This window comes from Oncorhynchus masou, chromosome 32 (assembly GCF_036934945.1).
Source record: "Oncorhynchus masou masou isolate Uvic2021 chromosome 32, UVic_Omas_1.1, whole genome shotgun sequence".
Classification (NCBI taxonomy): domain Eukaryota; kingdom Metazoa; phylum Chordata; class Actinopteri; order Salmoniformes; family Salmonidae; genus Oncorhynchus; species Oncorhynchus masou.
In genome coordinates, this window is record NC_088243.1 from 34,285,336 (window position 1) to 34,349,310 (window position 63,975).

General features: G+C 43.8%; 1 protein-coding gene across 1 annotated transcript; it reads left to right on the forward strand.

Annotated features, from left to right (window-relative positions):
• The first annotated feature begins 705 nt into the window (after positions 1–705).
• Positions 706–55,535, forward strand: LOC135525996 (connector enhancer of kinase suppressor of ras 3-like). Its single transcript, XM_064953999.1, has 13 exons — positions 706–1,037; positions 25,492–25,655; positions 39,621–39,823; positions 40,539–40,626; positions 47,376–47,417; positions 48,910–49,029; positions 49,170–49,229; positions 50,037–50,105; positions 50,317–50,463; positions 52,259–52,392; positions 53,017–53,237; positions 53,401–53,487; positions 54,101–55,535. The coding sequence occupies exons 1-13, from the start codon at positions 977–979 to the stop codon at positions 54,400–54,402; spliced, it is 1,698 nt and encodes a 565-aa protein (XP_064810071.1). The 5' UTR covers positions 706–976; the 3' UTR covers positions 54,403–55,535.
• Positions 55,536–63,975: the final 8,440 nt, after the last annotated feature.

The following is a 63,975-nucleotide window of genomic DNA, read 5'->3' on the forward strand; positions in this document are numbered from 1 at the left end:
GACAGGGAGGAGTGAAGGACACTTTACCGGGCGCCCCCGCTAGTACAGCAGATGAAAGGCTGGGGTGACACGTATGCTAGCTAACGAGCGAGTTAGAGACTGTGTGCTAGCTTGATAGTTAGCTAGCACACAGTGTTACCCCTGGCTGCTGTGTACCGGAGAAAAACATGCCCGACGGAGGCGAAGGACACTGTCTACCGATCGTCCCCGCTCGTGTAACGGATGTGAAATAGCTAGCTAGTTAGCGGTGGTGCGCGCTAAATAGCGTTTCAATCGGTGACGTCACTTGCTCCGAGACCTTGAAGTAGTGGTTCCTCTTGCTCTGCAAGGGCCGCGGCTTTTGTGAAGCGATGGATAACGATGCTTCGTGGATGACTGTGGTTGATGTGTGCAGAGGGTCCCTGGTTCGCGCCTGGGTATGGGCGAGAGGACGGTCTAAAGTTATACTGTTACACTAGCACAGCAGACGGGAGGCTATGGCGACACACTGCTTGCTAGTGAGCGACACAGTGTTGCTCCAGCCAGCAAAGGACACATTATTGTACATTAACGCCACCAACTATTCTGGAGCACCCACGCCTCCCGCCTGTCTTAACTTAAAAATGTAAGTGTAAAGATATGCAGGAACGCCCCGAAATATGGTCCGCAATTGCACCCGTCGCACATTATTTGTGGTGGTGTTGATTGCTCCGCCCCGTTGGGTAGTTTTAGCTGAGCATAAACTGCAACTTGATCTCAAGCCTAGTGAAGAACCATGGGGGGGTTCACTCCTGCCTCTAGCCATGCGTGTGAAAGAGTTCCCAGTCACTGAGTGCGCCGAGGATACGAGCTAGAGAAGAGGATCACAGAGAGACAGCAGCTATACAGAGATCAAGAAGCAATGGGAGTTTGATAATACATTAATAAAGTGACAATCGTAGGCTACCGAAAGTATTTTGTATGGTCGTTTTCTAATTATTGTTTAAGTTCGTTTGAGATGCAAGCAATGGATCCAATAACGAAGTGGACACCAAAGCAAGTTGTCGACTGGATGAAAGGTATGGATCACTTTCACAATAATTGCCCATGTTAACCCCTATATGAAACTTGAAACCAGCACCCAATACCGCATATTCGCCATTCCCTGCAACGCGCTTTTTGTTATTTCAAGTTTCGTTAACCACTATGTGCAGCTGCAAACTGTCGTCCCTGACAACTTGTTGCACATAGAACAAAGGTAAACATATGCATATTCTATTTAGATATTCTTATATACACATAGTAAATGACTAATGTTTTGGAGTTTGATTCAAAATATATTATAAGTAACAGCTGTGTTATCTTTGACAGACACTCAATGATTGTGACAAGTGGAACAACGTTTCCAGCCAGATTGCAACATTGTTTGAGAAGGGCGCAGTAGTGCCACTTGCACTGTTCTTTGAGAAGTCGACTTCAGACCGCGATACATTTTGGCATCTGACTGTTAGAGTAATAACCAAAAACAGTGCAGTCATATGTAGGTTCACAATTTCGCAAGCACAATGTTACAATAGTTATTTTTTACTATATACATAATTGAGTTGAATGAGTCTTAAGGAAGTATAATTGTCCCAGTCAGCTAGTTATGACAAAATGCTTGAAACACTGGACTCAACTCAAAACTGTGATATTTGGGTCAAACAAACACAGCTTGCAAAATGTTGTATTGGAACACCTAGCTCTCAAACTTTAATCCATATTTAGTTCAGCCCTTACATTCACCAACTGTGGGCTCCATGTCAACTAACGTTACAATTCAGACGCAGTGTATTTACGTTTAGAAACGTCAGTAATCATCGCTTTCAAACCGGTTTTCGAAACATGCTGATATGCCTCTCATATCAGCAAGAAGTAATCTTTCAAATAAAAAAGATACACTTACTGTAGCAGTTTTGCACAGATCCACAAGCTGTGTGTGCCTCCAGTTGTCAAACTACACTTCCTCCCAAGTTAGGCTTACACACAGGTGTTCGGCGCAAACTAGATAGCTAATTACCACCGGTTGCATCCTATGTCTTACCATGAACAAGGGATGCAAACGTGCAGATAAGGCTACGAGGGAACACTGACCCTAATAAAGGTGTGTAGTAGTTTAACCTTTTGGTTTTGTGAAAATATTTTTTTGCTGATATGAAAGATAAGTTCCTTGTGTTTCCAAAACCATGCCTCAAGCAATGCGTTTTAACGTTCAGAGGATCACCGAGATCTTATGACACCCCCCCCCCCCCCTGACCAGAAGATACTATCATCAATAGGTGCTCATGAAGTTATCATATATAAATGTGGTATGGAACACCCAGCAGGTTCTTGCTCTGAGACTTCAATCTGGAATGCTGGTTATGGAAATGTATGACATCGCCAAAGGACTATTTTCTTTGAACTACCTGAGCCCTTTCACAACGTTGGCATGTAAAGTGACTGTCTGCTACTGGTATATGAAGTATCAACAGTCCCCTATACACAGCTACACTCCACCTTTGCTTCAAGAGATGTCATGGGAAGTATATGAAACATTTTAGGTGGATAGAAGGTCCTCTTGTGCTCGTCCTTATCAAAATCTGAAGTCTCAAAAGGTGTTTCAACTTTCAAGTACAATATGTCAGCATGACCCAAGGCCATCTGCCAGTGAATTATCTCAACCTGGTCTCAGAGCATTTCATATTATTCTCTACTTAAATCCGAAACACTCCATTTAGTATCATATGTTACGTTTCGTATGGTATCTAATTAATATGTGGATGTCCATCACCCATTTCGTACGATATGGTACGAATTTGCAAAATGAATGATATGTAACGAATTATAGCTCGGTGGCTAACGTTAGCTGGTTCGTTAACATTAGCTTGGATTTAGGTTAGGGGGAAGGGTTTGCTAACTTGAAAAGTTGCTCAAATGCAATAGTTTTCCATGATGAGATTTGAACTCGTAACCTTTGGGTTGCTTGATGTTCGGGTTATACACCCGACCAACCACCCTCCCTTTCCTTTTTGCCTTAAGTAACAATACCAAACGTAACATGTCATACTAAATGGTGTGTCTCAGTTACATACAGAATAAGACCAGGTTGAGTATCTGTATGCCAAGAGAAAAGTCAGATCTGAAATGGTTTGATATATCCTAGGGTCTTGATTTTTTTCAGAGTAATGTTATTTGAAAGAAGTAGAAACTTTCACTGCCCTGAACTGAAAATCCACAGCCACCCGCTCTTATGTAGTTGCTGAATGAAGCAAACCTGGTGTGTAGGCCACCTACTCTTGCTGTTCAGTGTGTAGATGTGCTAAAGGGATTGTAGGGGGTTACTCTGTGCGCCCAATGAATAGAGCCAGTTCAGTGGATGGAGGGTGGATTAGCTCAGTACACAGCCAGAGAGAAGAACGAGCAGGTCCTGTCTGACTCAGCAGTTATCCACTGGAGGGTCTTACCATTGGATTTTTAGAGGGCTCTGTTCAGTGGACAGCCAATGAACAGTCGCTGTACCTAAAATGACAACGGCCCATTTGTGCCTAACATGCGCTTTGAACTCAACAAACACCAGTGATGCCTGTGCTAATTGCCCTAAGGTTGTTTTCTTCAGAGGGATCATGGTTGCTTCAGTGTGTTTTTGGTCAACAGACGTTTGTTGACTTGATTGTTGGAAGCTTATTAGTTGTGGTCCGTGAATGTATATTGTGACTGAAAGGTTAGTTAAATCTCTCCATTTAACATTGTGTTTGACTGGATGTCCTGTGGCACCATTCTCACCAGGTCATCAAGCGATCATTAAAAGGATTACATTTATTTTCATCGTCAATAGCACACAAGGTCCAACTGAAACTTGACTTCCTCTTTTAACTGTCTCGTAATAAATCAACACCTCACAATGCCTTTCCCCAATGTGACCTACTTGTTGTGTGTATGTACTGACATGTATGTTTAACTGACAGATGGAAACACACGCACACTACATGGTAATGCATGTCAACTATTTTTTGTTGTCAGACCCCAAGTAAGACTAGCTGTCGCCATTGGCGCCGGCTAATGGGGGTCTTAAATAAATCAAACCCCTCTGAATTGGAGGGTTGCAGGGGCTGCCACATTGGGTTCCCGGGGAGCTGCTGTTGTGGAGGTTTAAATGCCTTGCTTATGACAGATTTTTCAACTTGTCGGCTCAGGGATTCAAAATGGCAACCTTTCGGTTATTGGCCCAATGCTCTAACCACTAGGCTACCTGCCACCACTCACCTTACTACCTTGTGCACTAATATAGTGATATTCACTTAATAAAGTTTGAATTCAAATTCAAATGTTCCTTTGCAATAGATACTAACAAACAAAAGCACACAGACACAAAAGCACACCACACCGGGTTTAGAAGTTGATGGCAGACTCCAGTCATTTTCCAAATATAGTCTTGAATCGATGACGAATGCCCAGACTGAGGTGAGCTAATGATATTCTGAGAATGTTTAGTTCAAAATTCAGCTGAGTAGTTTCACACTTTCAACTCAATACGTTTTTTTCACCCTACCTCCTACTTACATGGGAAATTGTGTCAAGTTTGTTCAGGCATTCTGAACATGTAAATTTACACATACTGTTCAAGTTGGTGAGTAAGAAGAGGCATTCATAGTTTGTGTGGCAAAACTCACATTACTGTCTGCTGACTGTAGTTTTAAGATAAATATCAGCAGTTTATTGTTACAGTGACGATATGTTCCAAGGTTTTCATAATTTGACAACGAAATACTCCAATCGCAACTGCTCTTGCATGCAGACTGTTGTAATTGGTGTGAGAAATGTAGCGACAGGTTTATTTTTAAGCAATGGGCCACGATTAGCAAGTGGTTGATCTCGTGGCCTACATCTGTCCCAATGAGGTAACAGGATGGAAATGTCAAAAGTAAAGAGTGTGCATTGGCATGCCAAATCCGGTGATGTGCCTGCGGTATGAGTGTACAACCATAGCCTCAAGAAGATGTTTAGGGGTGGGGGGTGCTGCAATACCTTTTCCGAGGCTATGTATGCAGTGCACTCATGCCCAGTGCCGTTGCTTATAGAGCATGTCCGAGGCCTTCTCATGATTCTTATCAGACAATAATCGTGTCGCCGCGTAGTGTTGACCCTTATTAAGCCATGTGTCTCTCTACTACACATGAGAATGCACTTCTCTCTCCTCCCGTACGCTGGTACATGTTTGAACAGTCCTCACAATGAAGGCTTTATTAATCCCCTATGATAACCTGCATTGACTGTGTACACAGCCAGCAGAGAGGCAGGTGTTCATGTCACCTGAACTGGTCTTAGCGCCACGGAACTCCCCTCCACCCTACTAGTGTCCCGTTCATAAAATGAAAGAGGCAGGTTTTTCCATGGAAATCATTCAGATAAAACCATGTCCTTTGTCACTAACCAATTTCCAGCCATCCTGTCATTCTCTCTTTAGAGCAGCATTATTGATCTAGAGAGATCTGTGGGACTTCCTAGTGGGAAGGGTTTTAGACCTCTGGGAAGCTGTGTAAGAGGATTTTCACCGGGGGGACAGGGACTTGAGAGTGATGACGATGGTCGCGCGCTGCCTGTCCTGTTCCTCACAGTCCCATGTGTTTTACCTGGCCGGTAAGAGCTCACCATATGGGGACTTAATACATCGTTAATATTTCCCCCTTGTCCTAGTTGTGTGCAATAGTGTTGGATTGGGTGAGATGGTGGTTAGGCCAAGGATTTAATCATTTATTAGAATGTGCACAATATTTTCTGAGGTTAAATTAAGGTTGCAAACTGTAAACCAGAATCCGTTGACATTTGCATGATCCACCAACATTCATTTTATGATGCTCTGGAAACTGGGCAGCGGCAGTTTGCGTTTCATGTGCATCGCAAATCTCCCAGATCATCTGAGTTTAGCAGTGCTGCTAGAGGTTTGGCCCCAGTCTGCCCTAAGAGTATTGGCCTCAAACGCACACAGAGCTTAACACTTGGACTGAAAAGAACTGCAACCTGAGGTGGCACTGCACAGGGCACACACGGGTCACTGCAGCATAGTGCTTGACTGCCCATGCAGAGAGTTGTTTGTGTGTGCGCTTGAGAGTGAAAGATGGTGTACCTCAACTTTGGAATCATCTGAGGGATATTTCTAGACTTAACATAGTGTTGTAAACAACTGAAATGGTTGGTATTTATTTTGACCTCACAATAGAATGTCTGTTAATTGTGTTTTGTGTCATGCACAGTGACAACAAATAAGCCATCAGTGACAAATACTCCTGTTCGATAAGGGCAGGAAGTGCAAACTACAGTGGTGTTGCTGGTAATACCAAAGCATTATGGAGTCAGCTATGCTATAACAGTCACTGGATATGACAGGAATGTGTTGGGCTGGCTTTCTGCTACTGAACCAAACTACTGCCTCAGTGAATCAGCAGTGAAAACACGCATGAATGTCCTTTTATGCACTTGCCCCACCAGTTGCTTCTAGAGGATTTACATGCCTGAGCCAGAATGACTGCTCAGCCTCTCTCTGTAAAGAACACACTGCATATACACATACAAGTCCTCTCACTCCCCCTCGCACTGTTATTGTTCGCTCATTTATCCTAAGCGCTCTCATGCTATAACCAAATTAACATATGTTGTATACTGGGAATTGAGCAATATTTTGTGGTTCTCAAGTATGCCTAGATGGTCATATATACTGTATGATATGTGAGACCGCATGTTGAGAACATGTCTAGGCAAGTCTACATTCTACCAACCACAGGCTGTCCCAAGAGATTGCATTCCTCATGTTGTCTATCCCCACTGCTGACATTAACACATGTAATGTCTAGGAGTGCATATTTTGGGGAATATTCAGAGGTGGAAACTTTCTATGGGAATTAATGAAAATATATGCAAATTAATATTCATACCATTTTAAATGTAGATGTTTTTTTTTCATTGGATATATTTACCATATCATATGGAGACAAACATAAACCTTCTACCTTTATCATCAGTAGACATAATTGCAAATGATTAAATCCTTCCAATAGAATTATCATTTTTTGTTATGAATTGAACTTTAAATGAGTTGACTCATCACATGGGATGATTTCACTGAACAACAACAAAAGGGAATATTGAATGATCCCCAGCTTTCATGTTCGCAGCATTGTCTGTCACCAGTGCAAATACCTTCTGTGGTCCAAGGTCATTGACTGCCTTCAGCTCATTTGCAATGTAGTGACCGGTGTGCCTGTTGTCCCTTGTGTCTGTGCTCTTGTAAAATACTGGTTGAGGGGTGGCGATGATGTAGTTAATTTTTCCTTGCCCACAACCTTCGATCACCCATCAGAGATGGTTGCAACACAGTCTGCTTTCTCTATGATTTTCTTGACCTTCACTTGAAGTCTGTTGAACTCTGCATCCAGCAAATGAGTAGATACAGCATGTCTGGTTGGAGGGGTGTATGCTGGGCGAAATACATTCAGAAATATTTTCCAATGCCTGTGAGCATCAGACTGGAACCAGTTGCATACACAGCTAGAGCAAGACACTCATCAGCATTTCTCTGACTACGTTCCTCCATTGTCAAAAAACCAATCTGATTTCAGGAGGGCCGTGAGCTGTTGCTATCGATAAGGTGTCTCCTCAATAGAAGTAAAGGGACTTTTATCAGAGGTTGCTTGTTGTGAGCTTTATGCACATGGCCAGATGATTCTGCATCTTTGTTGCATTCTTCACATGATTTGGCACAGTATTTGCAAATGTACACAGCTTTTCCAGATAGTGCCCGTGGCATTTTCCTGTAAAGATTTGAAAAAAAATTAGCAATAAAAATATAATTCCATGAAGAGATAAATAGTTAAGCAGTTAGATTAACTCCTTTGTAAAATAAATGTTTGAAAATGAAACATGTATGGAAACAGGTGAATTAACACTCCTCAGTTAGCAGGCTCAAGCAAGCTAAAACCCACATAATAGCAAAAGCTAACTAGCAGAAATTAACAAGTTAGAAATTATTTAAACACTTTGCTGTAGGCTACTATTTACAAGTTCACAAATTATGTATGTCACATAAAATATATTCACCCCACCCAGTATTGTAATCAAAACTTACTAGAAAGCATGTAGTCCTTGGCTCAGACAGTGTAGCAGTGTGGGCTCAATAGCATCTCATTAGTGTGCGAGATCTTGAGAATCAGCTGTACATGTGATGGAAGAATGCACTGTGCATGCAGAGGAGCAATTCCATTGAATTGGGGATAGTTTAAACGAAATATTCCACAATACCTAGAATTGCCTTACGTGTATCCCACAAAAAAAGTTCACGGTTATAAGCTAACTTTTTTTTAATGAATTTAAGCAAAATTCCAGGGCTTAACTTCCCATGAAAAATTTCCGGAAGAATTCCGACCCCTTTCAACCCTAGTAATGTCTAGGGCTGCACCCATTTAGTCGAAAGGTGGTTGCTCGACCAAGATTTCTTTAGTCGAGCAGTAGCCCCAAAAAATAATAGATAGATATCTATCTCATGATTTACAAGACCGGTCTGATTTGTGCCTGTCTAAGTGGACTAATCTATTGTGAAGGCCGTGGGGATGGCACATGTGCTACTGAAATTGTTTATGGTTATATTACATAGGACCAATGGTGCAACACTAATAAAAATAATATTATTTTATAACAAATTAGCTTTCTCCCGCGTTGGATAGTGGTGGCTGTTTGCGGTTCAGAAACACATCGGTGCGCTGTTGAATTGGCGCCTTTTCCTAGACCATGTTTCGATGTGCATAATGGCACAGTTAACCATTATATTGGTGTTGAGAACAATTCCACACATCTGACTTCCCCTTTTATCTCATGAGCAACCAGTAGCCTAAACATTCCTCAGTTTTCTAGTTTATTTGTCACGTCCTCTGCATCCGTTTTTCCGTTATGGTGTTCAGAGTTTGTTATAACCAATTTATTGATGTGATTGACATGCCAGGCCATATTAGTCATGTGCATGCGATGCATACATGCGTCACGTAAAGAGAGCTAGGGTTGAGGGAATAGGGAATGTTTTTCCTAAACAAATTAGGGATTTCAGTAACAACTTTATAGTCAGAAATGGCTGTAATTATGTTGCAGCTTCAGCAACACTGACAGCCCTGTACACACTGATGTGTGGTGGTCGCTGCAGCAGGGAGGAGAGGGAGACAACACTATACACACTGTTGATGCGTGGTGGTCGCTGCAGCAGGGAGGAGAGGGAGACCACACTATACACACTGTTGCTGTGTGGTGGTCGCTGCAGCAGGGAGGAGAGGGAGACCACACTATACACACTGTTGATGTGTGGTGGTCGCTGCAGCAGGGATGAGAGGGAGACCACACTATACACACTGTTGATGTGTGGTGGTCGCTGCAGCAGGGATGAGAGGGAGACAACACTATACACACTGTTGATGTGTGGTGGTCGCTGCAGCAGGGAGGAGAGGGAGACAACACTATACACACTGTTGATGTGTGGTGGTCGCTGCAGCAGGGAGGAGAGGAAGACCACACTATACACACTGTTGATGTGTGGTGGTCGCTGCAGCAGGGAGGAGAGGGAGACAACACTATACACACTGTTGATGTGTGGTGGTCGCTGCAGCTGGGAGGAGAGAGGAGACAATGGGTGCTAGTCACAGTCACTCACTGTCGTTTTTAAACACAGCGCAGCAAGTCTGAGCCCGGCCCGGCATAATCAAATCAATTGTTTGTCGTACTACCTCTAGTCAAGTGTGTGTCCTAATTATTTAATCAACCTGTGTGCTTAAAGCATCAGACAAGCTAATTGAAAATAGTTGATTTGATTAAAAAAAAACATAATGTGTCTACATATGCAAAATACATGTTTAAACATTTTGACCAATCGACTTGCCGAAATGACAGACGACTCTTCGTCGGCCAAGTTTTTTTTTTTTTTTTTTTTTTTAGTCGAAGACAGATCTATTAATGTCTGCCTTTTGTAGTTTAACTGATATGTTAGCCCTCAGACTACTGATATCTCCTGTCTCAAGGAGAATATGACCATTTCAGTGGTCCAACACAATCCTATAACGAGGATTGGTGTGTGCTTCTTTTCATTCAGAATGTGCTTCTTTCCATCCATTCAGGTCTGTCAATGTACTCTAAGTGTTGGCAGGCATCCATATCTAGCTAGAGATGTTTACACACTGTAATTGCCTCTTTAGATCAGCCACCTCTTGTTAACTCCCTACATTCAAATGTCCTGATGTACAAAGCAGCTGTGATGGACCCGCTTTCTTTTTCCACATTCCTCTAGCAGTTCTTTGAGTCCCTGGGCTCCCTGGTGTGGCTCTCCTTACTGTGGCCCTACGGCCATGGTAAGCAGGGTGGTGAGAGAAATGGATGGATGAGGATGAGGGAGGTTCAACCAGGATATGAAAAACACCTGGTGGACCCTTGGGAAATCCCACTGTCTTTTTGGTTAATTGCAAGTCGTGTGTGTGTGTGTGTGTGTGTGTGTGTGTACAGTTTTATGACATCACTAACAAGGGGTAGATAAGGCAACATGGATGTGCCACGCTTCAGTTTTCATTCAAATGTGATGGGACTGGGAGTCACCTTTTTTTTGTTTTGTAGTTAAAGGAGAGTTGTGAAAATTTCACAGAGAAATATTCAAAATACCTCCCATTTGAAGTCATACCTCTTAAGGGGAAAAACTGACACATGCTTTAAAGGCTTTGTCTTTAGTTCCTTCTGCCAGGGTTCCCCTTTACACTCCAGGGACTGGGCTTTCATGGAATGACCATCAACCTAGTTTTCCACCAATATCTTAGAAGAATTCACTGGCACATTTGCTTTTCCAGAGGTCTGCTCCTTCATAGAGTACTTGTTAGTGCTGTGTCATGTTCTGTGTGGGTATTTGCAGCGGTGCCGAATGGCCTGCTGTGTTCTATTGTCTGATGAATTCAAATGCTAATATCATGTCAAATTCATACTAATCCTCTCCACAAACAGAAGTACTAAGCCCTTGAATTTCAAACACACTTTTCCTTGTCAACCTACGCTGAATGGGCACTACAAAAGAATTGAGGTGTGTTTTGAATGGTCGAACTATAATATTTAGCTACACAGCAGCACCTGCATTTGTTTAAACAGGAAGGGTAGGGGTGCGGCCTGACTCAGACAAAGAGAAAATCTCAATTGGTTTTGCTCGACTCGTATCACTTCTCTCCTCCGTCCTCTCAACGCCTTCTTTTGAAAAAGGTCAGAGGTAATGAGGGAGCTCAGGGCAGGAAACGTAGAAACAAATGCTCTTGATTGAAATGACTCTCCTTTTCCACAATCACGTCATCAGGCAAATGATCATTAATGGGGTGGAATCCCAAAATAAATGTTTAAAGTTATAGAAGCGAATTGAACTAGATGTGCAAGACATTTTATAGATGAAAGGATAAGTAGCGTATCATTTTTAAATATGTGGATGCTTTTTCTCAGAGAAAACAGCTGACTCAAAGAGGGGTATGGAGGATTTCAAACACTTCCGTGCTAGCACCCAAAAGGATACTCTTGTGCATTCTCTGCTTAAGTAGGTAATCGAGGAGGTGAGCAGACTTCTCTGTTCAGTAAATTTACGTTGACAGATAATTTCGGTGGATTTAATTTACAATAATCTGTTAATCATTTTTGTTCTGTCATGATCGTGTTGAGAGACATGGAACAGGTGCGTAGAAAGGTTCAAACAAGAGAAGCACACCTGGAAATGAAAAGGGTGTGTTTTTGTGGTTAAAAAAAGAAGATTATTGCCGTGTTACTGTTCCAATGCCAGAAGGAACTGGTCGATCATTCAGGATTTGTGGGAGTTCTTCCTATCTGTTTGTGTGTCACTCACATGCATCATAAGAGATCTAGAAAATGTTGTGTGTCAGAGAGAGAGCGTGAGACCCCGGCAGTGGTATAAAGTAGTTTTACGAAAGTACTTTACAAGTCTTTTTTTTGGGGGGGGGGGGCATCTGTACTAAACTATTTATATTTTTGACTTGTACTTTTACTTCACTATATTCCTAAAAAAAAAAAAGTACTTTTTACTCCATACAGTACTCGTTACATATTGAATGCTTAGCAGGGCAGAAAATGGCCCAACATCCCTACTGCCTCTGATCTGGCGGACTCGCTAAACACAAATGCTTTGTTTTTAAATGATGTCTGAGCGTTGGAGTGTGACTATTCGTAAATAAATAAATAAAACAAGAATTGTGCAGTCTGGTTTGCTTAATATAAGGATTTTTTTTAAATTATTTGTTCATTTGATACATAAGTATATTTCAAACCAAATACTTTTAGACTTAGGTGGCTGATCTAAGTAGTATTTTACTGAGTGACTTTCACTTTTGAATCATTTTCTATTAAGTTCTCTTTACTTTTACTCAATTATGACAATTGGGTACTTTCCCCAGCACTGGACCCAGGCATGGCATTAACATGGCAGAGAAGGAGCCTGTGTGCTGTGCCACTGCCTGGCAGTGATATGGATGTCTGTCTGCGTTGTGCCCTGTTTGTGTCACACTGGCTGGTCACGCTGTCACTCACAGATGGCATACCACTGAAGGTGACTCACCATCAGTCTCTCCCACACAGAGAACAGGATCGACTCATCTCCCTCTGTTCCGAAGGATCTGAGCGCTAGCTGTCGGGACTCATATTACATTCAAATGTTCATTTCAGTTCCAATGTACAGTATATAATCTGAGTAAGAGGGCATTTGGATGGCTGTGAAATTTCAATGAAAGCGATACAGCCCGTCATTGTGGTGTTGATTTCCAGCATATTGCTTTTTACCCGTGTTTAATGACATGGCGTTTTCTGTCCTGTGTGTGCTGATGACTTTATGCCCCCCCCCTTCTCCTCTATCCCTGAACTGGATGTGTGTAGGCTGTAAATCTTTCCAAGATTTTTTCCCGCTCCCCCGTTTCATCAATGGCAGCTGATATCTTCACAAGTGTCTTTTGTTTGAGTCTGACCCATATACGGTTCCCATAGAAATGTGGTTTGTCAATAACCACCTAAATGAGCTGTGCACGTTTCTCCCTCCCCAGCCTGCATGTTTTTGTTGTGGTTTCTGTTGGCTTCCATGACAGACCTATTCTACTAGCCTGTAATCAGCATACCAGGCCACCATGGTCATACACCAGACACGGAGAGAAGAGGCCACTGTTTTCAGTTCACTGTACTGGCAGACTCTTTAGCTGTCTGAGTAGGGTCCAGAGTTCTTCCTTGGTCAGGTTTCATCGTCAGGAAAACCTCCTTGCCATATCTACAGTATGAGCCTATGGTTGGGCCTAGTGTAGGTGTCCTCTGCCACGCTGGGATGAGGCATGGCGGTTTTCTCTCTCTGTGAAGACTGAAGGGACAACCTCAGAAAGACTGCAATTATGGTTTAGCCTGGAGGGATGTAGTAATGGTATAGAAGCTGACATAGTGGAGACAGAGTAGTTGTTGACATGGAGGCTGAGAGTAGTTGTTGACATGGAGGCTGAGAGTAGTTGTTGACATGGAGGCTGAGAGTAGTTGTTGACATGGAGGCTGAGAGTAGTTGTTGACATGGAGGCTGAGAGTAGTTGTTGACATGGAGGCTGAGAGTAGTTGTTGACATGGAGGCTGAGAGTAGTTGTTGACATGGAGGCTGAGAGTAGTTGTTGACATGGAGGCTGAGAGTAGTTGTTGTTGACATGGAGGCTGAGAGTAGTTGTTGACATGGAGGCTGAGAGTAGTTGTTGACATGGTGGAGGCTGAGAGTAGTTGTTGACATGGTCAAAACAGTTTTTCAAACGACTGGCAAGTTCTGGGAGGTGTGTTAGTCGCACAAAGACTTTGGTTACGCTAAGACTACTGTTAAAAACAGACCTGCAACAATATGAGCATGGAGGGCCAGGAAAAAGACAAGTTGTGGGGTTGTGGCGCAACAGAGTTTTCTGACATTTTGGTGGCTATTTTGTTGCTGTCTTGAGCGGTTGTTTGTGCAAGGTTTATGAGCAGCGTGGCTGGCTGCAGAGGGATGCATGTTTATGTGAGGGTGAGAGGTAGTTCTAAAACCACCAGCATTACGCACAGCTCCAGACCTCACTGAATTAGAATGTCCACAGAACTGCCCATTGCCGTGTATGTCCTCTAATTGTTGTTCACCAGCCCATGCAGGGGAAGCCAGAGCTGTGAAAAAGGACTTAATAAGAGTACAGGAATAAACTCGGCGACCCAGAACTGGTCTTTCCATTTTGTGTACTGTTGAAACTTGGAGGTGACTGACATGCTCGGAGACTAGCCAGGAGTAACTCACAGGGAGGTTTCCTGTGCCTGTGGCACTCTTTTCTCCCCTTGGTCCCTTTCTCTGTCTATCGTTCTGTTGATGTTTATTATTTATTTTTTCACATGCCGAGTACATTCACAGGTGTAACCCCCCCCCCCAGTCATAGAATCTCACCTCCTCAACCTCTGTCAGCATCCCACCTCCTCCTCTCATTAGCTGCTGACTGTGTGAGGTATCCCCGGTGTGACTGAGGTTGGCTGGACCCTAGAGCTAGAGACAGCCTGTTGATCTGATTAACACAAGCCAGGAGTGTGATGTCTGCTCCCTTATCAGTCATTGTCTATCTCACCCTCCACAGATTAGCACAAGTCCCCTCGACTGTTACTTTTGTCTTGTTGGGGACCCTGGTTAAAAGTCTAATCTTTGTTCAAGATTGGCCCTGCATGGCAAATTACACTTTAAAGTCAAGGACCAAACACAAATAGCGTAGAGAAACACACCAACAGATCAGCTGATGATAATCTCACCAAAAGCATATTCAGGACAAGTTTAGGCAGTAAACAGGATGGTCCATGATGTCAGAATGTACACTTGGACAGTCCTACCCACACGTTTTCCTTATAGCACTAGGGGAAAAAGTGATATAGTTTAAAGAAGCTCAACATACACAGTTGGGGTTAGATGCTCAGTGGGGATGGTACTGTTGTTGTACAACTGCCCCTTTCACAGTGGCCACTGTGTTTTGTATGGGCTTTGTTTTGCTCCTGTGATGGGAAGTCATGCATCAGAGGAAAGCTTGTCTCTTCTTCTAATTACAGCCCAGGCTTCCCCCAGCCTTTGTGCTGGAATTCCCACAATGGAACTCCTGAGAACAGTGGCTGAATTCCTCAGATTCCCCACAGGTTTGCCGAGCTAAACAAGAAGATGGAGCGTTACAGTGGCCCTGCTATTGTATGCCGAGCAGCTTTCCCACTGTCCAGCCTTGGCAGGGTAGGACCAGGGATAGGATGGGAGGGGAAGAGGAGGGGGCAGATGGCTAGAGCCCCCTCTGGGAAAACAGAGAGGGGCGGCAGGGGGGAGAGGAGGAGGGCAGGCCTTTTCTTTCGGTGGGAGGTGAAAGAGTGCTCTCATCCATGTAATCAAACCCCTGAGAACCCAAGCTAGGCCTGCTTGAGTCTATACACTGTGCCTGGTGGCGGATGTGAGACTGGTGTTGAGAGGAGATAGGGGGAGGGGTGTGTGAACATGCATGTACCAGTGTGTTCGTATACTGTTGGAAGGAACCGATGTGCAGGTCATCCTAAAGCTGCAGCACATAATCAATTATGTAGGATTTACAGGTGATCTGATCAAAGTCTACAGGTCTGCTTCAGAGAACAAAGATACTTAAAGGTCCAATGCAGCCACTTTTATTGCAATATAAAAACATTTCTGGGGAACACTTAAGTGCCTTACTGTGATGTTGTTTTCAATTAAAATGTTAAAATAAACTAAAATATCTTCTTAGCAAAGAGCGATTTCTCAAGCAAGAATTTTGCTAGGACGGTCTGGGTCTGAGTGGGAAGTAGAAAATGGTAAACTAGGTGTTATTGGCAGAGAGGTTTGGAACTCTTATTGGACTATTTTTACCTCCTGGTGATATCACCAAGCAGGCCAAAGATCAATCCTGCCAAAACAGGCTGATATTTCAGGTGGTCCTTTCAAAGAGCTTTAATACTAAAAGTGCATTATCAGAATTTTCACAATTTCACAGTATTATCCCAGCCTTGTGGAAATATATAAAACACAGGGAATTCATGTTTTTGACTGCACTGGGCCTTTAAGGACAAGACCTGGATTATCTAATTGCTTGGTTATGTGTTCTTCTGTAAAATGACACACTAAGGTATTCAGAATGCTCTCATTGTAGCCTATAGTAAATTAACTTACACATGGTGTCTGCTTCTAAATGTCTTGCAGTATAATACCAGCTTGACTCAATGTTGTGAGGCACTTTTTTTGTCTCGCGTTAATTTCCAATGTCATGCCTTGATTTTCCCTGGGCTGTCATGTTCTGTCAACTGAGAGGAAACCTGCGGTTTTTAGTGCTTCTGTACAGATGTGAACCAGGAAATGTTAGGATTATCACAGGACTAGCCAGTCCGTTATAGGCCGAGAGGAAGCTCACTGTTTACATTGCCAAAAACCTGTGCTTATAGCCTTAAGTAGGCTGAAGTTCCATGGCCTTCAGTGTGAGCCAGATCTGTTTCTACAGTCCAAACGGAGCCTCTGGCTATGGGATCTTTGCTTTCCCAGCTGTCCAGAATCCTGTACGTCTGTATGTCAAATCTGGACTAAAGCTGTTGTGTTGATAACCTGTTCTACATACATGCATGCATGCATACATACATACATACATACAAATCATTATCTCTACTATTATTCTGACATCTCACATTCTTAAAATAAAGTGCTGATCCTAACTGACCTAAGACAGGGAATTTTTTCTAGGATTAAATGTCAGGAATTGTGAATAACTGAGTTTAAATGTATGTAAACTTCCGACTTCAACTGTACATACACAAAAGTATTTGGACACCTTCAAATTAGTGTATTAGGCAATTTCAGCCACACCCGCTGCTGACAGGTGTATAAAATCAAACACACAGCCATGCAATCTCCATAAACAAACATTGGCAGTAGAATGAAGAGCTCAGTGACTTTCAATGTGGCACTGTCATATGATGCCACCTTTCCAACAAGTCATTTCATCAAATTTCTGCCCTGGTAGAACTGCCCAGGTCAACTGTAAGTGCCGTTATTATGAAATGGAAATGTCTACGAGCACCAACGACTTAGCCGCAAAGTGGAAGCCACACAAGCTCACAGAATGGGACCACCCGGTACTGTTAAAATTGTCTGTCCTCGGTTGCAACACTCACGAATGAGTTCCAAACTGCCTCTGGAAGCAACGTCGGCACAATAACAATTCGTCGGGAGCTTCATGAAATGGGTTTCCATGGCTGAGCAGCCGCACACAAGCCTAAGATCACCATGCCCAATGCCAAGAGTCGACTGGAGTGGTGTAAAGCTCACCGCCATTGGACTCTGGAGCAGTGCAAGCGTGTTCTCTGGAGTGGTGAATCACGCTTCACCATAGAGCAGTCTGACGGACGAAACTCGGTTTGGTGGATGCCAGTAGAATGCTACCTGCCCCAATGCATAGTACCAACTGTGAAGTTTGGTGGAGGAGGAATAATGGTCTGGGGTTGTTTTTCGCGATTCGGGCTAGGCTCCTTCGTTCCAGTGACGGGAAATCTTAATGCTACACCATACAATGACATCCCAGACGATTCTGTTCTTCCAACTTCGTGGCAACAACTTGGGGAAGGCCCTTTCCTGTTTCAGCATGACAATGCCCCCGTGCACAAAGCGAGGTCCATATTGAAATGGTTTGTCGAGATTGGTGTGAAAGAACTTGACTGGCCTGCACAGAGCCCAGACCTCAACCCCATCGAACAACTTTGGAATGAATTGAAATGCTGACTGCAAGACGGGCCTAATTGCCCAACATCAGTGCCCGACCTCACTAATACTCTTGTGGCTGAATGGAAACAAGTCCCCACAGCAATGTTCCAACATCTAGTGGAAAGCCTTCCCAGAAGAGTGAAGGCTGTTATAGCAGCAAAGGGGGAACCAACTCCATATTCATGATTTTGGAATGAGATGTTTGACGACCAGGTGTCCACATACTCAAAATCGTTGCTGAATGGTGGAACATGAATGATTTTGAAATAATCTATATTTGAGTAACCTGTATTATCATAAGAAGGAGCGGCAGGGTAGCCTAGTGGTTAGAGCGTTGGACTAGTAACCGGAAGGTTGCGAATTCAAACCCCCGAGCTGACAAGGTAAAAATCTGTCATTCTGCCCCTGAACAGGCAGTTAACCCACTGTTCCCAGGCTGTCATTGAAAATAAGAATGTGTTCTTCACTGACTTGCCTGGTTAAATAAAGGTAAAAAAAAGGAGATCTATCTTCATGGGCGATTTCAATATAAACTGCGAAAACAAAACTTGCAGGACCCCCTGTGTACATAGCCTTGTTATTGTTATTTTATTTATTTTTTATTTTAGTGTATTTGGTAAATATTTTCTTCACCAACAGTACAGTAGTTTAAGAAAGAGTTGAGGGCTTGTAAAGTAAGCATTTCACGGTAAGGTCTACACTTGTCGTATTCGGCGCATGTGATTTGATTTGAACTGTTTCAGAGAAGGACATTATGTGTATGTGAGCATTACCTCTGTCACTAACATGGCTTTTCAAGAGAAAATAACCATATTAATGTGCAACAGTACGATAAAAAAAAAATCCCGAAAGGTGAGCAGAGTAACTGCGATGCAGTTTTAGTCAAATTGACTGGTCTGATCTGTTAAGCAATGAAGACCCAGAGTCTGCATACAGAACATTTCTATCAGCTATTGACAATGAAATTTCAACGTAAGCCAAGACGGGAAACTTCTCTACCATGGCTCAACGGGGACCTCTGGAGGCAGATGAGAGAACAGGATCTTTCCTTGAAAAAAGCACTGAAGTCTGGTCAGAATGATGACAGATATATATTTACAGCACTGAGAAATAAGGTGGTAAAAGGAATATAAAAAAGCCAGAGTTCTTTCTTAGTGATCAATGAAGCAACTGGAAATGGCAAAGTGATTTGGGAATCCTCAACAAACTGACAGGGAAAGGAGCTGAAAAGTACCAAAAACAACTTGAGTTAAGGGATACTAACTCAAGACTCCGATTTTTTTTATATCCACCATCTTTGAAAAAATGTATTTTGTTGACTTTGTCAGAGAACTGGCGCAAAGATTTTCAACCAAGACCACAGTTCTCACTCCCATAGATAACAATAAACCAATATTCAGAACTCCTGAAATCTCAGCGTCAGTAGGGGACAGTATTATTAGCTTCTTCAGGAGCTTTAGAACAATATGTATTTGATCTAGACACTATTCCTGAAGAGGGACACATTCTCTGATTGCCCCTATTGTACATTTTTTTTAATGTATTTTTTTATTTCACCTTTTATTTAACCAGGTAGGCTAGTTGAGAACAAGTTCTCATTTACAACTGTGACCTGGCCAAGATAAAGCATAGCAGTGTGAACAGACAGCAACACAGAGTTACACATGGAATAAACAAGTCAGTAACACAGTAGAAAAAAGGAGTCTATATACATTGTGTGCAAAAGGCATGAGGAGGTAGGCGAATAATTACAATTTTAGCAGATTAACACTGGAGTGATAAATGATCAGATGGTCATGTGCAGGTAGAGATACTGGTGTGCAAAAGAGCAGAAAAGTAAATAAATAAAAACAGTATGGGGATGAGGTAGGTAAATTGGGTGGGCTATTTACCGATGGACTATGTACAGCTGCAGAGATCGGTTAGCTGCTCAGATGGCAGATGTTTGAAGTTGGTGAGGGAGATAAAAGTCTCCCTTGCAATTCGTCCCAGTCACAGGCAGCAGAGAACTGGAAGGAAAGGCGGCCAAATGAGGCTTTAGGGATGATCAGTGAGATACACCTGCTGGAGCGCGTGCTACGGCTGGGTGTTGCCATCGTGACCAGTGAACTGCGATAAGGCGGAGCTTTACCTAGCATGGACTTGTAGATGACCTGGAGCCAGTGGGTCTGGCGACGAATATGTAGCGAGGGCCAGCCGACTAGAGCATACAGGTCGCAGTGGTGGGTGGTATAAGGTGCTTTAGTAACAAAGTGGATGGCACTGTGATAAACTGCATCCAGTTTGCTGAGTAGAGTATTGGAAGCCATTTTGTAGATGACATCGCCGAAGTCGAGGATCGGTAGGATAGTCAGTTTTACTAGGGTAAGTTTGGCTGCGTGAGTGAAAGAGGCTTTGTTGCGAAATAGAAAGCCGATTCTAGATTTGATTTTGGATTGGAGATGTTTGATATGAGTCTGTAAGGAGAGTTTACAGTCTAGCCAGACACCTAGGTACTTATAGATGTCCACATATTCTAGGTCGGAACCATCCAGGGTGGTGATGCTAGTCGGGCGTGCGGATGCAGGCAGTGAACGGTTGAAAAGCATGCATTTGGTTTTACTAGCTTTTTAAGAGCAGTTGGCGGCCACGGAAGGAGTGTTGTATGGCGTTGAAGCTCGTTTGGAGGTTAGATAGCACAGTGTCCAAGGAAGGGCCAAAAGTATGCGTAGAGGTGGATCAGGGAATCGCCCGCAGCAAGAGCAACATCATTGATGTATACCGAGGAAAGAGTTGGCCCGAGAATTGAACCCTGTGGTATCCCCATAGAGACTGCCAGAGGACCGGACAGCATGCCCTCTGATTTGACACACTGAACTCTGTCTGGAAAGTAGTTGGTGAACCAGGCAAGGCAGTCATTAGAAAAACCGAGGCTACTGTCCATATAGTTAGTCTGTCCATCAAATATTGGTGCTTGGAAGTCTGCTGCAGTGATGCCTGTTTTTAAAATCTGGTGACCCAACACTGGTGGAAAACATATAAGCATTCTTCCAGTGCTATCGAAAGTAGCGGAAATATGGGTGGTTGAACATCTGGCTGATCACCTCATTCAGGGCAACGCCATCCATCAAATACAATTTGGATTCAGATCTAACCATTCTACCGAAACAGCCCATTGCTATTTTCTGGAGTGCATTCAATCTCAACTGGACATAGGTGGTGAAGTCGGCGCAGTCTTTTTGGATCTTAAAAAGGCCTTTGATACTGTGAATCATGAGGTCCTCCGATCCAAACTATCCTCCCTTTTAATGAAGTCATTAGTTGGATGTATTCCTATCTGACAAACTGAAGTCAAAGGGTTCGTTTGGGGAGACACTCAGTCGGACTCAAGGGTCAATATTAGGCCCCAAATGTAACCTGTAGATGTATGCAGACGATACAGTTCTGTATTTACACTCAGACAATAGACAACTAGTTGTTAACTGAAGCTATGATACGTTTCTAAATGGATGACCAATTCTTGCCTGCATTTAAATATCGACAAGACTGTTTATGTTCTTCTTCTCTAAGAACACCATTGATTCTTCCCAACGAGCTGTTCTTGTTAATGGGGAGAATCTGAAAGTTGTGTCTAACTTCAGGTATCTTGGTGTCATTTTGGACTCCAACTTGACATTTAAGAAACATGTGAAGGTGGTGAACATGGTCAAGTTTGGATTATCCAACTTTAGGTTTATAAGACCTTTCCTTCTTCTGGAGGCCGCCAAACTATATATGCATGCTATGATCTTCTCACATCTGAGATGTTTCCTCACATACTGGTCACAAGCAGGAGCTACTATTCTGAAACCAATTGAATCACTACAAACAAATGCTTAAGATTTTTGATAACAAACCAAACCGTGACCACCATTGTCATATCATTTAGAAACATAATTAATTTAGTCTGGATAGCTTTTAACAGTATGTAAGCCTTGTCTTTAAGATCCTGCATGGTCTTGCCCCTCCACCCCTATGCTGGCATATCATGCTCAAAGAAAGCACCTCCCTTTTCAACACATTAAAATCGGTCAATCGGACTTTTCTGTTCGAGCTACAATATACTGGAATGCAGTGCCCATGGACTTGAGAAGCTGCACTGATTATTGTACTTTTACATTTAAATAGAAAACATGGCTTAAATCTATCCAAACCTGTACAAACCTGAGTTATCTGTGGTTCCTCATACATAAGACGACAGTTGATAATAGTGTAGTTGGGCTGCCATCCTGTACTCAAGGGCAGAATAGTAGTTGTTAGAACAACATATTACATCCAATAATATATTATTCTATTGTTTTAATGTGTATTTCTTTATGGCTGTGTAATTGTCCTTGGCTGCCCTGGGACTACGGGTGCAAAATGATCTTTCGGCTAACCCCGGCACATTTACATGGGATGTTGCATTATTGTAATATGGATGTTAATTAATGTGCGTTGTCCCCAATGAAATGAATGAATGAATGAAGGAATACATGTAGTGTAGTTCCAGGCCCCAATTAATAGGTGTAGCTTGTGGCAGCAGGACCCCACAGTAACAGCAGGCGCCCGTCTATCCAGCCCCCTGCTCCAGAGTGGGTGAGGTATTGACAGACGGGGGGTGTCAAGGTTTACTAATCATCCCCTATATTGTGAAAATCAATCACTCAAAGTGCTTTGAAACGGAACTTCCTCCTACTATGTTACATTGAAAACACATGTTTATGCTGGACCATTACTCAATTGGATTGTTCAGTCTCCGCTGGACTCACTAATGTCACTATCACACACACACACACACACACACACAGATCATAAGCTCCATTTTCTACAGATGTTCAAATCAGGAGAAGCCTGGGTTAATGCATAACATTTTTGTGAGACAGAATTTGTCTTTTGAGTTTCTGCATGTTTCTTCACACTTCATCTCAGCTTTGGCATTTAAGTGCGTGTTAAATTCTGTTTTCAGGATAGCGTTAAAATGTTTTAAGCCTGGTTTGGCCTTTTTGAAGAGCTTTCACAAATTCTCCCACTTCCACCCCCTTCATCAATTCATTATAGTGTGACACCCACCTCCCTCGTTTTTATGTCCTTAATGGACGTTAATAGTTTCTCACACACCCTGTAGCCATTGGTCTACGTTCTATATACTTTTATCAGGTCTATGTGAGAAGGTGCGTCTTTTCTTCTGGATGTGGCAAGAGTACGGGCCAGAGAGATCATGGTATTGTCCCTTAAGACTCTGGGAGCAAATGTAGCCTGTGGTTCCTATGGGATAAATGCACTTCGACTTGTATACCTATTGGGATAATGCAGTCTTACTGGGGGTACCCATGTTTCCCACTCTCTCCCCAGTGGGATCCTCTCAATTAGTCCCATCGAGGGGACTCCCCTCCCCCCCCCCACACACAAACAGGCTGTTTTGAAGTGGCTGCTTTTGTTCAAACTCTCCGAATTAGACCGCCAGGCTAGTCAGGTTGGACCCTACCGTGATCTGACCCAGAATTCCAAAGTCAGGGCAGTGCTCTTGGAGACGGATTTGGGGAGGTGTAAAAAAAACACTTAAACGAATGAAGCAATTTATATAGGTATTGAGGGTGGAAGGGAAGTTCTGTTTTGGGAAGATGTTTTGTTTGTCTACCCAAAGCTTTGTAATAAGCCTGTAGGCTGTTCAGGAGAAGTTCATCTCCGAGTTGATTAATTATGGGAAGGAAAACTGCCACAGTCTGAGCAGGCCTAGTAGCCCAAACTTAGTTTTCCTTCCCCTCTCCCCTTAACTCATCCGTAGAGAGATTCCGCAGAAGGATGGCATCGTTCCACAGGAAATGCCTTCTTAACACGCCGAGGGTAATGCAGGAAGGAGAAACCTTAGCCCTGTGTTTCCATTCTTTTGTTTCTCTTTAATCCCATTACCAGCAGCTGGCCCAGTCAGAGGCTGAGGCTGTGTTTGTGTTGGGCTGCGTTCAGTCCCCCTCCACCACACAGCGCTCACTGGGTCTCTCTCATACTCTCCTCCACTGGGCCTTTTGAAGTGAGCTCCCTCTGTGCTGCCAAAACTCAGTCCATCTTAGGGATTAAGCCCAAATTGCATAAAGTCTGCCCTGGGAATTCTCAAGCCAGGAATGTGAAAAATGTTTAGACAGTAAGTGAACTTGACTGGTTGCGTTATGGGTTATAGTTGAGCAGTTTGATGTCTTTTGTTGATTTCACTCCAGAAGCCTTGCAGACTTTCTAGCGTTTTGAGGTTTTATAAGAGGTCGTTAAAAAATAACTTAAATGTAAAAAGCACAGTTAATGGACTGTTAGAGATTCTTCTGCAGATTTGTAGTATTTTGTAAAAGACTTGGCTGTCCATGTTGGTGGGTTTGAATGTGTGTGTGTGTGTGTGAAGGGGACAGTCACAGCAACGTATGCTACTCTTGTTGCAACCCAGTAGACATATGATTGGCACAGCAGTCTCTGTGGTGCGTCCTGGGAGCCCCTGGCTCTCTGCTCTGCAGGCCAGACGAATTAACAGTCTGCTCTGGTATCTGCAACTGGATATCCTGCAGCACTAAGCCATTCACCACGCTGACACACACACACACACGTTGCCGCAGCAACAGCACACCACACACACACATTGAATGCCACACAGGTGTGAAAATGAGGTACCATTTATAAAGAAGGCTCCTTACCACAGAACATACCCCCATCTGCATACACATAATGCTCAACATAGTGTATTCATATATGGAGTGTTGTTAATATTGCTGCAGTTTAGACTGGAAAGAATGTACGGAACCAAAGCTCTTTCCTTGAATACTTGTCAACGGAGAAATGGATGGGTTTTGGAGGGCCATACTCACAGCACGTCTGTGTGTGTGTGTACATCTGTCAGGATCAGGGGGGTTGTGCAGCTGACGGGCCATTCAGAGGGCCAGGGCTCAGGGCCATAGCTCTGCAGCTGCCCCCTCTCTGTGCCCTCATTGATGGACTAGATGGTGTTTACTCCCCACCCCCCAAATGGTTTATTGTGAACAAGAAGCATTTGTGTTTGGCTCTCTTGGGAGACTTTTTTTTGCAGTTGTCTTGTCGAAAGCACTGCATGTTACCCACAGACTTCTGCTAATGGGGCTATAAAATATAAAAATTGCATTGGACCAATTCATTCAGCTGAGCCCTTAGTAGGTGTGAGTGTAATGTAGAACAAATTGCCTTTCCTTGAGTGGGCAGAGTGGCTGCTATTGTGATAAACTCATCCAACAGTGTGGGGGTTTAAAAAACAACTAAGAGACTGTAATTGGACAAAGAGCCGCCCATTGTTCAACTGCCCTAAAAGAGTTAGGAGCGGTTTAACCGCCCTTCTGTTTATGGCGTGTTTATCTTGGGGCTAGATCTGATGCACCTGTTTGTCTCTCTCTCTGCTATTGGTCTGTGTACTACACAGCCGCCCCTATGTCGTCAGGTGTCAGGTCCGTTATTAGAACTGGGCTTGTGTCGAGACAGGTGGAGACCGACTTCCACGAATCCTGTTGCGTCTTTAAGGAGATTCATGTGCTGCGTCTCTACTGTGGGTAGGCCTCTGGATCACTCAATGTTAGAGGCCTGCATAAAAAAAACACAGCTTTTACTGTTATTTCATGTTATCACATAAAGGTATTTCTTATCGGTGCTCTTTGTCTCAAGGTACTGACACTCGTTCTGTCCTTCCCCCTCTCTGTGTCCAGGCTTGGATGACAGCCTGCAGCAGTATGTACCTAACTTTGAGCGGGAGAAGATCAGCGGGGAGCAGCTCCTGAAGATCTCCCATCAGGACCTGGAGGAGCTGGGTGTGGCCCGCATCGGACACCAGGAACTGGTGCTGGAGTCCGTCGACCTGCTCTGTGCTCTGGTACGTACATGGTGCTCACATCTCAATCTCTCGCTCACCCCCCACCCCCGCCACACACACACGTGCAGGTCAATAATAGCATGACAGATCATGAAAGCCCTTGTGTGAAAAAGGGATGATGGGACCAGGAGCTCGCTGGTTGTTCAGTGAGAATCTCTGGAGATGGAGCTAAGGTCATCAGCCCTGCTGTCCCCTCTTTCGCTCTCTCGGTGCCAGTGTGTGCGTGTTTGAAATAGGCCCAGATTGTAGTTGGCAACCAGTGGTGCAGAATCTCTCATTTCCCACACAACTCAGTAGGGTGTAGAACACTGCTCCAGGACATTAGAGTAGGAAAGCTGTATTTCAGTCCAGATGGAGGGAAACCAGGCTTTGTAATCAGGCTCTATGGGCTCCAGGTCTGGTGGTTAGATTTGAGCTGGTGATTAGTAGTGGTCAGATGGGGAATCACATCACTTAGACATCACAGGACATGAAGGGGATGAAGAGAAGAAAGGGGTTATTGTGCTCTTTCTTTTAGCTATATCTCTTCTGTTTCTCTCTCTCTCACACACACACACACACACACACACAGAGAGGGTGAAATGTCAGGTCAGCTGTTGCATTCCCAGTGCACTCCTGGCCTCAGCCTTGTCTCTCACCCCAGTGGCTCATGGGAACGCTGATACGGCCTTCTAGCCTGGCGTCCGGCCATCCATCAAAAGAGCTGCCAGGAGAAGAGTTATGGTCAATACCACTGTCTTAAAGCTCAAAGAGAGGGAGAGAGCGGGACAGAAGCAGAGGGAGAGGTGCTCCTAAAACATTCACCAAGCTCAGACTGAAACAGAACCAGGTTTTCAAACAGATGGGATTGATTTGGGTTTTTATCGTTTCCTGTGTCAGCCCAGATTGCGGTCTTAAGTTTTGATCAGTGTCAGCGTTTTATTTTTTGTGAAATCCTTATGCTCCTTTAAAATGGCCCGCACTACTGATTTTTCCTCTATCAAGTTCCTTAAAGGAGCATTTCCATTCAGATTTTATCCTGCAATTCTCCCTGATCTTGTATTTATTCTGTAGAAAAGGAAACTTTAAGCAAACTTTAAGCAGTAGACCAACAGGTCACTTTACCCAAACAGATCTAATTTAGCTGGCACTGTTAAATACCCACCATCTAAATGCCAGAGGAGCCTGGTGTTGTCTGGTTAGACATGAGTGGTGTTCGTGCCCATGTCATCTGATCCTGGTTAGTTTGCTTCTGAATAAGGTTGAGATTCAGATGGGGAGAGCAACACATAGACTGGCAGCTACCATGCTGGGATTAATCTAAGGACCCTGAGTCTATGTCCAGCTGTGGAATCCTGATCCTGGTTAGTTTGCTTCTGAATAAGGTTGAGATTCAGATGGGGAGAGCAACACATAGACTGGCAGCTACCATGCTGGGATTAATCTAAGGACCCTGAGTCTATGTCCAGCTGTGGAATCCTGATCCTGGTTAGTTTGCTTCTGAATAAGGTTGAGATTCAGATGGGGAGAGCAACACATAGACTGGCAGCTACCATGCTGGGATTAATCTAAGGACCCTGAGTCTATGTCCAGCTGTGGAATCCTGATCCTGGGATTGTCTGACAAAAGGTTGGAGACGGACCTCTGAAGCCTGTTGTTCCTTGATTCATCATCTCTAGGTAATATTCATTGGAAAGTATTGTTGGATAGTGTCTGAGCTAGAGGTCGACCGATTTAATCGGAATGGCCGATTTTAATTAGGGCCGGTTTCAAGTTTTCATAACAATCGGAAATCAGTATTTTTGGGCGCTGATTTCCGAGTATTTATTTTTAATTAAAAACAAACAACAACAAAAATGTATACCTTTATTTAACTAAGCAAGTCAGTTAAGAACACATTCTTATTTTCAATGACTGCCTATGAACTGTGGGTTAACTGCCTTGTTCAGGGGCCGAACGACAGATTTTCACCTTGTCAACTCAGGGGTTCCAATCTTGCAACCGCACAGTTAACTAGTCCAACGCTCTAACCATTGCACTCCACGAGTAGCCTGCCTGTTACGCGAATGCAGTAGAAGCCAAGGTAAATTGCTAACTAGCATTTAAACTTAACTTATAAAAAACAATCAATCATAATCACTAGTTATAACTACTAATCCAGTTTAGCAGGCAATAAAAAGTCAGGGTATATGCAACAGTTTGGGCTGCCTGGCTCATTGCGAACTAATTTGCCAGAATTTTACGTAATTATGACATACATTGAAGGTTGTGCAATGTAACAGCCACATTTAGATTTATGGATGCCACCCGTTAGATAAAATACCGAACGGTTCCGTATTTCACTGAAATAATAAACGTTTTGTTTTCGAAATGATAGCTTCTGGATTCGATCATATTAATGAGCAAAGGCTCGTATTTCTGTGTGTTATTATGTTATAATTAAGTCTGATTTGATAGAGCAGTCTCACTGAGCAGCAGCAGGCCTGTAATCATTCATTCAAACAGCACTTTCCTGCGTTTTGCCAGCAGCTCTTCGCAAGAACAGCGCTGTTTATGACTTCAAGCCTATCAGCCTAATGGCTGGTGTAACCAATGTGAAATGGCTAGCTAGTTAGCTGGTGCGTTAATACTGTTTCAAACGTCACTCGCTTTTAGATTTGGAGTAGTTATTCTCCTTGCGCTGCAAGGGCCGCGGCTTTTGTGGAACGATGGGTAATGATGCTTCGAGTGTAGCTGTTGTCGATGTGGTCCTGGTTTGAGCCCAGGTAGGGGCGAGGAGAGGGACGGAAGCTATACTGTTACACTGGTAATACTATAGTGCCTATAAGAACATCCAATAGTCAAAGGTATATGAAATACAAATGGTATAGAGAGAAATAGTCCTATAAATACTATATTAACTACAACCTAAAACCTCTTACCTTGGAAAATTGAAGTCTCATGTTAAAAGGAACCACCAACTTTCATATGTTCTCAGGTTCTGAGCAAGGAACTTAAACGTTAGCTTTTTTTTACATGGCACACATTTTTACATGGCACACATTTTTACATGGCACCTATTACTTTCTTCTCCAACACTTTGTTTTTGCATTATTTAAACCAAATTGAACATGTTTCATTATTTATTTGAGGCTAAGTTGATTTTATTGATGTTTTATATTAAGTTAAAATAAGTGTTAATTCAGTATTGTTGTAATTGTCATTACAAATAAATAAATCAAATCTGCATCAGCTTTTTTGGTCCTCCAATAATCGGTATCGGCGTTGAAAAATCATAATCGGTCGACCTCTAGTCTGAGCATCCCTCTCTGGAGCAGAGATGGGGATAACCGCTTGAAGAGAAGACCCTAGGCGGTTACTGTGATCATTGGGAACGGACACATGGAAATGCTTTTTACAGGGGTAGAAGGTAATGCTTATGCTATGATGAATCTGTGTCATACCTTATGCACCATAGCGTACATCCTTCAGTCCAGCCAGTGTTGGGGAAGCTACTCTGAAAATGTAGTTTTCCAAGTTACCAATTGCCTAATCCTGGAAGAATTTAGGCTACACTAAACTACCATTAAGAAAAATATAGCTTACTTAACTGAAGTAACTTAGAAAAAGTACTTAGTTACATTTTTATCTAAATCTGAAATGTCAACTACAAATTGCAAGAACAGATCACTCTGGAGTCATAAGATAACAGAATGTGTAATTTAGCCTATTAAACATAACAGGTAAGAATTGGGCACATAGTGTTTCACGTGAGAATTGGGCACATAGTGTTTCACGTGAGAATTGGGCACATAGTGTTTCACGTGAGAATTGGGCACATAGTGTTTCACGTGAGAATTGGGCAGTGTTTCACGTGAGAATGGGCACATAGTGTTTCACGTGAGAATTGGGCACATAGTGTTTCACGTGAGAATTGGGCACATAGTGTTTCACGTGAGAATTGGGCACATAGTGTTTCACGTGAGAATTGGGCACATAGTGTTTCACGTGAGAATTGGGCACATAGTGTTTCACGTGAGAATTGGGCACATAGTGTTTCACGTGAGAATGTGGGGGCACATAGTGTTTCACGTGAGAATTGGGCACATAGTGTTTCACGTGAGAATTGGGCACATAGTGTTTCACGTGAGAATTGGGCACATAGTGTTTCACGTGAGAATTGGGCACATAGTGTTTCACGTCACGTGTTTCAGAAGAATTGGGCACATAGTGTTTCACGTGAGAATTGGGCACATAGTGTTTCACGTGAGAATTGGGCACATAGTGTTTCACGTGAGAATTGGGCACATAGTGTTTCACGTGAGAATTGGGCACATAGTGTTTCACGTGAGAATTGGGCACATAGTGTTTCACGTGAGAATTGGGCACATAGTGTTTCACGTGAGAATTGGGCACATAGTGTTTCACGTGAGAATTGGGCACATAGTGTTTCACGTGAGAATTGGGCACATAGTGTTTCACGTGAGAATTGGGCACATAGTGTTTCACGTGAGAATTGGGCACATAGTGTTTCACGTGAGAATTGGGCACATAGTGTTTCACGTGAGAATTGGGCACATAGTGTTTCACGTGAGAATTGGGCACATAGTGTTTCACGTGAGAATTGGGCACATAGTGTTTCACGTGAGAATTGGGCACATAGTGTTTCACGTGAGAATTGGGCACATAGTGTTTCACGTGAGAATTGGGCACATAGTGTTTCACGTGAGAATTGGGCACATAGTGTTTCACGTGAGAATTGGGCACATAGTGTTTCAGTGTTTCACGTGAGAATTGGGCACATAGTGTTTCACGTGAGAATTGGGCACATAGTGTTTCACGTGAGAATTGGGCACATAGTGTTTCACGTGAGAATTGGGCACATAGTGTTTCACGTGAGAATTGGGCACATAGTGTTTCACGTGAGAATTGGGCACATAGTGTTTCACGTGAGAATTGGGCACATAGTGTTTCACGTGAGAATTGGGCACATAGTGTTTCACGTGAGAATTGGGCACATAGTGTTTCACGTGAGAATTGGGCAGGTCTGATGCTGAAAAATAAAGGACATTCTTGCCTACTTCACACACATTTTATTTTTGCTAAAAAAAAGTTGTCGTTCCAATAGTTAGCTACACCACTACATGGAAACACTACCAATATTTGAATATAGTTCAACTACCACCATGCTACTGCAAAATGTAATTACATTTGAACTAAATGTAGTTCACTACTCCCCAACACTGAGTCCAGCATCCCTTACTCTATGCTCAGGGTAATTGTGCCCAGATTTCTGCTCACCCCCAGAGCTAGCAATATAGTGAAGCCTCTTTGTTTTCTCTTGATGAGCTTCATAAATTTAACCCATATTCCCTCGTGTTTCCCCAGCATGTGTTTGTTATGGTTAACAAATCTTCCCCAGTCCAGAGCCTTTTGTTATTTCTCAAAATATCTTGAGTCTGTTAGGAGAGGATGATTATGTTATGTCATTCAGACAGAGGATGAGAGAGGATGTTTAGTCGTACTCGTTTCCCCCGCGAGTGACCCTGGGTTTGGAATGCCGGGCCAGCAGTGGCATGGAAACGCTCCTCGCACCCCCGATTGAGGAACCCTGGGTAAACAAGCTGGTCGTGCCGGTCTGCTGTGGCTCTTCTTCACAGACGCCTCTGTCTCACTGACCCCGCGGGAGGAAGACACACCCTCGTTTCAATTGACTTTAACTGGGGAGAGGTCACGGCTTATGAGTGGAACAACCAGCTGACAAACACCAGACCCCTCTCGCTGTGGGGGTCAAACAGTCCATCTCTTCTCTTTGTGGTCACACAACAGTCCTTTCACAGTAGACAGGATATCCCCTGTACTGGTCATGGAGCCACATGGTCGATGGTCATGAGATAGTCTGAACCTTCTCTGCTGTTGAATGTTTTTAGAAGCATGTTCTTACATCAGAGTTGTGTATCTGTTCTCGTCTCGTAAATGAGTAGAACCTTCTATCACACGTGTCTTAACTTGGCTCTCGTTGCCATAGTCCCTTTCCCTCAGCAGGATGTCAGACTGGCTGACTTAATGTAGCCCTTCGGTACCACTCAAATTACAGCTCACACAGGCAGAAATCATCTGAGCAAGCTGGTCTCTGGAGACAGAGGAAGAACATGTTAATTATTCAAACTGGGACTCTCAGAAACATAATGACTTCTGCAGAGATCCATCTTGAAACCCAACACCTCTGTTTTTCCTTTGGAACCCCAGCAGCCTGCTCATAGGAGAAGAGCCCCTCCCCTATTGTCTCCCAGAGCCATGGAATAGATATTAAAGGCACAGTGGCTAAGTAGTGCGGTGGAAACTGCTGCGTGGTGTTTTACTGTCCACTGTGGACCTGTCCCTTCGAGGAGCGTACCAGACTCTCTTTTCAGGAGCAGGAAACAGATGTGGCCCCCACCTGGCTGATTGACGGGGGTGGTGGAATGCCCATCTTGGGCCATGTTCCTGCCGTGTTCCTCTGGTGGTGTCAGGTGATGCGTACTGTTGGGCCCCTGCGGTGAGGGGCAGGAAGAACCTGTTGTGATGGGCCTCCTCAGGTCTCCTGTCAACACTTCTCCATGTCTGTCAGGATACAGGGCCTATCTGGAGGCCCGAGCAGAACCTATTCAGAACAGTCACTTCTCTGATTTTTCGACGCTAGCTCAGCATAATAAGACGGATTCAAATGGAGTGGATTTGATTTGCACATTATTCACCTGGTGACTGTTCCTATTAGTTGCTACAGCTGAAGGGGAGGTATTGAACTTCTGCATAGCAGTCCGAGCTGGTGTTTCTGTGTGTGATTGGCCCGCTAATGACAAAGCCAGGGGTGCTGTTTGATCTTAACTCACTCTCTACAGCTTAGTGTCAAAGTCTCACTATTTCTGTTTTGGTTCAACACTGTTGCTGTGTGTCTTTTCCTGGTCCGTGTGGGCTTTTAGAGCGCCTGAGATATGTAGACACATCTTTTCTCCATTTCTTCTCCTGGTATAAATCTGCCTAACGTTCATGAAGTTTCCATAATGACCTCAGGCTCTGCGTGTCTCAGTGGCCTTCTGAAAGAGGAATTTGGATACTGAGATGTGGTAAATTTGACGTGTTATGAGTTTGCACATATGGCTGTTTTTCCTAGCCACCGTGCTGCTACATCTGCATTGCTTGCTGTTTGGCGTTTTTGGCTGCGTTTCTGTATAGCACTTTGACATCTGCTGATGTAAAAAAAAAAAAATTGATTGATTGCTACCTCAGCCCCATGCAGCTCGATAGGGACGACTCTAGGATGAGGTAAGTAATATGTAATCTGTTCCTGAGTAAATGCTCCTGATTATAAAATGGCAGCTGAGTGGAGTTAGCTGCTGATCACTTGCAGGTTTCCTCAGTGTGGAGTTTGTCCGAGCTAGCGCAGGCTATTTTCAGCTCTTTAGCGTATTTAGCCATTACCGTGCCAGTCAGGCTGAGGCCAGCGAAGCTGGCGTGGATGCAACTCCCTGTGAGCCATCTTACTTTTCTTTTCTTTTTTTTGGGGGGGGGGACTTGGCCAGACTAAAATCTAAAATGTAGAAGTGTTTTTAATGCAGCGCTACACTAACCAGAACAAGCAGCTGACTGACATCATGATGAATGTAGCCGATGTGATGTTTGATAAGAGCATTGCAGTCTGAACAGGGCTGTATTACCAAACTGCACACAGGGCACATGACCCCCAAGGGGCACCCTTCCCCTCGGATATACGGCTCCCTCGGGAACAGACCCTGACTCCAGTGATCGGCGTGAAGAGGAGGTGGAGAAAGAGAGGCAGGAAGGCTTCCTTCTGAAGAGTAGATGGCGATCGAATAAACCTCCACTCCCCTAAATTCTGCTCGCAAACTTGCTATCTTTAGACAGTAAAATGGCAGAGTTATTGGGAAGATTAAACTACCAACATGACATTAAAAACTAACATTGTATGCTTCATGGAGTCGTGGCTGAACGACGGCAATATCAACATACAGCTGGCTGGTTATATGGTGTACCGGCAGGATAGAACAGCGGCGTCTGGTAAGACCAGGGGCGGCGGTCTATGTATTTTTGTAAACAACAGCTCTAAGGAAGTTTTGAGCCATTGCTCTCCTGCGGTAGTTTCTCATGGTAAGCTGCAGACCACATTACTTACCGAGAGAGTTCTCATCTATATTCTTTGTAGCTGTTTTACATACCACCACAGTCAGAGGCTGGCACTAAGACCGCATTGAATGAGTTGTATTCCTCCATAAGCAAACAAGAAAACGCTCACCCAGAGGCGGCGCTCCTAGTAGCCGGGGACTTTAATGCAGGGAAACTTAAATCAGTTTTACCTCATTTCTATCAGCATGTTAAATGTGCAATGAGAGGAAAAATAACCCTGGACCACCTTTACTCCACACACAGAGACGCATACAAAGCTCTCCCTCGTCCTCCATTTGGCAAATCTGACCATAATTCTATCCTCTTGATTCCTGCTTACAAGCAAAAATTAAAGCAGGAAGCACCAGTGACTAGATCAATAAAAAGTGGTCAGATGAAGCAGACGTTAAGCTACAGGACTGTTTTGCTAGCACAGACTGGAATATGTTCCGGGATTCCTCCAATGGCATTGAGGAGTAGACCACATCAGTCATTGGCTTCAATGACAATAAGTGCATTGATGACGTCGTCCCCACCGTGACCGTACGAACATACCAGAAACCATAGATTACAGGCAGCATCCGCACTGAGATAAAGGCTAGAGCTGCCGCTTTCAAGGAGCGGGACTCTAACCCGGAAGCTTGTAAGAAATCCCTCTATGCCCTTCGACAAACCATCGAACAGGCAAAGCATCAATACAGGACTAAGATCGAGTCTTACTACACCGTCTCTGGCGCTTGGCGGATGTGGCAGGGCCTGCAAACCATTAGACTACAAAGGGTAGCACAACCAAGAGCTGCCCAGTGACACGAGCCTACCGGATGAGCTAAACTGCTTCTATACTCTTTTCAAGGCAAATAACACTGAAACATGCATGAGAGCACCAGCTGTACCGGAAGACTGATCACGCTCTCTGCAGCCGATGTCAGTAAGACCTTTAAGACAGGTCAACATACATCAGCATGTGCTGACCAACTAGCAAGTGTCTTCACTAACATTTTCAACCTCTCCCTGTCTGAGTCTGTAATACCAACATGTTTTAAGCAGACTGCCATAGTGCCTGTGCCCAAGAACACGAAGGTAACCTACCTAAATGACTTCCGACCCGTAGCACTCACGTCTGTAGCCACGAAGTGCTTTGAAAGGCTGACTCACATCAACACCATCATCCCAGAAACCCTAAACCCACTCCAATTTGCATTACCGCCCCAACAGATCCACAGATGCAGTCTCTATTGCACTCCACACTGCCCTTTCACACCTGGACAGAAGGAACACTAATGTGAGAATGCTATTCATTGACAACAGCTCAGCGTTCAACACCATAGTGCACTCAAAGCTCATCAATAAGCTAAAGACCCTGGGACTGAACACCCCCCTCTGAAACTAAATGCATGCTTTTCAACCGTTCGCTGCCCACACCCGCCCGCCCGCCCGACTAGCATCACTACTCTGGACGGTTCTGACTTAGAATATGTGGACAACTACAAATACCTAGGTGTCTGGCTAGACTGTAAACTCTCCTTCCAGACTCATATTAAACACCTCCATTCCAAAATTAAATCTAGAATCGGCTTTCAATTCCGCAACTTAGCTTCTTCACTCACGTTGCCAAACATACCATAGTAAAACTGACTATCCTACCGATCCTCGACTTCGGCGATGTCATTTACAAAATAGCCTCCAACACTCTACTCAGACTGCATCCAGTTTGCTATCACAGTGCCATCTGTTTTGTCACCAAAGCCCCATATACCACCCACCACTGCGACCTGTATGCTCTAATCGGCTGGCCCTCGCTACATATTTGTTGCCAAACCCACTGGCTCCAGGTCATTTATAAGTCTTTGCTAGGTAAAGCTTCACCTTATCTCAGCTCACTGGTCAGGATAACAACACCCACCCGTAGCGCGCACTCCAGCAGGTATATCTCACTGGTCCTCCACAAAGCCAACACCTCATTTGGCTGCCTTTTCTTCCAGTTCTCTGCTGCCAATGACTGGAACGAATTGCAAAAATCGCTGAGGCTGATGACTTATTTCCCTCACTAACTTTAAACATCAGCTATCTGTGCAGCTAACCGATCACTGCAGCTGTACATAGCCCATCTGTAAATAGCCCATCCAATTTACCCATCTCATCCCCATATTATTTTTATTTACTTTTCTGCTCTTTTGCACACCAGTATTTCTACTTGCACATTTATCACTACAGTGTTAAGTTGCTAAATTGTAATTACTTCGCTACTATGGCCTATTTATTGCCTACCACCTCACTCCATTTGCACACACTATATATAGACTTTCTTTCTATTGTGTTATTGACTGTACGCTTGTTTATTCCATGTGTAACTCTGTTGTTTGTGTCGCACTGCTTTGCTTTTTCTTGGCCAGGTCCCAGTTGTAAATGAGAACTTGTTCTCAACTAGCCTACCTGGTTAAATAAAGGTGAAATAAAAATAAATAATGGATCCTGGACTTCCTGCGGGCCGCCCCCAAGTGGTAAGGGTAGGTAACAACACATCCGCCACGCTGATCCTCAACACAGGGGCCCCTCAAGGGTGCGTGCTCAGCCCCCTCATGTACTCCCTGTTCACTCATGACTGCACGGCCAGGCACGACTCCAACACCATCATTACATTTGCCAATGACACAACAGTGGTAGCCCTGATCACCGACAGGAGGTCAGAGACTGGGCCGTGTGGTGACAGGACAACAACCTCTCCCTCAACGTGATCAAGACAAAGGAGATGATTGTGGGCTACAGGAAAAAGAGGACAGAGCACGGCTCCATTCTTAAAGTTCCTTGGTGTCCACATCACCAACAAACTAACATGGTCCAAGCACACCATGACAGTCGTGAAGCGGGCATGACAAAACCTATTCCCCCTCAGGAGACTGAAAAGATTCTGTGTGGGTCCTCAGATCCTCAAAAAGTTCTACAGCTGCACCATCGAGAGCATCCTGACTGGTTGCATCACTGCCTGGTGTGGCAACTGCTCGGCCTCCGACCCCAAGGCACTATAGAGGTGAGCGCGAACGGCCCAGTACATCACTGGGGCCAAGCTTCCTACCATCCAGGACCTCTATACCAAGCGGTGTCAGAGGAAGGCCCTGAAAATTGACAGACTCCAGCCACCCTAGCCATGGACTGTTCTCTCTGCTACCGCACGGCAAGCAGTACCAGAGTGCCAAGTCTAGGTCCAAGAGGCTTCTTAACAGCTTCTACCCGCAAGCCATAAGACTCCTGAACATCTAGTCAAATGGCTACCTAGATGATTCACATTGCCCCCCCTCTCCACACCACTGCCTCTCTGTTGTCATCTATGGATAGTCACTTTAATTAACTCTACCTACATTTACTTCCTAAACTAACCAGTGCCCCGCACATTGACTCTGTACTGGCACCCCCCTGTATATGTTTTTTTTTTTACTGCTCCTTTTTAATTACTTGTTACTTTAATCTCTTATTCTTATCTGTATTTTTTGAAACTGCACTGTCAGTTAGGGGCTTGTAAGTAAGCATTTCACTGTTGTAATTTTTTTTGATTTGATAACAAATAGTTAGTATATAATTACAAACTTTGAAGAATTGCAGGAAATTAGCTTTAAATCTGCACAATTCTCTCGGCTTAATGACAAAATGTGAACAAAAGCTTAACATGAGCTGTAAAACCTCAACAAATCTGCCTCATGGCAAAAAGTGTAGAATTTAAAACTGCAACATTTTCTCTTAGCCTCATGACAAAATGTGTAGAATAGCATAAAACTTCAAATTTGGGGGCCCAAATGCGGTATTCTGGCCCTGGTTAAGGTTACTACAAGCTTCACTCCTTTGATCTACCTGCATGCGGGTGGAGTGGGATTTTTGATTACACAGTTGATAACATGATATCCTCGCCAGTCCCACTCCCATCCACAAGGGGACGATAGCAAAGTTGTAAAAAAATAAATGTTATTTTCATTTTGTGAAAGCAAAGAAGGGTCACCTTCCCTTGCAACTGAAGTGGCAAGCTGGCAGTCTGGCTCGCTGGCAGTCTGGCTCGCTGGCAGTCTGGCTCGCTGGCAGTCTGGCTCGCTGGCAGTCAGATGCCCATGCTAATATTCTTATGCTTGCCAGTGCAACCGAAAACATTACCCCAGTTTGATATACTGCTTGTGTATTCATTCCCATATCAGTTAAAAATAGAAAGTCATGTTTTGGTCATGGAGAAAAAAAGCACATGGCCAGCTAGTTATCTACAAAGTATTTAGTTCCATTTCTAGTTATTACTTCTAAACCGTATACCTGATGTTGGCACAAGATGGAGGGAAAGTTGGAGCATAACTAACAAATTTGTTAATGAAAATGTATGCTTAATCCATTATAAACTAATGTATGAAATGTATTGTACAACATACAAAATTCACAAATTCTACAGCACAACTGCAGAGTTATGGCTTAAGTGTAAAACAAATTAATAACTCTAATCCCATGCTTTCTGGGAATGCTATAAAGTCCGGAAATTGTGGGCATAGCTAGAAAGTTGGCTGTCAGAAGTATTACAATGTAAATGTACTTTTTAATCCATCTGTCTGCATATTTTAAGACATGGCATATGGGAGTGTAGTTAGTTTCCCAATGGGCTGGACAATTCTCTTATCACTCATCTTGAAAAATCTTGGAAGTCAGTCAATTCACCATCATTGACATAATGGAAAAATAGTTCATGTTTTAATATTGAAACAGCAAGGGTGACTGAAGAAAAACAAACTGGTACAATTTAATGCAGGTAGTAGGGATGGGGGTGTGAGCATGCGAGTCTGGCAGATGAGATGTAGTCCTTGTTTGTGTCTGTAAGTTGTTGTTCGTTTGTATAAGTTGGTATCTGGAGTGTAAAAAATGTAAATAAAATAAAACAATTAAAAATATATATTTTTTGTTGGATTCTTGTTTGGTTTGTTGTTTGAACTCTCGCTAAGACTGTCGTTAGGGCCACATGAGGGCAGGTACAGGTCATAAATTGCCTCAAATAAGGTATTTCTTTGGCCAATAGGACCCATTTATATCAGCTTGGTATTTTCAGGGTCGATAACTCTGAAAGCGAAAATCTCTTTCTACACAGTTGAAGTGAAAACTAGGTTGGGTGTGTCTGTCAATCATTTGCCTAATCACTTTTCCTGGAGCAAGTCGGGGTGTGAAGGGCAATATGAATGAACAGTATATAGATCTGGGGCCGGGCTTACGCTTCTGCCCTCACGCTTTTTGCCTTCACTTGCGCTTCTGCCCTCCGATGCACCGCGCCTTTCTGTTAAGAGTCTGATCACAGCAGCAGTAGGCCTAGACTACAATACAGTACACTAAACGTTGTCTGTCTGCTGCTCATGACCTCTGAAGCCTCTTCCTTTTGACCATGTCAAGGGTCTGTAAATTAGTGGATTGCGCAAGGAGGAAATAGCCTGGCACAGGAATGCAAACTTTGCCAACTATATGGGAATCAGGTGTGGGAATCTGGGGTGATGCCTCCCTCCCGAGGGTTGAGCCAGAGATGGACATGAAGAATGCAGGGGAATTTCACCCCAGAGGTGCCGAGTGAGACATGGCTTCTTTTAAATCACGTGTGTCATATAGCATTACAATTAATAACCAACATTTACTCTGCAGGAAACAACATGTTTGTCTGTGAAATGGAAATCGAGCCATAAAAATCTGGAATCTCTGTTCCGATCAAGAATGTGGCTGCTATGACGATTGATTGATTGATTGATTGACATTCACTAGGATCACTGTAACATACTGTACACTTTTCTTCTATGACTAAAATTATAACCTCTCAAACTCAACTCTTCTCTCTTCCCCTCTCAGAACTACGGAGTGGAGACCGACAACCTAAAGGATCTGGTGGTGAGGATGAGAGCGGCCACCAACGGCCTGCACATGTCCACATCAGACCACAGGAAGAGCCCGACGTACGACGGCAGCACTTCCCGGAAACCTCCCAATAACTTCCTAACCTCTGTAGTGGAGCTTATCGGAGCAGCCAAGAGCCTCCTGGCCTGGCTGGACAGGTAAGACCTAACCTCCATGGTAACGATAGTCCTAGCTACATAAAATCTGCTCTATATATTCTAGCCCACGGACTGCCATTGGGGTTAGCTGTAACGTCAGTGTTCCCTACGCATAGGCGTCATTGAGCTCACTGAATCCCCTAATGGCTACAATATGCTGCTACGCTACACATTAAAGGCATTGGTTTTCCTCTGCCTCTACAGACTACACCAGAAACACAGCTCTTCTCTCTCAGGAGAGTTTCCAGAAAGGGTTTGAGGACATATGAGGGAAAAGGAGTACAAGTCTGGTGGTTTCCTCTACCGCTGTCCAGAGAATATCCAGATGAGATTTCAGAATCAATCTAGCCATACAGATGCACATTCTTTTCATAGCATTTCTTTTCAAGATCACTGTCAGTTAACTTAACCAAAGGCAGTATTTTCTGAAAGTAGTAGTAGTCATGTTAACATGATGACCTTATTTTTTAAATTTTTTTACTTCTGAGGTTTGTTTCCAGATCCAAAATGTATATAATGTGACTAAAGGTTCACCAGTACTGTTACTTTCCTATGAACTACATCCTTGAGGTGACTCTATGTCACACTGTTGTCCCACTGTAAGATTTACCCCCTTATCAAGCTCTCCTGACAACTACTGTATCTCAGTGCTGTCAGGGACATGACCTGAGGATGTCATGCCAAAATGGCCTTTCAATCTTCTCTCTCGTTGCAGTACGCCCCTGACTGGGATCAGTGACTTCACCACCACCAAGAATAAGATCATTCAGCTGTGTCTGGACCTCACCACCACAGTTCAACAGGTCTGCACGCTCTCTCACCCTTTCACTCACACACTCACTCACTCACACACAACAGTGCACGTGTAGCTCTACCCTGAAAAACCACCTCTTTCCACTCAAGGCAGACTAGCCTGTAGGCATACACATGTAGAATTAAGTAAAGGAGCAGGGGGTTATGGGAACTGGGGAGAGTGGGGGCTGTGATATGACATCAGCCTGAAGCCAGTAGCCTGTCTGAACACAGTACAGGTTAGCTAATGAGGAGACCCCCAGCCGTGGTGGTGTTTAACGGCAATCGCAGCCTCTGCGTTTACAGTTTCATAAAAACCTCTGGTGCTCTTTAAAAAGCATCTGCCAACATTCCGCAGGCTGCATTATTCCCCTGGCCATGTGGTTCCAGTTCCCCCCCCAGCGGGAGAGCATACCATCTGTGTGTACATCCTGTGGAGGATTAATGCACGGTGGGTTGAGGTAGTGGTACGGTGCTCTCCTTCACTGCCACATATTAGATGTTTACCTCCTTTTAAAAAGTAGCAAATCAGCACACCTCCTTCTAGGTTAAATGTGTTTGATTTGGCCACAGGCTGTCAGATTGCTAAGGGTCTATTTATATCAGATTTATAGAATTAATATTTCCAGGTTGTTTTCCAAACTGGTTATGTATGTATGTATGTAACGCATGTATGCATGTATGCATGCATGCTCTGAAAGAAAACGTTAAAGACCCAACAGAGTAGCACAGTGCCAAGCTTCTTTTTGACAGTTTCTTTCCCCAGGGTATCCCAACAATTGACAAACAGGCGTTTACATTTTATACACGTAGTGAAAATGGCTGTTGAGACTGCAGGTGCCGCTTTTGAAGGGTTATTGCATCGAGTAATTTCCATTCCCAGAGTGCCGATTGCCTCACCGATGTCTGGGATTTCAGCGGCCCGGTGATTTACTGTTTTGGGTCTCACCCTGGGTGTGGAGGAGGAGAGGGGGAACTGAGGGGAGACATTTCCCACGGAGGCGTTTGAAGTGAAGGGTTTTTGTTGCAGCTTTGCTGTGCTGTACTGTAGGAGACTCCTTGGCCTCCATGGCACTCAGCTGTGCGAGAGGCCCAGGTGGATATCTCTATAGTTCACCCAGGGGCTACATTATCCTGTCACAGACACATGCAGGAAGTTACCTCCAATGCATGGACCAGTGTATCTCACATAGGCTTTAGACACTCTTGAACTCTCCCAAACGCGCTGTGGGGGAGTATCACTGTGATTTTTATGGTGTGGGCGGGCTTCATGAGGTGACATGGCCTTTTCATGAACCTCCACCAAGAACGGGGCTTTCAGGATGGACAATTTATGTCCTGCTGGCTGAATGAAACCTATGTATACACGCACAATAGAGCACCCCAATAAAACAGCGAACATGCAGCCATCTCATCTGACCCGTGAGGTGAGAGCTTGCTCTGTCTTCCTGCATGACGGCAGTCGGGTCAAACACTAAGTGATGAGGTGGAGAGATATTGTGGGAGGAAAGATAAGTCTGGAGGGCAGGTCTGAGTCCTCATGGTGTTTTGATATCATGTTCTGTAAGATCCTGTACAACAGTCCAGTCTGGTCAGCTGTATGAATGGCTCCATGTTGGAATGTTGTACCAGCAGTCTTCTCTTTTTGCCACTTCATCTCTCGGCTGGACAAATCTCTGGTTCCAGATGAAAGGCTGCAGGGCCGTCTGGGGAGTCATCTGATCCTAGTCTGCTGTGGGAGGACAACCAGGGCGTGAGGAGGCTGAGGACTCGCTGCTCTACCCAGAGAACGTTTCCTCACTTTCCCTCTGGTCTTGGTTTCAATCTGGCATATGTATGACGACTGCTTCAGTTCTGTGTTTGATGCAGATGCGAGATGATTTTGTGTTCCACAGATCTTCCAAGCGATTATGTAAAAAAACACAGATCTGAAAGATTATGTCCAAGAATATTACATTCATATTATGCAATAATTTTCTGCTTTTGATATAAAACAGTCTGCATGTGATTCACTTTGGCACAGTTTATACAAATCAAATCCGTGGCATATTATGATACTGTTTAGTCAATGTTTTTGACCTCAAATCCAATAATTTTGTCTTTTTAGCATATCCATCTTGACGTGTAGAATGCATTTCAACTTGATGTAGTCATCCAAATATAGACCTATTCATGGCAAAAATATGTACTGGTTTGTGATGGAAGTCGTGCCAAATTCTTTCCAAAACCATCACACGTCCTTGGCCACGTTGGGAAGTAATTGAGGGGGAAGCATTGTGTTTTGGTACCAAAACTGAAACCTATGTTGGTATTTTATGCTTATTAGTTTTCCCTCCATGTTTGTTCTGGCAGTTTGTCACTTTTACCAAATATTCTATATACCCCCTTAACTTGTCACAGCACAACTGATTGGCTCAAATGCATTAAGAAGGAAAAAAATTCCACAAGTTAACTTTTAACAAGACACAGCTGTTAATTGAAATGCATTCCAGGTGACTACCTCATGAAGTTGGTTGAGATAATGCCAAGAGTGTGCAAGGCTGTTACCAAGGCAAAGGGTGGCTAACAATATTTTGGTTACGACATGATTCCAAGTGTTATTTTCATAGTTTCGATGTCTTCACTATTATTCTACAATGTAGAAAATACTAAAAATAAAGAAAAACCCTTGAATGAGTCGGTGTGTCCAAACTTTTGACTGTTATCGTATGTGCATCAGTATCCCAAAAGAAAACACTCAGCTCAGTGCAGATCATAAGACGATTCTAGAGAGAAAGACTGCTGGAAAAACTCATGGCGCTAAAGGACAAACCAGTGCTCTTCTATCGTCAGCCTTCATGGTTTTCACAGATAAGCTAGTAAATCTTGTCCATTCAAATACAACAATGGTCTGACAAGCCAAGTGTATTTGCCGACAGATACTCCTCCCCCTTGGGCCATAGGAATGTGCGAGGTAGGGGAATATGGAAATTCTCGGTCGTCCCCCATACGTTCTCTGCACAAAGGATTTATGAAGAACAGCAGAGCTGCATTTATGGACAATATATGTCCACACACACACAATAACCTTACTGCAAGCTTACAAATCCTGGTTCCTCAAGTTCTTGTTTGTTGACATTGAGCAACATAATGGCAGTGACGCCTCAATACAATGCAAGATACTGACCTGTCTGACTCCATCATTTCCCAACTCTGCCTCTGTAATGGCAGAGCCATTTCACCTGTGAGTTTAAGGACGGCTTCCTTTTGAGACATGCGTAGAGGCCATAGCCGGGGGGGCGGGGGTGTGGGTTCACAGCAGTGTCTAAGCAACAGTGGCCCCCTCTGACCAGCCATAACCGGGGGTCCTTTCACCACCGGACCACAGGCCCCAAGTCCTCCAGCTGTCGTAGGTGGCTGTTAATTCAGCTGTGAGCCCAGGCAGGCCCAGCTGCATTCTGGGGAAGGGGGACCCTGGGAGAGGGCCAGGGCCGAGGGGCTTCTGTCTGTGGATGACACAGCAGTTACTATAGGATGTTCCCAACTTCTCCACCCCCCCTGGTAGTCACACAGCAGCTACTGTTTCGTTATTGTAATTGCAGGAGGCTCGCCTATCTATCAAATACATGGGAACCCAGTGCTAAACAGTATTTTGTTTACTGAAGTCTCCAAAGAAATATTCCCCATTAAAAAAAAAGTGTGGGGTGATTGTGGGTTGTTGGTCACCTTGAAGTTAGAGGATATGGTTCTTACAATGTACCAAGTTGTGCTTTCTAGATGTAAGGTTCCTTTATTTACACTGAAACCCCACTACAAGTTCTGCAATTATATTGTCCCCAAGTTTCTATAGAGATGTAATTTGACTCAGAAAGCTGTTTATTTTAGGCCTTGTCCATCTCCCACAGTCCGATACACTACATGACCAAAGGTATGCTCATCGAACATCTCATTCCAAAAAACATGGGCATTAATATGGAGTTGGTCCCCCCCCCCCATTTTGCTACTGGAACAGCCTCCATCCACTCTTCTGCGAAGACTTTCCACTAGATGTTGGAATATTGCTGCTGGGATTTGCTTCCATTCAGCCGCGAGTATTAGTGAGGTCGGGCACTGATGTTGGGCAATTAGGCCTAGATCGCAATTGACGTTCCAATTCATCCCAAAGGTGTTCGATGGGGTTGAGGTCTGGGCTCTGTGCAGGCCAGTCAAGTTCTTTCACACCGATCTCAACAAACCATTTCTGTATGGACCTCGCTTTGTGCACTGGGGCAATGTCATGCTTAAACAGGAAAGGGCCTTCTCCAAGCTGTTGCCACAAAGTTGGAAGAACAGAATTGTCTAGAAATGCCATTGTATGCTGTAGCTTTTAAGATTTCCCTTCACTGGAACTGAGGGGCCTAGCCCAAACCATGAAAAACAGTCCCAGACCGTTATTCCTCCTCCCCCAAACTTTACAGTTGGCACTGCATTAGGGCAGGTAGCGTTCTCCTGGTATCCGCCAAACACAGATTTGTCCGTCGGACTGCCAGTTGGTGAAGAGTGATTCATCACTCCAGAGAAAGTGTTTCAACTGCTCCAGAGTCGAATGGCGGCGAGCTTGTGTGCGGCTGCTCGGTCATGGAAGCCCATTTCATGAAGCTCCCGACGAACAGTTATTGTGCTGACGTTGCTTCCAGAGGCAGTTTGGAACTCTGTAGTGAGTGTTGCAACCGAGGACAAACGGTGGTCCCGTTCTGTGAGCTTGTGTGGCATACCACTTCGCGGCTGAGCTGTTGTTGCTCCTAGATGTTTCCACTTCATAATAACAGCACTTACAGTTGACCGGAGCAGAAATTTGATGCACTGACTTGTTGGAAAGGTGACATCCTATGACGGTGCCATGTTGAAAGTCACTGAGCTCTTCAATATGGCCATTCTACTGCCAATGTTTGTCTATGGAGATTGCATGGCTGTGTGCTAGAATTTATACACCTGCCAGCAATGGGTGTGGCTGACAATGCCAAATCCACAATTTTGAAGGGGTGTCCACATACTTTTGTGTATACAGTTGAAGTTTACAGTTTACGGCAGGTAGCCTAGTGGTTAGAGCGTTGGACTAGTAACCGAAAGGTTGCAAGATTGAACCCCCTAGCTGACAAGGTAAAAATCTGTTGTTCTGTCCCTGAACAAGGCAGTTAATCCACTGTTCCTAGGCCGTCATTGAAAATAAGAATTTGTTCTTAACTGACTTGCCTAGTTAAATAAAGGTAAAATACATCAAAATAAACATACACTTAGGTTGGAGTCGTTAACTCGTTTTTCAACCACTCCACAAATTTCTTGTTAACAAACTATAGTTTTGGCAAGTCGGTTAGGACATCTACTTGGCGCATCACACAAGTAATTTTTACAACAATTGTTAACAGACAGATTATTGCACTTATAATTTACTGTATCACAATTCCAGTGGGTCAGAAGTTTGCATACACTAAGTTGACTGTGCCTTTAAACAGCTTGGAAAATTCCAGAAAATTATGTCATGGCTTTAGAAGCTTCTGATTTCATTTGAGTCAATTGGAGGTGTACCTGTGGACGTATTTCAAGGCCTGCCTTCAAACTCTGTGCCTCCTTTGCTTGACATTATGGAAAAATCAAAAGAAATCAGCCAAGGCCCCAGAAATAAAATGGGCACCTCCACAAGTCTGGTTTATCCTTGGGAGCAATTTCCAAATGCCTGAAGGTACCACGTTCATCTGTACAAACAATAGTACGCAAGTATGAACACCATGAGACCACGCAGCCGTCATACCGCTCAGGAAGGAGACTCATTCTGTCTCCTAGAGATGAACGTACTTTGGTGCGAAAAATGCAAATCAATCCCAGAACAACAGCAAAGGAAACTGGTACAAAAGTATCTATATCCACAGTAAAATGAGTCCTATATCGACATAACCTGAAAGACTGCTCAGCAAGGAAGAAGCCACTGCTCTAAAACCGCCATAACAAAGCTAGACTACGGTTTGCAGCTGTACATGGAGACAAAGATCATACCTTTTTGGAGAAATGTCCCCTGGCCTGATGAAACAAAAATATAACTGTTTGGCAATAATGACCATTATTATGCTTGGAGGGGAAAAGGGGGGGGGGGCTTGCAAGCCTGAAGAACACTATCCCAACCGTGATGCATGGCAGCATCATGTTGTGGGGGTGCTTTGCTGTAGGAGAGACTGGTGCACTTCACAAAATAGATGGCATCATGAGGTAGGGAAATTATGTGGAGATATTGAAGCAACATCTCAAGACATCGGTCAGGAAGATGAAGCTTGGTCGCAAATGGGTCTTCCAAATGGACAATGACCCCAAGCATACTTTCAAAGTTGTGGCAAAATGGCTTAAGGACAACAAAGTCAAGGTATTGGAGTGGCCATCACAATTATCCTCTAGATAATTTGTGGGTAGAACTGAAAAAGCGTGAGTGAGCAAGGAGGAATGAAATGAATTAAAATTATTGTGGGAAGCTTGAGGAAGGCTAACTTACCTAACTGACCAAAGACAGGGAGTTTGTCCTAGAATTAAATGTCAGGAATTGTGAAAAACTTGAGTTTAAATGTATTTGGCAAAGGTGTATGTAAACTCCTGACTTAAACTGTATATAGTGTATATCTGGATATTTGATCACATATTTGCCTATCCCCTATACATGGTTTTTATTTACTTTCTTTGCTGTCAAATAACCTCTTCCTGTGTTTTGACGTGGAGCATTGAGATGCAGCCCAGCTAACATGTCTCTCCTCCTCCACAGAACTGCACTGTTTACGAGATGGAGGAAAAGATCCTGGATGTTGTAAGTATATCTCCCCTCTTTGTTGTTTCCACATTCCCGCTTTCTATGGTAGCCCTCCGGGAAAGTCTGTTTGAACCTTTGGGGAGACTGAGCTCTATAATCCGTTACATGGCGATTAGGTGACATGCTTACAGGGCAGTCTCCCTCAGCGTTAATAGTATAGGCAGGGGCTATTGCACTTTGGTAAAAGAGGTGTGTAAAATGCACCCTGGCCATCAATCAGTTTCCTGTCCCTGACACTCTCCAGACTCTGAGCTGACACTGGACTTCTTCCCTCTGGCAACCTTATTGTAATCATTTTTGTTTGGTACTTTTACCCTGTTTTCTCTTTGTGATATCCAATTGGTAGTTAGTCTTGTCCCATCGCTACAACTCCCCTACAGACTCGGGAAAGGCTGCGATCGAGAGCCATGCGCCCTCCGAAACACGACCCTGCCAAGCCACGCTGCTTCTTGACACACTGTTTGCTTAACCCAGAGGTTGGCTTGCAGGTGCCCAGCCCACCACAGGGAGTCGCTAGAGCGCGGTAGGATAAGGAAATCCCATCTGGTCAAACCCTCTCCTAACCCTGACGACGCTGGGCCAATTGTGCGTCGCCTCATGGGTCTCCCGACCACAGCCAGCTGTGACACAGCCTGGAATCGAACCCAGGTCTGTAGTGATGCCTCAAGCGCTGCGATGCAGTGCCTTGGACCACTGCACCACTCGGGAGGCCCCCCTCTGACACCCTTGATGAACTCTGCTGCAGACACACAAAATAGCTAGACTTCTGTTAAGAGTCTTCTCCATGCCGAACTTGTTGTTCAATGAACTGTCCCGGAAAAACTATTCTAGTTACAGCCTGGTCCCAATCAATGGTGAATAGTAGCATTTCAGTGATTTCTTGTTTCTTTACAAATTCCTGTCAAGTGATCTGGTTATAGACTTGTGTGGTTAACCGAAAATTCAATTAGAGCTAAAATAAGTTTGATTTAACGTTTGACTGTCCACATCTCTATGTAGGCACAACTGTGTTGTTGTGAGTGTTCAGACATGATGCTTGTTACTCGCCTGAGAAGAAAAAGCTCTTTATTCTCTGAGCGTCACTAAAATGCCCCCACTAATGATGACAAAGTGGTGAGATTGTCCATAATGACCTAGAAGGGGTGGGGGTGGGGGGTGACATTAATGACCCTCACCCCCACTCCTCTCCCCCTCACCCCTCTTCCCTGGGGAGGGTGATAATTTCCCCAGAGACTTGCTGCTGAAAGACAGGGCCTCTCGTCACCAGACCGCCACCTCTCTAACACTGACTGAATGCAGACAGCCAAAGAAATAACACCTCTTTGGTGACAGGCGGTAGCTACACAATCACGTGACAGGACATTAAATCAAATTAATTTGATGAGGTGCATTAATGAAATTCCATGATATTTTGTTTTCATTCTTTGGGTTGTTCGTTTGGTTTTCCTGTCTTGCTTAAAGGGGTTTCCTCCCCCCTCTCTCATTGCAGTCCAAGGTTCTGAACAGCATCTGTGACCAGACCATGAGAACAACCTCTGACCCTCTGATGAGCCAATCAGCATGCTTGGATGAAGTTCAGCTCAACAACATCAAGCCTGGGGAGGGACTGGTGAGGAATGCTGCATGGGAGTTTCCAGTTTAACCCCAAACCCACTGAATTACAAGCTACATTTATGTAGTGCACCTCAACTTTCTCACAAGTTCAAACTGTCTCAGAAATTCATGTTCCTTATGTTCATATTCCTACAGGGTATGTACATCAAATCCACCTATGATGGACTTCATGTCATCACGGGGACCACAGAGCATGTAAGTATGGTGGCCACAGAGGAACAAATTAGTAGATCTTTGTGAAAACCATCCTAGTGAACGCACCTTGCTCCTTTTGTTCAGTTAGTGTAAACGTGCACCTTTTTGTCAGTCTTATCCACTTCTCATGGTTCAATATACATCCTGTTGGTATAGAAACTCTTAATGTTATGCATAAACAATAGTTGCCAAGTTCTGATGGGGAGACGGTTCAGGTTGGGCTTCAAACAGTACATTTTCTTTCCAACCCAACCTGCCCCCCCCCTCCCATTCTGAGGGTGCTCAAGGGCATATGCTGTTTACCACTGAGCTAGGATAACAGTGTAAATGTGTTCCTTACCAAGCAGTGGAGAGAGGGAGGCGTTAAGAGGTTAAATAATATAGCTGTTCCTGTCTTCATCATCCATTTAAGAATCACAAACTTTGAACAGTAAAGCATCCTCCTTCAGAGGAACGTTGGCAGCAGTGCTATTCCAGCCCAATTATCATGCCCCCAGTCGTTAAGGATGAATCAAACCTTAACTCATCATATGACTCATTCATTCCTTTTGACATTCACATGCATAATGTGACGACGTATTCATAAAGAGGGCGTTTGTGTTGTTTAGTCAGAGTTATGTAAAACGTATATTTCCTCAGGGGCTTATTAAGTGGTCTGTTTCATAACAAGCCCATATATGGCACTTCTGATGACAGAGCGAACAGATGAAGGTGGAGTTATCCAGGGGCTAATACTACATGAAGGCGTTGTCTCTGAACTAGGGGGGTTTGTATACTAATCCTGTCCTCTCCTCTCTGTGTTGTCAGTCCCCGGCAGACATGACCAGGAAGATCCATGGGGGTGATGAGGTGATCCAGGTCAACCAGCAGACAGTGGTGAGCGCCCGGCACCTGTTATCTCTGAAACCTGTCACAGAGAAAGGTTCCAGCAGTTGGAATGTGTTCCATGCAGTCGACCTGACTACAGTGTGACATAATGATTTCACAGGGGGAAGTCTCCTCCTAGTTTCTTGCTGTGCCTCTTTCTGTTGTCCTCCGCTATGATGTACTGACACTGATCGATCTGTGCTGCTGTGCCTTGTCTCAGGTGGGCTGGCAGCTGAAGAACCTGGTGGGGAAGCTGAGAGAGGACCCTAAAGGTGTAGTCCTGCTGCTGAAGAAGAGACCTACAGGCACCTGCGGGTTCACACCTGCCCCTCTCAAGAACATGCGCTGGAAACCGCCCATGGCGCAGGTGTCAACCCCAAACCCCTTAATCTTTTACTCTGGTGTTCTTACCAAGGCAGTGTTTAGGTTATTGTTCATATTACCTTTTGTTGGATGTGACTCATGAGGGAGTATGGAGAAATGTTTGAGTGTAACAAGCCTAGACAAGTGTAGGAACCAGCCTGCGAGTTGGAGGAAAATATCCCGGAAGCTGCAGGGCTGAGGACAATGCAAAGCTGTTCTCCATTCAGTGATGGCATCCAAATAAAACAACAGCTACTGTACTCACACACTGGTGACGATGTCACTCAGACTGGGTCATCAGTAGTGGCAGCCAGCAGTCTGTGAGTCAGTCTGCAGAGACAGGAGATAGCATCTCCTTCAGTGGAGAATATAGCTGCTTTGGAAGTGGTTTGTGTAGGTGTGTGTAGAATCAGATCAATATCCAGCAGTAGGGTGGGAATCCTCAGTATGGCCTGTATTGATGGGGTTAGTCAGCCAGTCTCCATGGATGACAAGTATTTCAATAGGTCGCTCAGTGATTCAGCTCACAAAGGGCTTGGGTACACCCTCTTTTGAGAACGTTCAATCCCCAAAGGTTTGCGTTAGCGGAGAATCAAGTCTCTGAGGGTCCAAACAAATCCTGTGTTAATAAAGTTATGTAATGGTAATCCAATTCACCACTTTTCTCATATGGGGACAATTAGGATCTGGCTAAGCTCTTTGCCACAGCAATGCACCTGAGCCATGACTGCAGTAACTGGGGCTCCAAAGGGAACAATAGGTTGTTGTAACCGAACCTGTGCTCTGGTCCTGGCACTGCCTCGTTATGCCTCTGGAGGCTGCTTCTGCCTTGGGAAAATCACATCACATAATATCAGACCATAGATGGTTTCACATAACAAAGAACCTTTCATCACCAAGATACCAGATCACTCTGGACTTGTCCACCACCGTGTTTGAACAGGGTGTCAGGAATCAAAGCACGACATCTTGGGTTTAATGATAAGAGATGGGCGTCGGTGTGTTAAACAATGGTGGATCACACACAGTGATTCAGGAGTGACACTGGGTTCTACAGGTATCCTGGTAATAGGGGAGGAGGTGAGCGTAGACGTACCAGTATTTACTTTGTTTGATGCAGAGTGAAACTGAACATGGTCAATTTACCAAGTAGTGTGGTTTTAAAATAGCTCCATAAGCTGTGGTAGAATAGTATGGTTTCTTAAAACTATGTTGCTGCAGCTATTTTGGATTATCCTCAAAATCCTTCCATTCATTAGATACTACTGCACTGTTGGAGCTAGGAACACAAGCATTTTGCCACACCCGCAATAACATCTGCTAAATGTGTGTATGTGACCAATAAAACGTGGTTTGATTCTCTAAATAGGGTTGTATAGATTTAAAGAGCCATCGGCAAATATAATAAGGGGAAGGGGGATACCTAGTCAGTGACCTGTCGTATGTAGGATAATCCAGCTCCTTCCTAACAAGTAGTGTTTAGAATGACTTGGTTAGGGTATGTAAATACAGCAGAAGAGACTTTAGGTAATCAACCATCCGTTATTGTAATGAATGTTGGAAGTTTAAAAAGACAAAAGTCATCGGCTAGAGTAGACTATAGGATATGACAAATGGGGAAACACTCTTCCTTGCCAACAAGTTATGTTTAGATTTTTATAGTAGACACCTCTTAAGACATTTATCCATTTGATGTCGCTAGGCTTTCGGCTGTTTGCCCACCGTCAATTATAATAGGTCCTATGAGGGGAGCATTTTTCTGACATTTTTGTATTTTTTTGTTCTTTTTTATTTCTCAGAGCACCCCTTCCCTGAACAAAACCCAGTCTCCAGGCTGTTCCACAGACAGCTCCACCAAGGAGAAACCAGCCATCCTAGACCTGTACATTCCCCCTCCCCCCTCTGTACCCTACACCCCAAGATGTGTACCCCTGTAAGTACACTATGCTCAGGAGGGTTACCAGGAAAAATTTTAGGCTCAAGTTATAGGTTAGAATTTTCTGTGTTCTGGCCCTATGCTACAGGGTAAGTCAGGGGTCTGTGTGGGCCCCTGTAACCCTGCATTGAGGGAGCCGTGCGCCCACAGACAGCCTACACTCATTCTCCAGCTCCATGCTCCTGGCTTTGAAGTCTGGATAATGAGTGGTTCAGCCCCCTGATCATTCGCCACTCTCCTCTTGCCTATAAACCCCCACAGCAGAGCACATTAATTTGTGCCGTCTCCATCCAGCTCCGCTCACGCCACAGACAGACCTTATGCAACAGCCTCTCTGTTTCATCTCCCTCCCCAGACACCCTCCCTCCCTCTCTCGCTGTATCTCTCTCTCCCTCTCTGTCCATGTATGCCAGTGACCAGGCTGTTGCTGCATTCACCATGTTTACCAGATAGTGAATCATATTTTTTTTGCCATTTAGTGGACTCTCATATCCACAGCAACTTTAGTTAGGGACTGAAAAAAGCATAAAGCAAATTTGACATTTTTTTTTCATCTCCCTCCTTGTGCTCTCACCTATATGAAATGGGACATTGATGCTAATCAGTATTTTCTGTCCACAGAGAGGGTAAGATCAGCTCGTACTCGAGCATCAGTAAGATCAGCTCGTACTCGAGCATCAGTAAGATCAGACCAAAGGGTTCAGAGTCGCCCAACTCCTTCCTGGACCTGGAGAGTCGAAAACGCTTCACCATCGCAGACTACGAGAAGATGGGCGTGGCCTACCCCATCGAGGCCAATGTAATTCAGCCCAGGATGAGGGAACGCATCAACTCGTCTCGTGGTTAGTAGTATCCTACCCCAACAGTAACCACACACACACACACACACACACACACACACACACACACACACACACACACGCACAAGGCCCACTTGTTATAGAATTCAAGGCAATATTCAAACCAGTCAACCAAAATATTCTAACTTTTTGTATTTCTGCTTAGGTAAGCCCCGCCCCCTCTCCATGCCAGTGGACACCTGTCTTGGAGTGGCAGACACCTTTGCTAAGCCCTGGACACAAGGCCGGAAAGGTAACAAACACACACCATAGACCCATCTTCTGAGTTACTGCAGTTACTACAACTTAACCACCAGAAATCGAATTAACCACAACCTAAATCAGATTATCCAGTTCACACCTTCAACAGCTAAATACATGAGAACAAATTATAGAATTCACCCCTCCAATGACCTTGGAGGCATGGTAGCTCTGCTTAATTTACCAATGAATGAACCATGTGATTAGTGTCAACTGAGAGCCATACTCTAGCTCTTGCCTGGATTGGATTAAATAGAGTTTACACCAACAAGATCAGTTCCTCATCCTCTGGTCTCCTTGGAGAGAACAGACACATGGCTATGAATGCACAGACAGAGCTTTCAAACAGTCTCTCTGCTGGAGACCCAATTATACTACAATGGTAGAGGAGTGGGTGAATGTTTTAATTGGCTGAGATGCCTGTGCAATTCTCCTCCACAGCCAACACATGCTGTAGAGATCCAGAGTCCTCCTCTCTTAATGGGACAGTGCTTCTCTATAATACATTTAAGGCCTACTGAAGATATGGCCAATAACGTGCATTTGTACAAAGTATTACTTTTTTTGTAAGATAATTGTACTAAAGATGTGCATTTCCCCTCCAGGTGAGGATCTCCTGTACAGATACCTGAGCAACGAGCGGATCCCCACCATTGCTGAGGAGGTCCCATCAGTGGCGCCGCCCTACAGGCCAGTGGGGGAAAAGCAGCTGGTCCGAGGGGTGGACCACATCCGGGGCAGCCGCTACTATGCCAACCAGGACCTCCACAACAGCGCCACCATCCCCTACCAGGACCATGACCTGGGCAGCAAAAAGACCCCCGTAGCCCCCGCCTCCAAACGCCCCCCTGCAGAGCCCTCGCTACTGGTCAGTTGGATCACGCGGCTTAAGCTATTGACTCACTGATGATGCTCTTCCTGTCCGGGGTTTCCTGTTCCTGTCTGTCTCCTCCTCAGTGCCTTTTGTCCTCCGGCTGTTTGCAATGGGCTCTCCCCTCTCACACTTTCTCCCTGCCTCCCTGCCTCCCCAGCGTTACTACTACTGTACTACTATACCACCATGAGTTAGTAGTTAACTCACTGTCTTCTGTTGCATCACTTCTAACCAATCCCAGTCCCCTACCAACCAATCCCATCTCAGCTGCACAGTCAGATAAACATAGGAATACTCAGTGAGCTGGCTGCCACACCAGCACATGCATGCAAACTTGTATTTGGAGGTAGAGGTTTTACCAAGAGGAAATGTATGTCTGTCTGTCTACAAATGGACAAGTTATTCAGGTTTTTAGCACATTTCGGCCTTGTAACTTCACAGGAACAATTAAAAAATTTTTTTTTTTTTTTAAAGTTATATCACCTTGTTATCGCTGAGATAGGCTACTCCCTGCAAAATTGTTACATTTTAACTTGCCAATGGTGTGTTTTTATTTGAGAAAGAAAAAAGGCTTTTTTTCAGGTTTTGCTGTACTTGTATTAGCTTTTGGCTGTTTATTTCATGTCATGTCCTTGTTAGCATTGTTAAACTATACACTGCCAGTGGTTGCCTCTTTTAAAAGCTATGCATATAGGAACTCTTTTCTGTCCTTTGACAGATTGATGTTGCATTGGCGAGTGACAAAATACTGTTTCGACGTACCAGTGATTTTATTATCCCTGTGTTCAAAGCCATGCACTCTTCTCTGTACTGTCCCATGCCCTGCCTTGTTCTGGAGGCTGTATACACACTGCTCTGTGATCACCCTGCTCAAAGGATGCTCACAGCTGTTTGCCGACAATTAGCCTTGTGAACAAAGATGTGTAGGTTAAATATGTTTCTGGAGTCACTGGCTAGAAAGTCTTCTGTAATCAGCACAGATATCTCGCTAGGCTACTATGGATAGCTTATAACAAGAGTTAAAACACGAGTTTAACTGACAGTATTATTAAATACCACGATGTCACAATGTTTTTTTTTTTTTTTTTTAAATACAATTGTACCTTTTTATCTGCCTTTTGTAACATTTCGATAGTATGTTATTAAAGGTGCAGTTGATTCCAGTTTTAATTTGTTTTGTCTTTATTTTAATGTTGTTTTTTTTACTCACGAACTCGATAAAATGTATTGTTTATATTGGTACTTGTCCAAAACCTCTGAGTGTTAGTTAGAATTGTCACTTTCAGTGTCTGTATTCACCATAGAGGAGCACTTCAGGGGCATGAACCTATTCCGGACTCTGGCCTAATTTGCTTGACCTTTGAGAATGAACTCTACTTCTGTTTTCGAAGCATGTGGTGAAACTGGATAGCCAAGCTAAAGTTACATTCTCCCTCTGTCTCTGTGGCCATGCTTATTATGCAACTGCATTTAAAAAAAAACTTAAATGAACATATGTTCTACTTAAGGAGAATTATGCACATGTCTTATTGGACTGTCAAGATATCTTGCTTGACATATGCAGTCTTTTAACCTCTGTATGCCTTCACCTACATCTGAATTACACTCAGGACTCGCGTTATTTTCTTTGTTACATTTTATCCAAAAAAAACTGGCAGACCAATTGGATTTAGAAAATCATAACACTAGAAAAGAACAACACTGACTTTGGCACATTTCTAAATCAAAATAAAAGGAATGATTCATTAGTCTCCCTGCCCCTCTGCCTCTTTCTGTTTCCCTGCATGATTTTACTGGTTTTCTGGGGGCCACCTGTTAATGATCTAATGTCTCTTCTTCCTAACCTTCTCTGAGCCATGCCCTGCCCGAGCCTGCCCAGCTATGATAACCTGCCGTCCTTACTAATCTGCATGTGCTGAGTGTCTGTGGTGGAACAGTATACCACCTGCTCTTTGCTGCTTCTCCCTGCTATATTTACTTGCGTCTAACAAAAGCCACAGCCTTGCATGATGTTGATGTGAAAAGGGAAAGATGGATGTTGACAGATTTGCCCTCTTCTATTCACCATTCTCTTTGCAGCAGAATTGTTGGTGGGTTCAGTGACATGCTCCCTACTTTCTTTATATATGCAATAAGCTTTGGGGAAAATCAGCGATTGTGCCATGCACTTAACACATTAGTAAATCAACACTGATAGGAATTAGCTGCTTAGGTGTTATGTCATTAACATCAAGGATTTACTTGAATATCCAATTCTGGGGCTACTGTAGAGCAGCTCTTGCCTCCATTGCCTTTCAATGATCTGAGCAAGACAATCCAATGTGGTAACCAACCCACAAGCCTGGAGATCCAGGGAAAGTGACCAATTTGGTCAGTGCTGGGTAATGAATGAGTTAATTCTCTGTGTCCGTCACTCACAGGTGTCCGACTGGTGCTCCAGCAGTGGCTTCCTCAACAGGTGGGTCACTCATCTGACTCCTAGTCAACCATAACTCGCAACACAACCCATTCTCATTTACAACCCATTCTCACTTAGTTGCGCTGTACTGTAAGCATGTGATGTATGAAGTCTATATGTCAAATGGGATATGCTGGAGGGGTATAGTTTAAATACGCCTCATAGTTGGTGTCATCTCATTTATGGAGCCACCAGTCAGTCAGGGAGTAGTGGCATGTTTTAACTAGGGGGTTGGGTGGGTGGTCTGAACTGGATTTTAACAACTAGTGAAAGTATGTGGTAGAAAACTAACCTCCGTCTCAGAGGACCAGACAAGATGCACTACTGGGAGACATGCTAGACCACAGACAGACAGGGCCTCAAATAGCATTACAACCTCAAGCATGACATTCTTCAAATGAATAAGACCCAGAAGGAATGGGTCGGATCCTTCTGTTTGGAAATAGAGGGCTCTGAATGAGGCCAGTTCCTATTTTGGGATTTTAAATAATTCAACACATCTGATTCCCCTTATTGAAATCAAATTAACCTCACTTGGATGACGTCCTACAAGAGGAATCAAAAATGACGGGGTATGACAAATTTATGATTTTCCATCTGCTCCAACCTACTGACTGTGACGATGGTGGATGGAACAGTCACCCCCTTCTGTTTGGTAGAGGTTCCATGGCCTTTCATTGAAACACATTCAAATACTTGATTATGGATGTTCAATATGTTTAGGTCACTCAAAAGTAGCTAGCTAATCCACTTGCACACACAAAGTGAATTCTTTTCCACAGCCAAAAAGCAGATGAAGGCACATCCACAGAAGTACTAACTCACCAGTATGTCTCAGACATCTTAAACCAACCATATGAGACAGCAAATCCAGACCTTTTACCTCTAACTCTGCAGGGAAAGATGGAAGCAATTGACAGACAGGAAAAACAAGTGAAGACGACTTCATTCCCTGAAATTGCAGGGCGAGGCCTGTAGCCTGCTGACGTAAATCTATGTATTTTGAGAATTGGCCGATGGCTATCTGCGTACCATACTGAAGTGGCTGCCTGATATATCACCACTGTCCCGACACAGACAGAAAAGAACTGCCCTATTACATGCCACAATATCCATTTTATTGCAGCAAATTATATATGAAGGTTAACTGAAATGGAACCAAGATAATGAGTGCCTGTGTATGAGCCAAGGATGCACTAAGTATGTGTTATAGATGTTTTACTTACTGTATTTGTCATCCCCAAACCTAAATGGTACAGTAAGTGCCTCTGTGGTATGTTGAGGTTGATGCAGAGGGTAGAATGAGTGGTTTTATCTAGTCAATGTAACCCTTTTGCCCACTGACTAAATGTGTCATTGGTCTAGACTAGATTAAACACTAGATGCTTTGTTTCATAATCTTGCCTCATTCTTTCCTCTCTCCTCCTCAGATACAGCCAACCTCATATTCGAACCTGGTCCTTCTCTCAAGCGGTAAGGACATAATCTGTCTTGTGTCCATAAACTCAGTCTCCACTCCGCTGGTTCAGAGTGGCTCCGTGTCTCCATCCTCACTTCCCAATCCCCCATGATCCTGTTCATCTACACACGCACACACACAGTGGTGATGAGAAGCCCTAAGTTCTATTGGATGAATGAAACACACAGACTTAGCATTGTTTACACAATTCAATGAACAATGATAAGACATGGCAAAATTATAAATCTCTATCAATTAAAGGGTCGTTTTTGAGGTCCAGTGGTCCGGAGAAGAGACTACTGAGATGTTTGCACCATGTGTCCCTCCCTTTAACCGCAGTTGAGAGAGATAATCTATCTCAATCTCTCTAATCTACCTGGTTAAATAAAGGTGAAAAAAAAGAAATCTCCTCCTGCTATGTGAGGAATGTCTCTGTCCTCTGAGACAATCCCATTATATCACACAGATAAGACATTGAACAAGAGGTGCGGTACATATACTCAACCACTGACACAAAACTATCCTCCATATTCTTTATGGTCTTCTTCATCACAATCTTGAGCCATTTCATTGCCAGTCAATATCAGTTAATAGCTAACCATGAACGTGGCCATTCTGAAGGCTATTATCAGCAGCTGGACATAACCCATAGTCTCAAAACGGAGCCATAGTGGAAATGGATCTGTCCCTTACTGGCCATGACCGATGTGGGCATTGGATTACCTGGCTGGGGGATACCTGAACATTCAGCGGCCAAGCCTCTGGGAGTCACTTTCCTGCCTCCTCTCCTCCTGTCATATCCCAGAGAACCATGTTAATGTCCCTGTGTCATACTTAGCAGGCATACACATCCAGTGGGGTCAGATACGTGGCCACAGAGCAGCTAGTGACAATCACTACTCCACAGGTTCATGATCTCTGAGACGTATTGTGCACAAACAAGAACACCTTGAAATAAAAGTCAAGCCTTTGTCAAGGCACAGGGAGAGCGAGAAATTGGTGCTATAGACATAACTTCTTTTTTTTTAATTCCTGTGAATCATTTCAGAAGGAGTGTGTAATTATGGACAGTGACGTGAAAAATATTATATTTTAATATTCTCTAAATTGCTGAACATTTTCATACTGAATGTTGTCAGATCTTCAACCAAAACCTAATATTAGATAAATGGAACCTGAGTGAACAAATACCACAACAATTACATACTTATTTCATAAATAACGTTATGCAACACCCAATGCCTGTGTGAAAAGTCCTGCAACACCCAATGCCTGTGTGAAAAGTCCTGCAACACCCAATGCCTGTGTGAAAAGTCCTGCAACACCCAATGCCTGTGTGAAAAGTGTGTGTGAAAAGTCCTGCAACACCCAATGCCTGTGTGAAAAGTCCTGCAACACCCAATGCCTGTGTGAAAAGTCCTGCAACACCCAATGCCTGTGTGAAAAGTCCTGCAACACCCAATGCCTGTGTGAAAAGTCCTGCAACACCCAATGCCTGTGTGAAAAGTCCTGCAACACCCCTGTGTGAAAAGTGCAACACCCAATGTGTGAAAAGTCCTGCAACACCCAATGCCTGTGTGAAAAGTCCTGCAACACCCAATGCCTGTGTGAAAAGTCCTGCAACACCCAATGCCTGTGTGAAAAAGTAATTGCCCCCTTATATTCAATAACTGGTTGTGCCACCTTTAGCCTGCAATGACTCCAACCAAACGCTTCCTGTAGTTGATCAGTCTCTCACGTCACTGTGGAGGAATTTTAGCCCACTCTTGCATGCAGAACTGCTTTAACTCAGCAACATTTGTGGGTTTTCAAGCATGAACTGCTTGTTCCTGCCACAACATCTCAATTGGAATTGGGTCTGGACTTTGACTCGACCATTCCAAAACAAACTCTAATTTGTTTATTTTTAACCATTTTCATGTAGACTTGATTGTGTGTTTTGGATCATTGTCTTGCTGCATGACAGAGGAAATGTAGAAAATCAGAAAGGGAGCAAATACTTTTTCACGGGACTGTACGGTATGTAGGTGAGAGTGAGAATATTCATTGCTCAGCGAATTATGGACCACTGCAGTACTCAGAGTTAAAGGTCCAATGCAGCTGTTTTTATCTCGATATCAAATCATTTCTGGGTAACAGAAATGATTGTTTTCAATTAAAATGGTCAAAAATAAACAAAAATTGCTTCTTAGCAAAGAGCACATTCTCAAGCAAGAATGTTGCTAGGACTGTCTGGGAGGGGTCTGAGTGGGGAGGGGAAACTGAAAACTAGCTGTTATTGCTGGAATGGAGAATTGGCCTGCCTGGTGACATCACCAGGCAGACCAAAACCCCATCTCACCAAAGCAGGCTGAAATTTCATGTGGTCTTTCCATCCCAACAAAACAGACTTGACCTCACGTTTTTGACTGCACTGGATCTTTAAATCAATTTGTCAACTGTGTTTGCCGCGGGGGTTGAGCCACAGTGTGAGGCAACAGTGCAATTTCCATAAACAGGGTCTTACAGCGCATTGGGGCCTTTGCCAATCTCCTGTAGTCGCAGCACACTGAGCAGTGTAAAGAACCTGATACCAGCTCTGCGGCCCGGGGCCCTGGCCCAGCGTGAGAGACCCCGTGTAAAGAATGGCCACTCTTGTGTCTGCCAGTGAAACCCCCCCGCTCCACTTGCTCTGGAGCAGGGCTTGGGGGATATTAGTTAAGTGCTGTGACAATTCTCAGCATGGAACATGATGGGAGATTTAGTCCACAATGGTGTGACGAATCCACATTCCCAGGAAGTCTATTGGGCTCTGACATGAGTGGTGGAGAGCTTACCTTATTTCCCCCACTGTGCCTTTTCATGTACCAAAACAATACTCTGTGCTAAATCATTCTAATGTGACATGCTTAGACTTTTGTTCTAGAATAAATGAGAACAATAGGAACATAATTGAGTGTAAATCTTTAAATACCATCTTTCTATCCATTTCAAAAGCCATGGCCCAGATGATTGTAACTTGGTGATGACAATGGTGTTACTTGATATGGATGAGAGGGGGGATGTGAGAAATATAGAGAGAATGATAGAGAGACAGGAGGAGAGAGGGTAGAGGAAGAGCGAGAGAAAAGAGAATGTCCCTATAGTTTGCCTGTCACTGTATGGGCACAGTGGGGCATGTCAGGACTCAGGAGCCCCATGAGGGTTGAGGTCCGGGGGAGACAGAGAGAGCTGTCCTCCAGGTCCAGGAATGTGTCTAGTTTACCACTAGTGTTCTATCACAGGGAGAACCCACCACATCCGATCCTCTTAGCAGATAGCAGCTACCACCCACAAACATTATAGCCACTGTCAGAGCTCTAGACAAATGTTATGGCTACAGTTTCTGCTCCCAACAGGGAGAAAAGAGTGTTGATAGCCATTCTGCAGGCTTCTTTAGTTTCCTCTCATATTGCCTCCCAGAAAACCATAAGTGGACCGTGATGTGACACATTTTTCTTTCCTTTTTCCTAAGGCACCTCCGTAATGGTATATTTTGTGAAATTCACTTAATGATGATGGTTTTACCAGTCTGTAATACCAGCATGATTTAATTGTTTAAACAGACTGTGGATATATACACTATATATACAAAAGTATCTGGACACCCCATCAAATTAGTGGATTCGGCTATTTCAGCCACACCCATTACACACAGGTGTATAAAATTGAGCACACCGCCATGCAATCTCCATAGACAAACATTGGCAGTACAATGGCCTTACTGAAGAGCTCAGTGACTTTTGACATGGCAACGTCACAGGATGTCACCTTTCCAACAAGTCAGTTCTTCAAATTTCTGCTCTGCTAGAGCTGCCCCGGTCAACTGTAAGTGCTGTTATTGTCAGTGGTGGAAAAGATACCTTAATAGAAAATGACTCAAGTAAAAGTTAAAGTCACCCAGAAAAATACTACTTGAGTAAAAGTCTAAAAGTATTTGTTTTTAAATATACTGAAGTGACAAAAGTAAATGGAATTGTTCAAATGTACTTAAGTATCAAAAGTAAAAGTATAAGCCATTTAACATTCCTTAAATTAAGCAAACCAGATGGCACCATTGTCTTTTTTTATTTGTATTGACAGATAGCCAGGGGCACACTCCAACACTCAGACATAATTTACAAACAAAGTATTTGTGTTTAGTGAGTCCTCTAGATCAGAGGCAGTAGGGATGATCAGGAATGTTCTCTTGATAAGTGTGTGAATTGGACAATTTTCCTGTCAAAATGTAAAGAATACTTTTGGGTGTCAGGGAAAATGTATGGAGTAAAAAGTACATTATTTTATTTAGGAATGTAGTGAAGTAAAAGTAAAAGTTGGGAAAAATATAAACAGTAAAGTACAGATACCCCAAAAAACTACTTAAGTAGTACTTTAAAGTATTTTTACTGAAGTACATTACACTACTGATTATTGTGAAGTGGAAACATCTAGGAGAAGCAACGACTCAGCCGCAAAGTGGTAGACCACATAAGCTCACAGAATGGGACCGGTGATGCGTGTAGCGAGTTAAAATGAACTGTCCTCTTCATGGTTTGGGCTAAGCCCCTTACTTCCAGTGAAGGGAAATCTTAACACTACAGCATACAATTACATTCGAGACGATTCTGTGCGTCCAACTTTGTAGCAACAGTTTGGGGAAGGCCCTTTTCTGTTTCAGCATGACAATGTCCCTGTGCACAAAGCAAGGTCCATACAGAAATGTTTTGTCGTGATTGGTGTGGAAGAACTTAACTGGCCTGCACAGAGCCCTGACCTCAACGCCATGGAACACCTTTGGGATGAATTGGAATGCCGACTGCAAGCCAGGCCTAATTGCCCAACATCAGTGCCCAACCTCACAAATGCTCTTGTGGCTGAATGGGAGCAAGTCCCAGCAACATCTTGTGGAATGTCTTCCAAGAAGAGTGGAGGCTGTTATAGCAACAAAGGGGGTGCCAACTCCATATTAATGCCATGATTTTGGAATGAGATGTTCAACTAGCAGGTGTCCACATACATGCAGTGTATATAGTCAACAGCAAGAGTCTGTGACAATTCAACGAATGTCATGTCAACAGATTTGATGAACAGGTGTGACCTACAGTCTAATTTCCATATTTGATGCGCTAGAGTGACATCTAGTGGTTATTGGGTTACGGTGCATACTTTAACTCGGCGGACAACTGCAGACTCACTGCTACTATTATTGCAACCTAATGTTCACCAAAGTTTTAGCGGGGATTCGCTGTTGTAAGCGCAAGTTGTCCTTCAACAGAGACGTTATCCGCACTAAAATACGTATTTTCCTATCTAAATTGCAGGTATGTTTCAGAGTGATTTTTGAGGGAAAGACTATCACCTTAATGTTTGAAGACAAACTGTGTTTTTCGTTTACCTACACGTTTTTAAAAACTAACACAAACACAGAGCTTGCTTGAGTCAATCAATTTAACCTGTCAATCCTTCAAAGAAAGACACATTTTGAGTAAACGGTTATAGGCCTACATGACTTCCCTGAACCCCGTTCAGTCCAGCTAGTCTTTTAAAATAATTTTGTTTTTGTGATATCTGATTCTTGTTTAGTTCCAACCATGGCAGATATTTGGTGCAGGGCATTTGATTCCTGAACTCTTGATCTATCTGATGTGGCATTCTGCTTCAGTCAGTACTCACAGTTCTTGATGCTCTG

Excerpts from the sequence above, each read along its gene's own strand:
- LOC135525996 (XM_064953999.1), top strand. The coding sequence starts at position 977 with ATGCAAGCAATGGATCCAATAACGAAGTGGACACCAAAGCAAGTTGTC. Across the intron at positions 47,418-48,909 it reads AGGAAAAGATCCTGGATGTT|TCCAAGGTTCTGAACAGCAT; the intron begins GTAAGTATATCT and ends CTCTCATTGCAG. Across the intron at positions 49,230-50,036 it reads TCACGGGGACCACAGAGCAT|TCCCCGGCAGACATGACCAG; the intron begins GTAAGTATGGTG and ends CTGTGTTGTCAG.